Source organism: Mirounga leonina, unplaced genomic scaffold (genome assembly GCF_011800145.1).
Source record: "Mirounga leonina isolate KUSES-001 unplaced genomic scaffold, KU_Mleo_1.0 Mir_94, whole genome shotgun sequence".
In the NCBI taxonomy this organism is placed as follows: domain Eukaryota; kingdom Metazoa; phylum Chordata; class Mammalia; order Carnivora; family Phocidae; genus Mirounga; species Mirounga leonina.
The window spans coordinates 52,550,667-52,622,363 of NW_023270855.1; the positions used below are offsets into that span (position 1 = coordinate 52,550,667).

Consider the following 71,697-nt stretch of genomic DNA (forward strand, 5'->3'; position numbering starts at 1 on the left):
TATCTAAAAGGGTTTCAAATATAGTAAGGTGATGGGAAGCAGAAGTGCATAGAGACGGGAAAGCAGCTTTACCCAGGGCACAGGACAGTGCATCTGTGGAGGTGATTTCTGAGCGGTATCGCAGTTGGAAAAGAAGGATTTGGCCATGAAAACTGTTCCAGGCAGAGGAAACAGCATGGGCAAAGGTCCTGAGGTAGGAATGAGCTTGGCATGTTCAGTGAACAGCAAGGAGGCCGGTGTGGCTGGAGCAGAGAGAGAGGGTCAGAGAGAAAGGAAGTGCATTTCCAGATAGCAACAAGGTCTACACTATGCAGAATCTTGGCAGGAATTGATTTTTTTTTTTTTTTAATTGTGGTAAAAGATGCCATAACAGAAAATTTACCATCTGAACCATTTTTAAGTGTCCAGTTCAGTAGTGTTAAGTATATTCATATTGTTGTGCAGCCAATCTCCAGAACTTGCACAAACTGAAACTCTGTATCCATTAAACAATAGCTCCCCACTTCCCTCTACCCCCAGATATTAGCAATCACCATTCTACTTTCTGTCTCCATGAATTTGATCACTCTGGGTACCTCATTACAAATGAAATCATATGGTATTTGTCTTTTTGTGTCTGTCTTATTTCACTGATCATAGTGTCCTCAAGGTCCATCCACATTGTGGCAGGTGTCAGGATTTCCCTCACTTTTAAAGCTGAATCATATTCCATTGTATGGATATATCATATTTTGTTTATCCATTCATCAGGACTTTGGTTTTTGCATGGAACAGGCAGTGTGCGAGGTGCTGGGAGTTTGGCACAACAGTGAGCCAAACTGTCCCATAACACTTCCTCATGGAGGCCACTGTCTGGAGAGAAAAGGAAAAATGATACATGTTAACACTGAGGGCCATCAGGGCTGGGATGGGGGAAGCATGAGGTCCTGTGGCAGCCAGGACCCTCTCTTGATTCAGTCTGGGAGGGTTCTTGGAGGTGTCTAAGTTGAGATCTGAAGGATGACCGGGAAATTACCGGAGAGTGAGGAGAGAAGGGGAGAGACCTCCAGACAGAAGTCGCTGCATGTGCAAAGATCCTGGGGTGAGAGTGTGTGGCCAGGTGGAGAAACTGTGAATGGTTCAATAAGGCTGGAACACAGGATATGATGTGTGCAGTGACCACAGGTGGCAAGGTGCCACATGGGCTGTACTCCCTACACATCGATCTCTCCTTCCTCAGGTCTGTGAAGAATGGCGCCAAAACAAGGGTGGACATCCTCTGCACCTACCGGCAGCCCCGCAGCAGCCCAGGTCTGCCTGCCAGGCAGGTGTTCCATGAGCTGAGCCGGCAGACCCGTGGCATCACCCGGCTGGGCCCCTATTCTCTGGACAAGGACAGCCTCTACCTCAATGGTGAGCGATTCTCAGCCCCCCTCACTGCTTCCACCCCTCCATCCCACAGGTCAGGTCTCTAGGGGAAACCTTGAGACAAACTCAGGTGTGAATCTCAACTCCATACTGACCCCCACCCTCCAACTGTCACTCCGTAAAACTGTCCCTGATCACACCTGTTTTACAGATGAAGAAATGGAGGCTCTAAAAGGTTCAGTAATTTGCCCAAATGGGTGTAGCTAGAGAAGAGTGGAGCCAGGCATGAGCCCCAGCAGTCAGCATCCAATGCTATGCCCTACCCTATGCCTTTAACTCCTAGAAGGGTCGTTCCAGGGGATACACGGGGAAAGAAAATTCCACATCTGTCTTCCCTCCCAGCTTCTCACCCTAGACCAGAGATGGGCTTCTCTCCTGGGTGGGGCCCCAATGCCAGGAAGTTAGGTGGGCACTCTGAACATCTGTGGGGTCCAAGCTCTGGACATGCTGGGTATCAGCCTAGAAGCCAGGAAGGGATAGTGTTTAAGAGGGTGACCCTCCTCTGGGGTTCTGAGAGGCAGAACATGGAACATGGTGAGGTTTATTGGAATAACTCAGCTTCTCTCCTCTCTGTCCCCAACTTGGGGATGGTGTTTGGCAACTCACACTTTCTTATCACCATTGCCACATAACGTGGGCAGGGAAACATCCTGGTCCTTTATGACTCATTTGAGCAAAGAGGGAGATGTACAGAGAAGGGAAGGGACCTGCCCATGCTACTCATAGGTTTGTGGTAATTCTGGGTCTTGATGTTGTGAGTTCACATCTGTTCCCTTCACCTTGGCCATTGCAGGGGCCAGTTTAGGATATTTCCCCCTGTAAAATATGCTTCATTTTGTTCACTCAGTCAGCAGTCACCAGCATCTGCTATAAGCCAGGCCTTGTGTCTGGCACCAGGGATAGACAGGCTACATGGGCAACCTGTCTTAATGTAAGCTCCAAAGGGGCAGAGACATTTTGTTCAATGCTGTATTCCCCAAATGTATAGAACTTGGCACATAGTAGGTTCTCAATAAATTGTTGTTGGATGGAGGGATAGATTGAAGGGCGAGTGGAAGGGTAGATGGTGGGATGGATAGATATGTGGGGGAATAAATGTGTGAACATAAATGTGATGAGTCTCTTGGGGGCATGCTGGAGAGGTGGATAGGGAAGGGTCATCTCTAACTGGAAGATCGGGAAAAGCTTAATGATGGAGATTACATTTGAGTCTGATCTTAGAAGATGCATAGATGCTTACCTGGTACACAGAGGAAAAGGCATCCAGCAGGAGTCCCACACGGACAAAGGCATGGAATATCTGGGATTGTTCTGCCATCTCCCCTTATGTGTGACATTTTTGTTTCCAGGCTATAATGAACGTGGTCCAGATGAGCCACCTACAAGTATGTATCTTTGCATCCAGTACCCATATCAGCCTCTATGGGTCTTGAGCCAAACTTTTCTCCTCACTAATAAAGGGAGCTTGCCCCAAACTCAGGCTGTTTTCCTGAGTGGGGCCAGGTGTCAGTGGGAAGAAGAATGCTGAGTCCTTGGTCTCTTCTGGGCCTGCAGGCATGACTTTGGCTTTCTAAAGTTTCCACACCCTTTTGGGTTGGAGGAAGAAATTTGAACAAACATTTCCTACAGGGATGCGGGTTGAGGTCAGATGATGAGTCCATGCCTCCTGAAAACAAGATCTCCTTCAAGGGCCACAGAAGGGGCCTCAATGTAGAGCTGAAAACTGGTGGCCACTCAGTGGTTTGGCCAAACTTGCCTGTTCAGTTGTCCAATGGTCTCTTCATCTATCTTTTAATCTATCCATTCTTCCATTTTCCGAGTTATCTCTTCTCTCAGACTTCATTCTTCCTTCCTTCCTTCCCTCCATTCATCCTTTCTTTCTTCTTTCCCTTTGTCCATCCATGCATTCATCCATTCTTCCTTCCTTCCATTCATCCATCCATCCATCCTTCCATCTCTCCTTCTTTCCTCCATCCTTCATTCCTTCTCTCCTTTGTCCATCCTTCCATCCATCCATCTTTCATTTTTACCTTTCTTCCATCCATTCATCTCTCCATCCATCCTTTCTTCCTTTTCCCTCCATCCATCCATCCTTCATTCATTCTATGCTTCATCCATTCTTCTATCCTTCCTTTCATCCATCCATCTGTCCATCCATCCATCCATCCTCTGCCTATTCTCTTGCTTGTCTTTTCCTCCTTTTGTCCTTCTTTCCATCTCTCCAACTTTTCTTCCTGTGTTTATTCTTGCTTTCTCTTTGACCCTCATTTGTTCACTCTTCCTATGTCAATCCAGGTATCCCATCTGTCTGCCTGCTTTTCTGCCCATTCATCTCCCTGTCCTCTTTTCTTAGTCTCTCTCTTGTTTATCTACCCTACTTTCTTGAGTTTATTTCACTCATGGGCTCATTCACCCCTCTGCTCACACAATTCCTCCTTCCCTTACTCTCATTTATGGCACACCTGTGAATGCCTGTCCTGGGACAACCACTGCTGGAGCCCAGGCAAGCTTTGGGGAGTTTCTCCCACTCTGTGGGGACTCTGTTCCTTCCTGATGACTGCCCTTTCCACAGCTCCTGAGGCAGCCACCACATTCCTGCCTCGTTCATCATCATCTGTGCAACTAGAAGCCACCACAGGTATCTGGGAGATCCCTTTTCCTTCCCAAGAAAAGCTCTCCAGACCCACACCTCTACCAGTCAGTTGTAAAATTCTGGTATAGGACAGTCATGTCAATAGCAAAGATTATACTGACAATTCAATCTAATGCATACCCTCATGGAGCCCCCAGGCTTGTGAGATCAGCAGACCATTATAACACAGTGTGAGACATTTTAGGGAAAGGCACCTAGTATAATTTTGAGGGGAAGGGCTTTCTGGAGAAAGTTTTACCCAAACTGAGTCTTTAAGAATGAGGAGGGCTCATCCAGGAAAATAGGGGATGAAGAGTTTTCCTGGTATAGGAGATTCAGTGAGCAAAGGCTCAGTGGCCAGAAACAGCATCGTGTATGGAGAGAATTGAGAGGGATTTGGTTTGCTTAAAGCATTAAGCTTAACCTGGAATAGATGGATAAGTGAAGCTGAAAGGTTGGAAAGAACCATATTGGGAAGGACCTTGAGTACCAGGTCAAGAAGCTTGAACTTGACACTGAAGGCCAAAGGAAGCCATGGGCAGTGGTGACTATACTGAAACTTTCACTTAAGAAAATTTCTTCTAGTGTTCAGTGTAGAGAACATTCTTTAGAGAGGGCATCCAGTATGTCTGCTGGGGTGTTGGCCCAAGTGAGAGAAGATAAGGCTTGGGCTGGAACAGGATAGAGAGGATGTATCTGAGGACTCTTCTGCAAGTGGAATTGGGGTTACTTGGAGGGGAGGGAGGAGGGGCTGAGCAACATGATGGTTTTGACTTGGGCGACCAAATGGTGGGTGGTGGTGCCACTGGAAGAGAAGATGACAGAGTACAATGAATGCAGGACTCTGATTTGGTCTCAGGCTAACTCTCAGTAGTAGCCGTCTCTCCCCTCTCTTCTTGTAGCTATGGGACACAACCTGAAGACCTTCACACTAAACTTCACCATCTCCAACCTCCAGTATTCAATGGACATGAGCAATGGCTCAGCTGTGTTCAACTCCACCAAGAGGACCCTGCAGCACCTGGTGAGACCCTGCTCCCAGCAGCTCCAAGTGGGATAAATTCCACCCAGCCCTTCCCCCACCCTTGTCTCTCCTGTTCATTCTCCTCCTCCTTCCTCCCCAGCTTGGATCCTTGTTCCAGAAAAGCAGTCTGAGCCCCTTCTACTCAGGTTGCAGACTAATCTCCCTCAGGTAGGACTTTTTCCTGAGCATTTGTCAGTAGTGACCATTTTGGTGACCAACCCTCCCAGTCTTCCCACTGACCTCCCATTTGCTCCTCCCTCCTTGTGGCCCCCATAGTGAGGTTTCAGGACCTCTCTTTAGAGTCCCCACATCCCTCTGTCCCCAGACCTGAGAAAGATGGGGCAGCCACCCATGTTGATACCATCTGCACCTACCGCCATGATTCCATGGGCCATGGGCTGGACAGAGAGTGGCTTTACTGGGAGCTGAACCAGCTGACCCATGGTGTCACCCAGATGGGCCTCTACACCCTGGTCAGTGACAGCCTCTTGGTCAATGGTGAGTGATTTACAGCAATCATTATTGGTCCCTGTTTTACTTTATTTACTCTCTAACAAGTCAGCCCAGGTTCTGATTAGGGGACACCCTCCCCAAACTCTCCATGGAGAGAGTCTCTCCTGTTATTTCAGGTAAATAGCATGAAATTCTTTGACCAATTGAAAAATGAATTTTAATTTGAACCCCAAATGTCTGACTCATGGAATCTTTTGGGACAGGAGTTCTTCTATGTGAGGCTCCTCTATGTCAGTGATTCTAACCTAGAGGCAGTTCTGCCCCTCAGGAGACACTTGGCAATGACTGGAGACATTTTGGTTGCCACAACTGGAGAAGAGTGGACCGGCATCTAGTGGCTAGAGGCCAGGGACGTTGCCAATGTCCTCCAACAAACAGGAGATCCTCACCACCAAGATTTACATAGCCCCAAATACCAGTAGTTCTGAGGATGAGAAACCCTGCTCTACATGGTCCCATGGTCCCTAGTATGGGCACCAGACCAACTTAATCATACTTCACCACAATTGTTTAATTACCTAACTCTATGAAATTAAGGTCTTGTAATATGGCACTGTAGCCTCAGTTCTTTATGTGTTAGTACATCGTCATACCCAATGAATGAGTAAATGAGTGAACAAAATGGAGATGAGTATCTCAGCCCCGCTATTTGAGGATCCACTGCAGTTCACATTCACTCCTTCAACAAACACATACACATTACCATTCTGTCCCAAGCCATGTGCTGCGTACAGAGATAGAACATACAGGTTCTGTCCCTGAAAATCTTATAACCAAGAGAACTGAATATTACTTAGGGACACACAAAAAAGGCAGAAACACTGCTATTAACAGGGTGCCATGGAAGCACAGAGGAGGGACAATTCAGGGAGGGCTACCTGGAAGAGGATATTATGTACCCAATACTGTACTAGGCCCAGGGACATGGCAAGAACAAGATCCCTACTCTCCTGGAGTTCCATCTCACTGGGGTTCTGAAACATGAGTAGGAGTTTTCCAGGAAAAGCAGAGGACTGAAGAACATTCCAGGAAGTGGAAACTGCATAAGCACAACAGAAAGCCTCGCCCCGGGACTGTAAAATTCCAGTTTTCCCCCCCTATGGGGTGACTTTCCATTTGGAAGCCCCCAGCATGTGGGCCTGACCTTCGCTGATTCTGACAGTAGGCACCATGCCTCTCTCTGTGCTAAAGGCTAAGAGTCTCCAACTGTCTTCTCTCCCTCTCATTGGCTCCAGGCTATGCACCCCAGCGTTTATCTACCCAGAGGGAGTATCAGCTAAATTTCCGCATCATCAACTGGAACCTCAGCAACCCCACATCCTTGGAGTACATAGCCCTGCGGAGGGACATCCAGGACAAGGTAGTGTCTCTCTCATCTGTCCCATCTCTCCTTGCCCTGGGTGCCCCCCTCGTTCCTCTGTCTGATTCACATCTGTTAAGTGGTTATTTTAACTCTCCACTTTACCTATGTGTTCTGAGTTCTCTCAGTTTACAAAGGTGGTGCTCTGGCTGCCTTCCCCATTTTCCAGATGGGCAAACTGAGGCTCAGAAAAGGGAGTGGTGTGCCTAAGATCACACAGCCAGGATTTGAACTCAGAGCTCCTTTGCTCCAAGGCCTATGTTCTTTCACTGGCTCCAGTAGCCTGCTCCAGCCCCAGGAGCCCTCCATCTCACCCACTGTCCCCCTTTATTCTAGGTCACCGAACTCTACAGAGGCAGCCAGCTACAAGACATATTCCACTCTTGCCTGGTCACCAACTTGACGTAAGTTGAAGAGGTTGGAAGCACTGGCTGAGCTGGCAGCTTGTGGCTCTGAGCTTCCACCCTGGCACAGTCTTTGAGCTGAAAGTCACTGACATGGTACCCATGCTCCCCCACGTCCCTGTCATCTATTCCTATCATCTCCTTCCATAAGTCTTCAAAGGGGGGGCAGGAAAAGGATTAACCTCACAGGGCCACCAACACTAGCATCCACCACCTTCTCCTCTTCTGGATACTTTCAAAAAAGATCAGCCCAATATTAACATTTCCCATGGCCGCACCCCTGCTGAGCACTTTCATGCATTGTCATCTCATGGGATTCTCACACAGCCCCTGTGAGATGGGTACTTATCGTGATCATCCCCATTGTTCAGATGGGAAAGCTGAGGCTCAGATAAGCGAAGTGAACAGCTCAAGAATTGCCCAAGTTGGGTTTGAACCCAGGTCTGTGAAGAATGGGTGGAAGAACTGAGACATCTATACTGGGGAACAGGAGGAACATGGACACAGTGCTGACTTCAGTTCCTTTGTCTCTAAGATGGGGATAATTATAATAATACCTTCCACCAGAGTTAAGGATGAGGGAATGTGTAAGTCACTTCCTAAAAGTGCTCAATAGATGTTCGTTATTTTTATATTTGTTCTATTCCCAACTCCTGGAAACCTTGTATTTTTGGTCAGGTCTCCTCTAGCCTGGGAGATCACCTCTCACTTCTTGCCTCTAGGTCTTTGGGTCTATAAAATAGGAATTCAGGAGACACTACTGATGTTGAGTGATGGCTGAGTTCCATGGTCTCTGTCCCTAGGTTGGGCTCCATGTTTGTCACCATCCAGGCACTGTTCTCTTCTAATGTGGACCCCAGCGTGGTGAAGAAAGTCTTTCTGGACAAGACCCTGAATGTCTCATCCCACTGGCTAGGCACCACCTATCAGCTGGCGGACCTTCATGTGACAGGTGCAAGATTGGGGGCTGGTTTCATGGCTTGAAGAGATGGGGCTATGAGAAAGGAAGGATGGGGCTTCTCAGTAGCAGTGGAATGGATGGAGGCTCTGGAGGGGAAAGGGGGGCTTTCTGGAGGCCCATGTTGATGACCCATGGCATTGGATCATCCAACAGGAGGTAGGAAGAAAACATGCAGCAACTGCACCCAAGGGAATTATTATTTTTACTCTTAAATCTTTCTGACCCAAAATGTAGAGTTGCCAGAGTTGCCAGAGTCATGCATCGATTGATTGATTGAAGGATGCATTCATTCATTCAACAATATGTCATGAAATTAAATAGGCACTGATGATGCACTGTGGTAACTGCTATAATCAGAGAATTTCAATGGGAACCCCAAGGAGGGACACACAGTCCATCTTGGAAAGTTTTCTGGAGGAAGTGGTGAACAAACTGAGATGTGATGGTGAAGATGACTTAGCCAGTGGGAAGAGATGGGGAGTTGAGCTACATGTGTTTATAACCTAGAAGACAGAATATTTGGGGAGGCTATAAGGAGTTTGGTATGGCTGGAGCAAATACTTTGATGTGGGAGAAATGGCAGGTAAGGCTATAGATGCAGGCAGGGACTTTCTTGGGCACTGGAATAGTTTGCAGAGGAACACAACACAGAGTTCTGCTTTAGAAAGCTCATCCACTGGGTGCTGTATAGAGAGTGGATTGGGAGGGGGAGAAGACCAGAGGCAGCAAGACACATTAGGAACCTTGGTCAGCAAAGGTGTATGACGGATGTCCCCTGAGGTGATCAGCACCTGCACTTGCCTTCTGTTCCCCAGAAGGGCTCCAGTCTCCTCTTCCCCACATACTAGTGAGCTCTCATTATGCTTGGGGGAGAGTTGGATGGATAGACAGATCAGTGGATTCAAAGTGGCCAGATGGATAGAGGTTTTTATGTAGCCCACCTTTAAAAATCCAGCTCGGATCACATGGCCAGGAATAAGTAGACTAGCTGGAATGACTTCTTTGCTAATATCTTCACCTGATTGGGACTTTTATACCTTCTTTTTATTATAGAAGTGGAGCCATCAGCTCATCTACCAACAGACAAACCAACAAGCAGTCCCTTCCCCGAGCACTTCCAGCTGAATTTCACTGTCACCAACCTACTCTATTCCCAGGACATAGCCCAGCCAGGCACCACCAAACACCAGCAGAACAAGAGAAGTATTGAGAATGCGGTGAGAATGGGGTTGTGTGTCCACTCTGTCCCCAGGTAGAGACAGACCTATGGACACTGGGTAGTCAGAGGGTGATTTTTCATAACAATTCGTGAAAACAGTTTCTTTTTTTTTTACGTTATGTTAGTCACCATACAATACATCATTAGTTTTTGATGTGGTGATCCACGATCCATTGTTTTCGTATAACACCCAGTGCTTATGCCGATTTAGAAATTAAGAAACAGGCCCAGAGAGTTTCAGTAGCTAGTCCAGGGTCATGTAACTAAGTCATACCCTGGAATGGGATGTGCTTTGGTACACGTATCTGGGCTAGCGTTTGTTGAGATAAGAAAAAATAGATGGGGCAGTATGCTCAGTGGCTAAAAATTCTCTGATGCCACTTGGCCTGGGATGATGATCAAGGGACCATCGCCCTGTCTTTCAGCTCAACCAGCTCTTCCAGAACAGCAGCATCAAGAATTTTTTCTCTGACTGTCAAGTTTTAGCATTCAGGTGAGTTCCAGCTCAGGACCTAATCACTCTGGAGACTCCTGCTGTCCTTTAAGTAAACGTGTCCCCATGTCATGGTCCCAGTTCTAGCTCTTATGGAAGATAGCCCTGGGAGTATAGAAGTGTTACCTAAAAACCAACTTGTTCCTAAGCCAGTGAGCCCAACTGGCTTAGAAATTTGAGAAAGCCAGGGTAGACTTCAGCAGACTTGGAGGTGCCTGGTGTTGGGGCCATGGAATATGGAATGTAGCATCCATGCCTTAAGAAATTAGCTGTTGAAGTCAGGATCCGTAGAAGATGGGGGTGGCTAGAGCCAGATGACTTAGAATCCAGCAGTCTAATTGTGCGGCTCAGTAGTGTAGCCACTAATCAAGTGAAGCAATCCAAACTGTTTTACATCTATTAAGATATGATTCACATAGAAAATGTACCCCTTTGTAGTGTACAATTTAGTGGTGTATTTAGAGAGTGGTACAACCATCCCACTATCTAATGGTGGAATTTTTTTTATTATGTTCAGTTAGCCACTGTATACTACATCATTAGTTTTTGACGTAGATGTGATGTAGGGTGTGGAATGTTGTTGTTTTTTTTAATCCTATCCTCATTAGCAGTTGCTTCCTAGTCTCCTTTATCCGCATCCCCTAGAAAACAATAATCTACTTTCTGTCTCTCTGGATTTGCCTATTCTGAACATTCCATATAAATGGATTCATATGCTATGTGGTCTTTTGTGATTGACTTCTTTCCCTGAGCATAATGTTTTCAAGATTCATCCATGTTGTAGCACATATAGGTACTTCATTCCTTTTTTTATGACTAAATAATATCTGTTGTATAGCTATACTACTTTTTAAAAAAAATTTATTTAAATTCAATTTAATTAACATATACTGTATTATTAGTTTCAGAGGTAGAATTTAGTGATTCATCAGTTGCATATAACACTTAGTGCTCATTGCATCACATGCCCTCCTTAATGCCCATCACCCAATTACCCCAGCCCCCAACCACCTCCCCTCCAGCAACCCTCAGTTTGTTTCCTAGAGTTAAGAGTCTTTTATAGAGGAAAACCATAAGGGGGGCTATACCATTTTGCGTTTATCCATCCATTCATTGATGGACTTTGGGTTATCTCCACTTTTTATCTATTATGAGTAATGCTGCTATGATCATTCTTGTGTAAGTTTTTGCATCAGTTTGTGTCTTCAGTTCTCTTGGGCATATACATAGGACTGGTATTGTATGGTCATATGGTAATTCTGTGTTAACTTTTGAGGAACTACTGAACTGTTTGCCACAGAGGCTCTACCATTTCCCACTCCCACAAGCAATATATGAGAGTCCCAAACTATCCAGATTCTCAGCAACAATTTTTATTATCCTTTTTTTACTATAGTCATCCTAGTGGAGGTGAAGTGGTATCTCACTGTTGTTTCAATTTGTATTTTCCTAACAATTAGTAATGTTGAACATTTTTTCAAGTACTTATTGGTCATTTCTTATCTTCTTTGGAGAGATGTCTATTCAAGTCCTTTTCCCAGTTTTACGTTGATTTTTTTTATTGTTGAGTTATCATCATTTTTGTATGTTCTGGATAGTAGACCTTTATCAGATATATGATTTGCAAATATGCTCTTCCATTTGTTACATTGCCTTTTCACCTTCTAGGTACTACCCTTTGAAACACAATGATTTTTAATTTTGATGGCTCTTAATTTATCAATTTTTTCTTTGGTTGTTTGTGATTTTAGTCCCAAATCTAAGAAACCATTGCCTAATCCAAATGCACAAAGATTTACACCTAGTTTTTTTCTAAGGGTTTTATAATTTTATCTCTTACATTTAGGCATTTGATTTATTTTGTTAATTTTTGTCTATGTTGTGAGGTACGAGTCCAACTTCATTCTTTAGTCTGTGGATATCTAATTGTCTCAGTACCATTTGTTAAATAGACTATTCTTTCCCTATTATCTTGGCACCCTTGTTGAAAATCAGTTGTCCATGATTGTATGAGTTTATTTATGGATTCTAAGTTCTATACTTTTTTAAATTTTTTATTTAAATTAAATTTGGTTAACTTATATTGTATTATGAGTTTCAGGGGTAGTATTTAGCAATTCATCAGTTGCATATAACACCCAGTGCTCATTACATCATGTCCTCCTTAATGCCCGTCATCCAGTTACCTTATCCCCCACCCACCTCCTCTCCAGCAACCCTCAATTTGTTCCCTATAGTTAAGAATCTATTATGGTTTGCTTCCCTCTCTGTTTTTATCTTATTTTATTTCTCCTTCCCTTCCCCATGTTCAATTCCACTGCCTATATGTCTATCCTTATACTAGTGGCCATTATTTTTATTACTGTAGCTTGGTAGTAAGTTTTGAAATTGGGAAATGGAGTTCTCCAGTTCTGTACTTTCTCCATATTGGTTTACCTATTTGAGGTCCCTTGCAACTCCATATGGATTTTAGAATCAGCTTGTTAATTTCTGTAAAAGAGTTAGCTGGGATTTTGGTAGGGATTGCATTTAATCTGTTGATCAAATTGGGGAGTATTTTAACAATAATACATCCCCAGTCCATGAACATGGGATGCTCTTCCATGTATTTAGGTATTTTAAAATTTCTTTCAACATTTTTTGTAGTTTTCAGTATACAAATCTCACAATGCTTTTGTTGAATTTATTCCTAAGTGTTTTGTATTTTATCCTTTGATGCTATTATAAATAGAATTGTTTTATTAATTTCACTTTAAGAATGTTAATTACTAGTGTATATAAATACAGTTGATTTTTGTATATTGGTCTTATATCCTACATTCATGCTGAACTAATAGTTTTTAGTTTTGTGTGTGAGTGTGTATTAGGATTTTCCATATTCAATATGTCATCTGCAAATAGAGATAATTTTACATCTTTCCTTCCAATCTGAATGCCTGTCCTTTCTTTTTCTTGCCTAATTGTTTATTAAAATTACATTTATTAAAATGTAAATAAGATATGAAATGAGGGAAGACAACACTGTTTTGTCCGTGGTCTTAGGAAAAAAATTTTTAGTCTTTCACCATTGAGTATGGTTTTATCTGTGGGTTTTTCATGGATACTATTTTTCAGGTTAAGCAACTTTCTTTCTATTCCTAGTTTGTTGAGCTTTTTTTTTTTTTAATAATCATGAAGGATGTATTTTCTCAAATTCTTTTTTTTTGGATGTGTGTTATTTTTCCTTTATTCTATTAATATGCTCTATTCCGCTGATAATTTTTTTTCAGATATTAAGCCAACCTTTTCAGATATTAAGCCAGCTATTAAGCCAGCCAATCTTTCAACCTAAGGTGAAAGATTAAGACCTTTTCAAGTATTCACACCACCCCATACACTTGTGACCTTCTAGACCTCCCCCACAAGCATCAGAGCTTTTCAAAACCCCTCAGAGACATCTTATACCCACTTTTTAAAAAGTTTTTGGCTCACCTCTTGCCTGCACCAACTCGTGGTATTGCTCCTTCAGGCAGCTGCCATGTTAAACGACTATCACTGATTGGTTTTGGCACATGCCCTGGGGATAGGCTTCCCTCACTGAAAACGCTCTGAGTCGAATAAAGACAAGCCCTGAAAATGGGGCTTTTTAAAGGAATCTGCAGACAAGTCAACCATTGAAAATTCAATGGGAATGGATCTTTTGGGGAACTCCAAATAAATTGTGGCTGATAGGCTACTGGTTTTCACAGCTACCAAGTTCTCATACTGCTGGCTTTCAAAGTTATTATGAGAGCAGGATGGGAATAATGCAAGTTCTAATGCCGTAAATCTTGTTCCCTTTACCAGGATTCAGCCATTTTTTCCTTAACTAAATGATCCTCAGATTGTTGCAAGTCTTTGGTTAATTTCTAGATTTCTGAAAAAGTTTTGACCATGCTTCCCAGTGTTCTCAATGATTTTATGGATTTTTGGAAGTCCTACTGCAAACATTTCAAAAATGTTCTCCCCATGGCTTTTTATTTATAAACTAATTAAATTAAATAAAGTGAGACAGTTCCTTACCCACACTAACGTATTTTAAGTGCTCAACAACATGCAGCTAATAATGACTGTATTTTTATATTGCAAACACAAATGTTTGTATCATTGTAGAAAGTTCTTTTGGACAGGACCTAGAAGCAGGGAACCTAGAAGCAGGGTAGAATTCAAGATACCCTTGTTCATCCCTTTTGCCCTTCCAGGTCTGTCCCCCACAGCAACCACACTGGGGTGGACTCCTTGTGTAACTTTTCACCATTGGCTCGGAGACTGGACAGAGTTGCCATCTATTTGGAGTTCCTGAGGCTGACCAAAAATGGTACCCAGTTGCAGAACTTTACCCTGGACAGAAACAGTGTCCTTGTGGATGGTAAGGCTTCTTGGTCATTGGGGCAGGAGTTGGGGGTCCAACCTCCCCATGTGGGGCCTTTTCTGGGAATTTGGAGACCTGGGGTTGAGTCAGCATTAAACTTTTTTAGGCTAACAGGAGGTGGCATACTCCCCCAGACTTTATCCACCATTGAGGGAGAGGAAGGGACACCCAGTGGAATATTAGAGATACTTGCCTTCTCAGAGATAGCTCTGTAACCTCAGGCTGGTCACTTCCCCTCTCTGGAATTCTGTTTCTCATCCCTGTACTGAAAGTCACTTGGCCAGTGGTCAGTGAGGGACTCTAGCTCTGAGCTGTATGTGAACCAACCTTGCAGGCATAGGGGATAGACCTCTTTTCTCCAAGACAGGCTGTGTAAAAAAAGGACCTGTATAAAAATGGACCTGACTTGGCCCATAGGCTGTAGTTTGCCAAGTTCTGCTCTGGATCAGCACCATGCAGCAGAACTTTCTGCAATGATGGAATGTTCTATATCTGTGCTGTCCAGTGCAGTAGCCACATGTGACTATTGTGTACTTAAAGTCTGGCTATTGTGACTGGCTTTTATAGTTACTGATTTTTAATGTTACCAAGGTACCAGATTTTTTATTTGATTTGATGAAAATTATTTTTAATTTAAAAAGCCACTTGTAGCTGCTCCATATTGGACAGCACATCTATAAGAAGTTGGCTGGGAATAAGTTGTACAGTAGCGTGACCTGAAACTCTCTTCCATGCCTGGTGGGTTCTGTGTGTCCCTACCCTCATGGGGTTTATGTTGCAGTTGCAATAACAAGAATAGGCAATTGAAAAGTATTAATTATTTGGTGTGAAATAATTCATACTTGGGAGTGGCCATCAGAGAAGTCTTCCTGGACAAAATTACATTGTAGGTGAATCCTGGAAAATAAGTATAAAACAACTTGGTAAAGGAGAAGGGGTGAATGTGTTTCTGGGCAGAGAAGAGAGCATTTGAGAGGGAATTTACAAATTTAGAGAGATCCCTTGGTCTTGCCAGCTATGATAACCCATTCTCCCCCCAACCGTTATAAGATGGCCCAGCCCAATTTCAGTCCTCCTTGCCCAGAGATATGAATTTGATTTATTACACTCCTTGAATGTGATAATAGCCTTGGATTATGTAGCAAAGTGTCCTCATTTCTTAGAGAAAAATGGGTGAATATCATGATTTCTACTTCAACATTTCAGTGAAAATATGATGAAGCAAGGGTGGCAAGTGCTAACAATTTATACACTGGATGAAATATTGTTTTAATTGGGTGAAATATACATTGTTAAATCTAGATGATGTATGTTTATGATATTGTTCTATTTTTCTGTGTATTTTAAAAGTTTTATTTAAAAAACATAAAAACAATACAAAAAAAAAGCATAAAACACAGTCACATGCATTCTCCATTTCATTCACTTCCAGGGTATTCTCCCAACAGAAATGATGTCTTAACTGAGAATTCTGGTAAGCCTCAAAGAAGCCCCAGCTCAGGATGGGGAAGGAATGTCTGGATGCTGTACCTAGTCAAAGAAAACCATGTACCCAGAGTCTTGATAATGATGAAAGCTGGACAACCCATGTCAGGGACTGTTAGGCACAGTGCAGGGAGAGCAGGAGCCCTAGGGGAATGACAGGAGGTGGCTAACACCAGCACTTATCTCCCCAGACCTCCCCTTCTGGGCCATCATCCTTATCTGCTTGGCAGGACTCCTGGTACTCATCACATGCCTGATCTGCTGCTTCCTGGTAAGTAAGGAGGGTTGCTTGTCTTTTTACTATTGGGTTGTAAGAGTTCTTTATATTTTATAAATATATGTCCTTTGCTGGGAAAATGTTTTATGAATTTTTCTCACAGTTGGTGTGTGTCTTGCTTTTTCCTTTTTTTAATTGTTTTTTTACAGATTTATTTATTTGAGAGAGAAAAAATGAACAGGCAGAGGGGCAGAGGGAGAGGGAGAGAGAGAATCCTCAAGCAGATTCCCCACAGAGGGCAGAGCCTGATGGGGGGCTCGATCCCAGGACCCTGAGATCATGACCAGAGCTGAAATCAAGAGTTGGCCTCTTAACCGATTGAGTCACCCAGTGCCCCTTGCTTTTTCCTTCTTTTAAACAACATAAGTCTTAGAGAAACATAAGTGAAAGTCATAATGAGATACTATGACACATGAGGATGGCTAAAATTAAAAAGATTGACTCTGACAAGTGGTGGTGAAGATGAGGACTACTGGAACTCTCAAATAGTGCTGGTGAGAAATAGCTTGGTTGCATCTTTAAAGGTTACATATACCTACCCAGCCATTCTACTCCTAGGAATTCGTGGAAGAGAAATATAAAATAAAATAAAATAAAATAAAAATCTATACAAAGACTTGTACACAAATGTTCATAATAACTTCATAAAAACTGAAAACAACCCAGAGGTCCATCAACAAGTGAATGGATAAACAAACCATAGTCCAGCCCCACAAAGTAATACTAATTCAGCAATAAAAAGGAATAAATTATAAATGCATGCACTGACATGCATAAATCTCAAAATAGTAATATGGAGTGAAAGAAGCTGGATAACAATGAGTACATAATGTATGATCCTGCTTAAAGCAAATTGCAGAATACGAGCTAATCTACAGGGATATCATTCAGATCAGTGGTTGCCTGGGAACGAGAATGTGTTTGCAAATGGCAGGGAAGGAGGAATTACAAAGGAGCATGAGGACACTTTCGGGAATGACGAGCATTCCTTGTCTTGATTGTGGTGATGGTTCACGAAGTTATAATCAAAACTTATCAAATCGTTCGCTTTTCATGCATACAGGTCATTGTACACCAGTTATACCTCAGTTAAGCTAGAGGGTGCCTGTGTGGAGGGAGAGGGAGGGAGGGAAGGAGAGGATATGAATGGGATATCAGAGAAAAGAGTAGAAAAACAGAGCTAAAGGGAAAAGAGAAGAGAAAGAGATAAAAGAGGTACAAGACATGCATGAGAGAAAATGAAGTAGAAAAGGGTCGAGAGACACACAGGGGGCAGCAGGCATCTGTGGCTTTGGCCACCCCCATCCCTGTGGTCCCAGGCCATTCTCATGCTCTCTTCTTGCCCTCGCAGGTCACTGTCTGCCGGCGGAAGAAGGAGGGAAACTACGAGGTTCAGCAGCACAGCCTGGGCTCTTACCTGCCACACCTGGACCTGAGGAAGCTGCAGTGAGATCTCTGCGTGAGGCTCCAACGGAGCTTGGCTGGAGCAGGAATAAACCACATTGGTCGGACACAGTCTCTGGGCCCTTCTTGACTTGGCCCCTGACTAGTTCACAGGGGACCGAGATGAAAGGTTTTCCCTTCCACTGAGTCCTGAAGGGCAGCTGCAAGTCTGTGTTTTGGTTTCATGCCATTTCGTCCCTCAGAGGCACCAGAACTGGCAAGAGACCCAGACATTGTCAATCATGTAAAATCAACATCCCACCTCAGTGCGAGGTTTCTCTTCCTAGAAACCTTGGAGCATGCCTCCCCTTGGCTCTGTGCCAGCCACCACACCCATCTCCGTTCCTCCATATTTCCCCACCCACAAAGTTCCCCTAACACTGTCTCATTCTCTGAAGCTCAGGTTCACCAGGACTTCCAGACCAGTCTGCCTCAGTGGCTCCTCTCCCCTCATGGGTCCTCCAAGATGGGAAATAATCCAAGAAGAAATGAGTGAGTCAGGAATGACTCGGCAATCAACGTTGGGACTTGGAGCTGAAATCACTAGGTATCCAGGAAGCCTCAGTCCCAGAGAAATCCCAAGGCTTGAGAGACTTAGTGTCTGCTTTTGATATAAAGATAAATAACACTCAGTGGGAAAGAAAAAATCTGAGGAAAAAGCTAGATAGTCTTTCTTCATCTTTCTCTGCACTGACTCCAGCTAGACAGAGCAGGGTCTCCCCAGCAAGCAGCCCCAGATGAGCCAGGCACGAGGCAAGCTGTGCTGTCCTGCTTTGGGTTTGCAGGAATAGTTGGCATGACCTCTACACATTTTGCAGACGACCACAGCTGAAGACACCCAAGGGCAGAGAATTCACAGCAGTGCCACCCATTCAGGCTTACTTGGTGTGAGCGTCACATCCTCAGTCTTAAGCAGTCATTCTCTGAGAATGCCTTCTCTGGAAATTATAATAATGATAACAAGAGCTATCATTATTGATGCCTTAATATCTACTAAGCAACATGAGTGGGCAAACTTTCCCAGCCGTGCTCTCAATCTCTAGCCTCTGTGTGCATTGTCCTCAGTTACACTCACTATCCTTGAGAGCTGCATTCCCATTTTATAGCTAATGGTATGGGGGCTCAGAAATACTAAATAACCAGGAAGGAAAAAAATTACTAAGAACCTAAATTAAACACCTCACCACACTATCTGTCAAAGAAAAAGATAAAAACACTTTCTGAAATATGGACAGACTCAACATTGACCTGCCAAAGGCCTTCAGTCAAAGAACCAGTTAAGGATGTACATCAGGAAGCATAAATGTGACCACAGAAAAGTGTAACAGGAGTCATGAGGAAAAGAAAAAATTCAGTGTATCTAAATCAGAATTAGTTTTAAAACGAGATGTTAAAACACATTCTAAAATTCCAGATGAGTACTTCCTGGAAGAATAGAGGAGAGAAGATTCAATTTTAAAATAACCCATTTTTAGGAAAGATAGAAATACTACAAATATTATTATTTTTTAATAACTCATTCTCAGAAACTGATGAATCCATGAGACAGAAGTTAAGTAATGATGAAAAGGATTTGAATATTACCACAGGTTGCTCAAGCAAATTGACAATTAAATCCCAATGAGCAGTAGCTCAGTGATAGATTAATGATGCTGAAAAGAGTCTCTCTTGACATCATGATCCCCAAAATGGCACATCAGTTTTCATGAATCAAATTTCCAACATATAGAGATATTTTAAAAAGTGAGAAGTCTGCTCCCTGTTCAGCAGGGAGTCTGCTTCTCCCTCTGACCCTCCCCCCTCTCATGCTCTCTCTATCTCATTCTCTCTCTCAAATAAATAAATAAAATCTTTAAAAAAAAAAGTGAGAAGTCTGGTATTTCCTTGTACTGAACTCTGAATTAACATGCAACAAAGAACAGAAAAATAGAGACCTACAAACAGGTATCTTCTTTGAGAACATTAAAAAAAATATGTTGGATTCTGTTGGAATATTAACACTAAAACAACAGTCCATTTCGACCAGGCATGTTTTACCCTGACTGTGAGGGCAGAACACTAAATAATCGCATGACTTTGATCACTCTCTGTTGACTTTAAAATACAAATAACATACAAAGTTAGGGAAGATAACAGTACCTCATGGAGAGGAAAGATCTCTTTTCTCTTCTCGCCTGAAACCCAATCTTGCAGTTGAAAAAGATCACTGTCTCTATTGTCTATGTCACACAAAATAATTTAATACAAGAAAAGTACTGGTACATATTAAAGTTTTGAGGGCTCAGAGCACGAAGACACCATGGACACTGCAGAGAGACATTAATAAAGTGCCCTGCGCCATTTCATCTGCCCTAGCTTCTCTTTTTTTCATGGTGTTTTTCAGGCTGTCCTTCTTGGCCCCTCATTATCTCTGCCTCTCTAGCAAGTGTGTCTACAGCCAGTGCTGTGGCCAACCTTTCTCTTGCTGTCTTCACTTTCCTTTCCTGTTTCCTGATATCTTCCTCAGTCACCAGAAATTGTTTGCACAGGAGCTGTGGGATACCCAGATCAACTCCTGAAGACCCAGCAGGGATGGGCATGGGGCTGGAGTTCAGACTACCTGCAAGAACACCTGGCAGATATTCACCTGTGCACCTAGGTTCAAGTTTTTGCAAGGCTTTGGCAAGATCCAAAGTGCTTAATGGCTCCCCTGTGCTGCTACAGGCCTGGAGACCTTGTAGCCTCTTCTGCCAGCACACCTGTTGGGGCTTGTCCAGGGTTTCCTCCCAGTGATGGCATCTGACCTCATTACCAGGATGGGATGTAATTCTAGTAACTGGCCTCTTGAATATGTAACTGGACATCCTCAAAGGGATCGAGACACTTAAGCAAGACTTTGGTTTGGATTGGTTTCCACAATCATGTTGCTTCCTCTGTGGAGTCTTGACCATCATACTTCTTTTGCTTTTACCCTATAAAAATAAATCATGAGATTGGTTTAAAATTGGTTTAAAATGGTTTAAAAGGTTGTCTTCTTAGGAGCATGGTATCGGTTATCTTGTACTTCCACCTTCCTTCTCTACCTCTGGGGATAGATCTGACCTGTGTCCTGGGATGTCATCAAATAGACTTGGATCAAAACCAGAAAGTTCAAGGTCAAAATTCAGGACCTACTCCAGATCATTTCTCCTTCACCATCTTGTAAGATCCTCTCTTTTATGATTTATTCTCACTTGTCCTTGTCACTCTCAACCATACAATTCCCGGTCTTCCCCTCTACCCCTGGACACACAGTGCCCAGTCTTTTTCTAAATCTTCAGCCCCACCATCCTTCTGTGTTAGGTGACTATTCATTTGGTCGACCTGTTGACCACTTGGCTTTCAGAACTTAAACCAATAGTGAAATTATCATCTGCCCTGTTCTTAGCAACTCACTCCCATATCCCAGACATTTACATCAACCAACAATGTCATGGTAAAAAATAATTCAGAAAACATATTCACCCACCACAAATTCCTGATTTTCAGTTTTCACTCAAACACTTATACAACAGTTACCTGTCCCTCAAGATTGGAAGTGATGCCAGATCACCATATCCTCACCTTACTTTCTCTCCTATTCCTACCAATCCTGGATTCCATGGTCTATGATCTCAATAATTCCCTTGGAATAATTCAGAATTCCTTAACACTTATCATATCTGCCTTGTAAAATTTCAAATCTGGAAGACCCTCATTATCCACCATGCCATAGCTACTGCTAGTCTTTGGTACCACTATAAATCCAAAATCATCTGCATCCACTGCAAAACATCCATAATGCCTGGAAATTTTACTTGATTTTTTATGTGTTGGCATATTTATTCCTTGGCTTTTCACAAAGCTTCCCTACTTTTTACTGCATACATATCCAAGATCCCTTAACTTGCCTGATATTTCACAGAGAAATGGTTCTTTCCACTCCTTCCCTTTCGTTGTGGATCACTGAGAAAAAGTCATCTACATCCTGTGCCTCTGGGGCCTCATCTTCAAGCACCTCCTCAGACCACCCCACTCTTCCATCTGCCCTCACCATTCTGTGGGTGCTTCCTTGATAAGGTCACAATGACTCCTTTGTTACTAGACCCAGTAGGAACTTTTCAGTATTCATATGACAAGATCTTTAAGTGGAAAACTTACAGATATGTTTGCAACAACTTAGATATGTGAACCCTATTTTACATCTGTGAATAGTGTACAATCTAAATACAAAGCAGATACATCCGACAAAATTCAACTTACAAAATGAGACTGTGTTGTAAGTGGAAAGTGCTGGATTTCTGATATGCAGCACACAAAAAAAATGTAAACTGTCTCTATTAATTTTTACATTGATTGCATGCACAGGTAAAAATATCTTGGTTATAATGTTTTAAAATATATTACTAAAATTCATTTCATATGTTTGTTTTTATCTTTTTAAAGGCAGCTACTAAATTTTAAAAATTCCATATTATAGAGTGCTTAGTGGTCCTATTGACAGCACTGATCAAGCCGTGTGTAAAAATAAAGCCCAGAGCAAAATGTCTGGGAAAAATTTTCCCAAGGAGAGGAGTCTACCTCCACCCCATAGCAAGATGCAGCATGTACACACACACACACACACACACACACACACACACACTCACACACACGGTAGATGTCCCAGAGTACCACCATTACTTCTCAAACGCCATGAGGTTGCACTCCCACAGAGTCCAAACTGGACTTGATCTCAAGAGAGAAGTCAGAAGTCCATATAATTTACCATTTAGGGAGAGCCAAACCAGAGACTATGCATAAAAATATTTTGTGGGTTGCCCATCATCGGCTTCTATTATAAATTCAATTTGTTTGGGAAACTCTTCCAGGGAGGGTCATTTTAAAAATACACAGTAAATGTAAATAACAATCACTCTAGCCAATAAATGAAATTGAGAGGATAGAACACAAATATTATCATTGTCAAATCACTATTGGATTTGTGAGTCAGTCAGGGAACAGATGAGATTGGATTAATTAGGTGACTCTAATTGCACGGCCATAATATTGATCATATTACGCTAGGACTTCTGAAACATGGCAGCCCTCCCAACTACTTAACCACCAAGGCCCACCAACCAGACAGGTTGTTGCTGGCAAATCCCCTCTGACAACACCTGGAGGATTTTCCCCAACATCCCACTCTGCCACTGCATTCTTCTACCTGCTACAGGCCAAGGAAATATTTTCTCCAAGGTTCATGCTCTGTGTGTGTGTGTGCCAAGCTCTGGGGGTGACCTTTCTCTCCCAGGTGAAGAGAAGGATTGAGGTGCAAGCCCTGGGATTGGACAAGAACTAAGATTTGCTGACACAGAAAAGAGAATCTATAGTGTGCAGGGTCAGCAGAGTCCAAGAAGCCCCAGTGATTCCTGGATAGAATCAGAGAAGAGGATGTCAGATGGAGCAGGTATGTTTGGGTGTGAGTTTGCTTGGGAATATCAGGAGGATGTGCGTAACATAGGTAATGCATTCATAAATGTTTTTCGTTCATATATCCATCCTTTGTTATGGAGTACTTTCTACATACATTAAGGCACTAGTTCTTGCCCTCTGGAGTTTACAAAGTCAGTGCCAGACGAATTTATAAATTTTATTTATAATGTACAGATACAGCACTTCAGGTATGTTAGGTGTTCCAAGCATTTTTCAAACATTAACTCCTTTAATAACTCTCCATGACCTTACAAAGTAGGTATTCTTGTTATTATGCCAATGACAGATGGAGAAACTGAGGCACAGACAAGGTAAGTAACTTGCCCAAGGTCAAATATCTAGTAAATGATAGAGCTGGAACCCAGGCCTATTTTGAGTGGTATTCTGTGCTATGTCCCCTTCCTGTAATTCTCATTTCTGAGTTTATTCATCATATACCTGTGTCACCAACCCACAGGTGTTACAGATATAATCTCATGTACACCTGGTGATGTCAAAAGGAAGTAGTTACTAGCATGAACCCCAATGTGCAGGTTGGGAGAGTGGAGAGGCTCCCAGTGGCGCAAAGGCTTTTCCAGGACGGGGAACTGACAGAGAAAAAAAGAGGACTGAACTCAGCTCTGTCCCCTCCAAGCTGGGACCCTGGTTACATTCCCAGCGTGTGGTGTGGCGAGCTGTGGTGGATATTTGTGTACAGTTATGGAGATAACACAGCCAAGTAGGATAAGCAGTCAATGGTCTAGTGGAGGCTTTGGGTAGGTTTCAGTGAAGGAAGGGGCCCAGGAAATGGAATCTTGAAGAAGCAACCTCATTTCCTTGGTGACAGAACCCAACAGAATTCTGGTCACCAGGCACCCACATTCTAGAGACAGCCCCTCATCCAGTTCACTTGACCAGAGATGCTCAACAGAGTAACCTGTATGTGGTCCCGTCATTTCCCACTTTCCAAGGCTCTGGCCTCAGGAGAGCCAAGAGTGAGAACTTTATCAGTCGCTGTAGACACTGGCTCAGCCCTTATTTCTAACACCTCTGGCCATTCGGCACAGGGTACCCTAAGGTAACACAAGGCAGCCCAGGACAGGTCAGTCCAGGCCAGGCCACAACTGTGATCCCACCAGGGCAGCCCCACACCCTTTACCCCTTCCTGTGTGTGGTGGGGGGATAAGGCAGGAAATGAGGAGGGGTGTCTTCCTGGGCAGGAGCAAGTTGTTAGGTGTGGGAAACCTGGCAATCTGTCATGTCCATAGCGCAGCTCATGGCTAGCAGGATGGAAATGTAAGTTCTGGTACCAAGGACCTCTACCCACATCCCAAACCTCAAGGTGTCATCTTGTTCCCTCTCTGGCTGGAGATCTATGCAGATGCTCCTCTGTGCTGGATCTTGGGAGCAGAACTGGGGGTCCACATTTCCTCCTGTGGTGTTGTCTAAGCAGACCCCTGAAGCCTCCTCCCCAGTTACTCTTTAAGAGTTTTTCGGATTTAAATGTGTCCCAGGGGAAATAGGCATTCAGGTTTTATCTCTTAAGTCTCATCACGTGTTTAGGCTTTGGAACAATAAACCACTCAGATACATAAAATTATACATTTATTCATTCAGATATTAGAAAACAATCAAAATTGTTTTACCTCTGTTTATCAAGGGATTACCCCCTCTCTTTTTAAGAGTCCCTGTCTACACCTACCCTCAGCGATCAAGACTCACCGTTGGGGTTCCATCTCAGATTAATGCTATCCTTGAGGATTTGCTACTCTATCTAGCCACGTCTTCCACCACTGAATACACAGTAAGTATGTCCTCTATTGCTTCAACCACTCCTCTATCCCAGAAAACTCATTCCCTAACTAAGAACTTTTCAGACCACTCTTTTGTACCTTCTGTGTTTTGTTTCATCAACTGACAGTACAAAGATTCATATTTGGGTAAAATTTCTAAGTTATACATGCTTTTTCCATGTTGTATTTGAACTATTTTAGAAAAGTTTTTAAATTTAAATTTTAGCTTTAAAACTTTCTCTGAATGCAGACATTAGCCAAATTTTAAAAGATGTGATAGATTCTCCTCAATTTTAAATAATCATTTTCCAACTTACTTGAAATGTTAAATTTATCAAATACTAAACTTCCATATATACAAGGGGCTGTTTCTGGAACCTCCATATCCCTCTTCAATTTGTTGGGGGTTTTCCTCCCATAACAAACTTTAGAGAATGTTGTGGTATATTACTTTTTCCATATCCTCCCTTGTTGTTCATTCCCCCCCGCCGGCAAAAAAGTTATTATTTTTCTTTGAAAATTTTCACTTCCAGGGTGCCTGGGTGGCTCAGTCAGTTAAGCATCCAACTCTTGATTTTGGCTCAGGTCATGATCTCGGGGTCCTGGGATAGAGCCCCACCTCAAGCCCCGTGTGGGGCTCTGAGCTCAGCAGAGAGTCTTCTTAAAGTTTCTCTCCCTCGGCCCCTCCCCAACCCATATGCATGTGCCCTCTCTCGCTGTCTCTCTCTCAAAAATAAATAAATAAATCTTTAAGAAAAAAGAAAAATTTCACTTCCTTGTGAATTTGAGAATCAACATCTTCATCTAAAAATTACATTATGGTTCTATTCTAACTTTATTACATTGAATCAAATATTTGGGGTGAAAATGAATTCTTTACAATATTATAAACCATTGATAAATACAGTTTATTTTTATTTAATCATGGATTTTATTTCCTTTTTAATGTTTTATCATTTTTTTCATATTATCTATTGTATTTGTTTTAGAATTTATTGACGTTATTATTGTCATTATTACCTTACTTCTGATTGCTTTGAGCATATGCGCTGCCAAAGTGAGCGCTACTTCTGATTGCTTTGAGTTTATTTTCCTCTTCTTTCTAAAATTTCTTGAGGTGGGAACTTAGATTAATGATTTCAGACATTTCTTCTTTTCTAATGTAAGCATTTAGTGCTATAAATTCCCCTCTAGGCACTGCATTATCTGCATGCCACAAATTTTGATATGTTGTGCTATTTTCATCTTTTTTTTAATTTAAATTCAATTAGCCAAGGTATAGTACATCGTTAGTTTTTGATATAATGTTCAATGATTCATTAGTTGAATATAACATGTAGTGCTCATCATATCACCTGCTCTCTTTAATTCCCATCATCCAGTTACCCCATCCCCCCACCCACCTCCTTTTCCACAGCCCTCAGTTTGTTTCCTGGAGTCAAGAGTCTCATATGGCTTGTCTCCCTCAATGATTTCTTCCCATTCAGTTTTCCCTCCCTTCCCCTAATTTCCTCTGCACTATTCCTTATGTTCCATGTATGAGTAAAACCGTATGATAATTGTGTTTCTCTGATTGACTTATTTCACTCAGCATAATACCCCCCAGTTCCATCCATGTTGATGTAATTTCATCTTTTTTAGAATTTCATTTGAGAGTGCCTATTGAACCATAAATTACTTATAAATGGGCTGATTAATTTCCAGTTATTTGGAGACTCTCTTGTTATCTTTATGTTGTTGATTTAAGGATGGTTTTATTATGGCTGGAGACTATACCTGGTATGATTTCAATTTATTTCAATTTGTTGACATTTGTTTTACGACCCAGTATGTGTTCTATCTTGGTGGATGTTCCATGGGAACTTGATAAGAATGTGTATCGGCTGTTGTTGGATGTAGTGTCCTATAAATGTCAATTGAGTGTTCTACAAATGTTAATTGGATACTGATATTTAATGACATTGTTCAGTTCTTCTATATCTTTGTTGACTTTTTGTCTAATAGTGCCATAAATTTCTGAGGAGGGTGTTGAAGTCCCCAATTATAATTTTGGATCCCTCTATTTTTCCTTCCAGTTATATTAGTACTTTTTTTTAGATTTTGATTTTATTATGAACATTTTCAAGAATACAGCAATTGAAAGAACTTTACAGTGAATGCCTGTATACTCACCACATAGATTTTACCATTATAATGTTTTGCTATACTTGTTTGTTCTAGCATATAGCCATCATCTATCATCAATAAAACCATCTTGTTTTGATACATTTCTTTCTTTTTTCCAGCTTTATTAAGATATGATTGACAAGCAAAAATTGTACATATTTAGGTTGTACAATGTGGTATCTTTTTTTATAGAGTACAACTGATGATATATCAGTTTTTGATTCACATATTTTGATTCTCTGTTGTAATCCCTGTCTTCTTGGTGGAGTGATTCTTTTATTATCAAGTAATTCCCTTGTCCCTAGTAATTTACTCTGATCTGAAATCTACTTTTGGCATGTTCTTTCTCCAGTTCCTTCCTCTCCAAGATCTTCTCTCTGTCTTTAATTCAGAGAATAAGGGATGCCACGTGCCACCACTGGAAGGCAATGGAAGTTCAGACTCTCATTCCATCTGCACTGACAATATTCTAGCTGGGAAAGGGAATGCAACCCTTTGTTGCCTGCTGATGCCACTTGGTGCAGGGGCGGGGGGTGTGAATGACCACACTTCCTACTCATTCTCCCCTGATACTGATCCAACTATCTTCTACCACACCAGTGGGAGACAAAGAAACAGACTCCCAGCTCTGTGTCCACTGATGCTGCAGTGGAATAGGAAAGCACCCACCTGGGATGCTTGCTGTTGCCCAGGGTGGCAAGAGTCTAGGTGTCTGGCTTCCACTTTGTTGATGCTGCTGGTGGGACAGAAAAATGTCTTCCTGGGCATTTGCTGTTGCTGAATCAGGGCATCAATAGAGACCAAGTCAGCAGGTAAAAAATGCCCGCCTGGGCTGCCTGATGCTGATGGTAGGAAATAGGTGTCTATACTCCCCACTCAGTTCTCACTGACAGCACAGAGTTTGGGTGGGGTAGGGTGGGTATGGTAAAAAATGTTTCTGTCCTGCTGAGTTTTCCATGACCTGACCCTTTAGCCAGAGAGAACATGCTTGTCTAAGGACTTTTATTTTGCCTGGGTCTGTTGGTGATTCCAAGTTGCAGGCATCTCTGGTGATCAGAATTGGGTAAATGGAAAATTTTAATAAAATGTAAGAAACTTCTTACTGTGTAATGCATTCCTCAAGTGCTGAGGTCCTTAGCCAGTCCACCTTCCTCTTTCCATCTTTTAGTCTTCATACAATTATTTGTTGAATTGTTTCCAAGGCTTTATATTATGTTTAGCAGGGAGAAACAGGGAAAAGTGAGTCTATACCATCTTGTCCCAAACTGGGAGCTACGTTTTTTTTCCTTTACTATTTGGGTATTTCTTTCTTTCTTTTTTTTTTTTTTTCCTATTTGAGTATTTCTTAAGTTTTTGCTTCATATTTTTCATGTTTTGTTGATCTAATAAAGGAGTTCTTTTTATCTATTACATTTTCAGTGTGTTATCCTCAGATATAAAAAGCTTCTTACGTATTGGTCTTGTATGCAGTCACCATGATGAGCTTACTGATTATAAATCAAATTGTGATGGGGTGCCTGGGTGACTCAGTCTGATTGAGCATCCAACTCTTGATTTGGGCTCAGGTCATGATCTCAGGGTCGTGAGATTGAGCCTTGTGTGGGGCTCTGTGCTCAGCAGGGAGTTGCTTGAGATTCTCTCTCTCCCTCAATCTCTGCCCCTCCCCCCACTTGTGCACTCTCTCTAAAAAAATAAAAATAAATAAAATAGAAATCAAATTGGAGTAGGACCTGCAGGATTTCCTGGGCAGATGATTTTGTCATTAGGAACACTAATGATGCTGCAGTTATCCTTGTCCTTGTCTCATATAGATTGGAAGTTGTTCCAGTCCTTAACCATTAGTGATTGTTATGGGCTGAAATGTGCACCACCCCCTCTCTCCACAATTCCTATGTTGAAGCCCTAACTCCCAGTATCTCAGAATGTGACTGTATTTGAAGATAAGGTCTTTATAGAAGTAATTAAGTTTAAATGGGGTCAACAGAGCAGACCCTAATCCAAATGACTTGTATCTTTATAAGGAGAGGAAATTTGGGTGAGATGTGGACAGAAGGAAGACCAGGTGAAGACACAGGGAGAAGACAACTATCTACAATCTGAGAAGAGAGGCCTAAGACAGATTCTTCCCTCGTGATCCTCAAAAGGGACCAACTCTGCTTACACACTGACCTCAGAATTCTAGCCTCCAAACTGTGAGAAAATAAATTTCTGTTGTTCAAGCCACCTAGTCTGCAATACTTTGTTATGACAGCCCCAGGAAACTCCTACAGGTTTTAATGCCCTTTTAATGTTTTCCAAATTAAGGAAGGTCTTTCTATTCTGTGAGTTCTATATTAGAAATTGATATTATATTTCTCAAAATATTTTTATTATGGAAAAAAGGCACATAACATAAAACTCATCCTGACAACAGTTGCCAAGTGTACATTACAATATTATTAACCACATGCACATTGTCATGCAACAGATCCTCAGAACCACCCCCTCTCATCCCACATGACTGAAGCTCTACACACACCGAAAAACTCCCCACCCACCCTACCCCCAGCCCTTGGCACCCACCGTTTTACTTTGTTTCTATGAGTTTGACTACTTTAGAGTCCTCATATAAGTGGAATCATGCGGTATTTGTCATTTTGTGACTGGTTCATTTCACTTAGCATGATGCCCTCAAGGTTCACACATGTTGTAGCATATGACAGGATTTCCTTCTCTGAATAATATTCCGTTGTATGAACACAGCACATTTTCTTTATTTTTTCATCCAACAATGTATATTTAAGCTGTTTCCATCTCTTGGCTATTGTAAATACTGCTGCAGTGCATTTTCTCAAATGTTTTCCTGGCACTCAGTGAGACTGAAAAAAAATTTCTTATATACATTAGCTAATGTAATATATTACCTTTCTAAATTTCTAAAGTTTAAATATTTGCCTCTCCATAGATAAATCTTGCCTAATTGTGATTTGTGTGGATACCAGTTCATTAATAATTTAAGATTTTTTTATCAAATATTTTTCCATAATGGCATTTTGTGTGTGTTCAGGAAGTTTGCATATGATATGGGGATTTCCTAATTCTTGAATATTTAGTACAGCTTTCTAGTAAACCTTTAGGATAGGAAGTATCTTCCTAGATGTGAGGCAGAGAGCAGAAAAATAATAAAGTGGTTGCTATACTTAACTATATCCAAAAAAACTGTAGTTTTATTAAATCATTTTTTACATACTCTTTGCTTACTTGTTAGAATAGTGCATATTATTTTATTAATGAAAAGAGAATTCAATAAGGTATTTTAAAATAAGACAATATCTATTGAGAATTTCTATGAAATATGAAAATTTTAACAATATGTTGCTATCAATTCCCTCATCTGTAAAATGGAGATAGATAATAGCATCTTCCTTGTAGATTTGCTGTGAAAATACTCAGGAGTGATGTGCATAAAATGCTTATCATCATGTACATTGGAGATTAATGCTCTATTCATTTTTCCACAAGGATGATTATAGCTTTTTTTAATGTTAGAAGACTGAAGTTTTCAAAATATATTCTGTTGTTGCAAAGTGAGTCACTTTTATAAATTCTTCTTACAGTTTGATGATCCCTTTGGAATATAAATTCAGGCTTCTGTGCATGTATGCATGTGTGTGGGTCTGTCTTTATACCTATATCTTAAATAATACTTAAAACCTTATAATGAAAAGCTGTCCTCCTCACTCTTTTCTGACTCCCAGAAACAACTTCTTTATAGTAAATTGTACTTCTGTATTTCTAAATTCTGTAATTCTGTATTTCTGAAAAATAGCATGTAGTTCTCTTACATATCTTAAAACATAAGTTCCCTTATCCAATATAATTATTTAATGAATTGGGATAAACCAAAAGTCAATGTCTATTGTTTTATTACATAAATATTTAGCACTTTATGACATATGAATCTTATCTGTTGATATGCCAGGTAGGATATTATGAATACATTTTCTTTCTCATTTTTTCTTTTGACCTTTTAAATGTAAATTCTTTCTATCAATTCATCACGGTTTGTCCCTCTCCACCAGGAATTTAAATCTCCTTTCCGCAAGACTGTTGAATCTCAGATCTGTACCTCTGAAACAAATAATGCAATATATGTTAAGACAAAAAAAAAAGAAGAAGAAGGTAGCAGGAGGGGAAGAATGAAGGGGGGGAAATCGGAGGGGTAGACGAACCATGAGAGACGATGGACTCTGAAAAACAAACAGGGTTCTAGAGGGGAGGAGGGTGGGAGGATGGGTTAGCCTGGTGATGGGTATTGAGGAGGGCACGTTCTGCATGGAGCACTGGGTGTTATGCCCAAACAATGAATCATGGAACACTACATCTAAAACTAATGATGTAATGTATGGGGATTAACATAACAATAAAAAAAATTTTTTTTAAATCTCCTTTCCGTAGATCCAGATGCATGGGACAGTTTGTCAGTTTCAGTTGTTGCTTGCCGACATCCCTCTTGGGCTTGAGCATATACATATGCATACATATACACCTATATCTAAAAGAATAGAGGAGGAAAGGATGTTTATCTCTGGACAAAGGACTGGGAGACAATGCTGGCAATGAGGATGTTTTACTGACTTTGTATCGCTTTTTAAAGTTTTCCTATATGTGTATCTATGACCTAGTACCCTCCCTGTCCCGCCAAAATTCTTAAAAATAGCGTTAGATCAATAAGGCAAGTTGTAGAGCAATGTGCACATATAATCCATTTTTAAAGAAATTAAGACAGCAAACATGCACAAAAAATTGCAAGCCCTAAATATGGACACGTTCTTTAGAATTGTGTGAGCCTGTGTGAACGTGGAGAAAGGACTGTAGTTTCATGTTCATCCTGCTACTAGTGCAGTCTAGGGATACACGTAAAGCCCCGCCTCCAGCCCCGCCTCCAGCCCCGCCCCTGGAGCTGATTTCCTCCCACCGCCCCGCCCACCAAGCCTATTCCAGCCACACTCCTGCCCCTGGAATTGGTCTCCGCCCACCACACCTCCTCTTGACTACGACCCCGCCCACTGCCACGCCCCAGATGTGGTCTCCGCCCACCTGCCCGCCCGCCGTCTCGCTGTTCCCGCCCACAGTCCCACCCACAGACCTGATCTCCGCCCGGATGCCTGGCACCGCCCACAGCCCCGCCCCTAGGCCTGGTCTCCGTCCCTGGTGCTGACCCAGGCCGGGGCCGTGGGGCCCTCACTAATTGAACTAGAAATCCTCGCCCGAGCCTGGGGTACGCGGCGGTCGACCTCGCCCGACCCCACCCAGAGCCCCTAAACGTCCCTCTCCACCGCGGCTCGACAGAAACCGGAACTGGGGCGCGAGGCGGCCAGCCCGAGACCGGAAGCGGAAGCGTGGGGCGGTGCCGTGGAAGGAGCCTCGGGCGGCTTGCTGCGTGGGGTGTGCGGTCTTCTCCGCGCGGGACCAGCTTCACGTGGTATGTTTGGCCTCGGGGCGAGGGGCCGGACTCGGTGCGCGGCGGGCAGTCCGGGGCTTCCGGTAGGCGCCCAGGGAGGGGCACGGGCCGCGGGCATTCCCGATCTCGGGCTCTGGCGTCCCCGCGTCCCTCCGTCCCCAGCCGGAGCCCCGTTTCCTCCCCTGGGCTGTTTCCTCAGGTCGGTCCGAAGCTGCTGTTCCTCCCAACTCTGGACGCCGCCGCCCCCACCCCACTCTGAGGGGTGATTTTGCCCCCCAGGGGACTTTGAGCGATGTCTGGAGGCATTGTTTTGGTTGTGCAAATGGGGGTGTGGGGAGGCGCAACTAACATCTAGCGGGTGGAGGCCAGGGATGCTGCTCAGCATCCTACGGTGCACGGAACAGCCCCCCACAACGATGCATTATCAATAGTGCCCGGGTCGGGAAATCCTGCTGTAGGGCCCCCAAATCTCTGAAGTCCTGAGTCAACCTTGGAAATTGTTTCAAAGTCAGCTGAGTCACTTATCCGCCCCCTAAGTGACAAGCCATGTTTAAAGTGGAGTCAGAGGGTGCCTCGGTGGCTCAGGGGGTTAAGCATCGGACTCTTGGTTTCTGCTTAGGTCATGATCTCAGGGTCCTGGGATCCTGCCACCTTCGGGCTCCTTGCTCAGCATGGAGTCTGCCTGAGATTCTTTCCCCCACTCTCTCTCCCCTTCTCCTCCTCCCCCCCCCCGCACTCTCTCTCTCTAAAATAAATAAATAAAATCTCTTTTAAAAATTAAAAAAAAGTAAAGCGTATGTAGTCACCGTAAAATCTTTATCCAGCCAGATGAGTTGAGCAAGTCAAATGCACACACAGCATGACACTGCTTTCCTCCCACTTGGGGTGCAGATGGTTGGGTGGGAATCAGGTAAATCCAGTCACTGCCAACATTTACACTTTAAGTAAATGGGGAAAAAAAAAGATGGATGGGGTGGTCTATCTATCCAAGAACTATTACTCCCTATAAAAAGGCCTTAACAATCTTTGTGCCTTTTTTTTTTCCCCCAGAAAAGAAAAGCATCTCTTGAGCTCAAGTTTGTGTTAAAACCAGCTTCAAGGTCCACCAGCCTCAGAGCCCACCAGCCTTACTGGTCCGTGGATTTCTGTGACCAGGTGAGGACCCTGAGGAACCTGTAACAGGTTCCAGCATCCTCCACTGTGCAGAGGGAGCTGTTAATGGGCTTCCCTGTGCTCAGGCTGTAAACACAAAGAGCCGCTAAGAGTGAGGGTATCTTAAGGAAAAATATTTGTATGTTTGATGGATTATGTTCAAAGGAAAGATACTGAGGTGAGTGTTGTTATGTGTGTGGAAATAAGGCAATAAGTACAGTTATATGCAAATAAGTACGCATTAAGCAAATACATAAATCACTAGATGTGTGTTAACGGTAGAGAAATAGATTTTCTTGCATTCCATAATACTAAAAATTTCAGGATTTTATATATAAGCATAAATACATAAAGTTTTTATATACTACAAGTCATCCCAGTAAAGATTAGCAGGACTCCTCAGCAGCATTCCTCAGGCGCATTCAATTTGACTTCTAAAGCCCTATAAATCCTCCTCAGAGATTCACAATAAAGGGACATCTGGGGGGAAAAAATGCTTTGAACTTTCTTTTAGTAACAGAAATATAGAATTGAATTGACCAGCAACCAGATGCATTTTGAAGAAGTGGATTTTTTTTTTTTCTTAATGAGATTTAAAATTATCTAGAGGAATATCCAACAACTTGTGTGTTGAAGGTAGGGCATTTGTTTCAACAAAGATTGTCCTCTCTACCTTGTCTTCTGGCAGGAATTAACTTTATTTCTTAAAACTTTTCTGAAATAATGGTCTGGTGATTCACATTACAGAGGATCCTGTTAAGTAGTCTTCTATTTAATTGTTGCGTTTTACTAATTACATGCATGTGTGTGTGTGTCCCATTTTCATTCTCGATTTCCTGTAATGTTTTGGAGGGGAATGTTTGTCATGTAATAGATATTCTTTGAGTTCACAGTTTATGGCGATCAACCCTTCTTGTTTATTTGAGAGTGAGAGGTTTTCCAGGACACAGGACATTTAGTGTTCAAACCAGAACAGTTCTAGACAAACCAGGATGGCTCATCGTCTCTGTGAGGCAGGCCCTGGGCCAGATGGTAGAGACCTGGGAGAGCCAAACTGACCTTGTTCTGCCTCCATGGAACTCACATTCTAATAGGGAATTGTGATTTTATTTATATTTTTAAAGATTTTATTTATTTGAGAGAGCACGAGCAGGGTGAGGGGCAGAGGGAGAAGCAGACTCCCCACTGAGCAGGGAGCCCTATATGGGACTCGATCCCAGGACTCCAGTATCATGACCTGAGCCGAAGACAGATGCTTAACTGACTGAGCCACCCAGGCGCCCAAGAATTGTGATTTTAAACACCTAATGACAGGAGTGATGTGGGAGCTTGGCACAGAGAACTCAATCGAGGGAACAGGGAAGCCTTCTTGAGAGGGGCTGATATTTACCTTAAGAGCTGAGGTTGGGGTCAGATTTAGCTAGCTATAGAGTTGCTGGAGCAAGGGTGTGGGATTATTTTCAAGAGAGCATTTCAGGCAAAGGGAGCTGCATGACGACAACCCCTGAAGCAGGAGAGAGCCTTGTGTGCTCCATGAGCTGGGAAGACAGGAATGGCTGAGCCGAGACAGCAAAGTGGGGCGCGCAGAGCAGGGCAGGCCGGACCAGGTCAGGTCTTAGATTGGACTCTGTTCTAGGACCGGTGGAGAGACATGGTAGCGATGTGAGCACTGGGAGGATGTGATTCACATTTGGTCTATGTGCGTGGGTTAAAATGGACTTCAGGATTCAGAAGGAAGATTTAAGAGGCAAGACTGGGGGTGGTAGGAGGAAGTTTAGGGATAAGATAATGGTTCCCTAAGCCCGGATGGTGGTTGTGGAATAGGAAAGAAGTGCGAAGAGGAGACCCGGGAGTTTAGAACTGAGAAAATATAACGATGCTTTCATTCGTGCTTGTATTTGCCAGATGGTACCAGGCCCTTCTCTGCCCCCAGCTCCTGTCCATGTGAACCTGCAGGCCTCCCCCCACACCCAGGCCCATGCTTTCATCCTGCTTTGCCACTCACAGGCCCCCTCCTCTGCATCCTGGAAGAAGTCAGGCCTGAGTATGTCCACGGCTGCCCTGTCTCCTGCGGGAGCCACGAGGCACCTGTAGCTATTGCAAAGAAACTAATGAGAAATACGATCAAAATTTCATTGCTTTCAGTCCTTCTGGCCACGTTTCAAGTGCTCAGTAGCCACATGTGGCTTGTGGCTGCCAGTTGGACAGAGCAGTTAGAGGACATCTCTGTCATCCCTGGAAGTTCTCCTGGGCAGCGCTGGTATAGGGTGGCCCATCCTCTCTGACCTTCCAGCACTGACATACATCCGGGTGCAGGAGTCACTGAATCTCTAAACTGAGCACAGACCCCTCTGCCCTCCTATGAGATTTCACCTGCCAGAAGACCTTGATGGGGACCTTGGGGCCTGAAAGTGCCCCAGGCACCTTCTCAGCCTGCTTTTCCTCTGGGGGCTCCGGGAGTGGCTGGGTCCCAGCCGTCTCACTGCTCAGCTCAGTGACTGGGCTCTTCCTAACTGCAGATTGGGTCCCTGGTGGGGAGAAAGGAGACATCCTCCACCCGCAGAAGGGAAAGAGGCTCCATAACAGTTGTCTGGGTCTGCTGGACTCACTCCAGGCCTCAGGGAAGGTTGGATGTGAGAGGCTGTATTCCTTTCCTGTCGCTGCTATAACAAATTACCAGAGACTCAGTGGCTTAAAGCAACACAGATTTCTTCTCCTGTCATTCTGGAATGCAGAAATCCTCAGTGGTTGGCAGGGCTGCATTCCTTCCAGAGGCTCTAGGGGAAACTCCTTGTCCTTGTCTTTTCCATCTCATAGAGGCCACCTGCCTTCCTTGGCTTGTGGCTTCTGCCTCCATCTTCAGAGCCGGTGGGTAGCATCTTCAAATCTCTCTCTCTCTGACTCCTGCTTTCATCATCACAGCTCCTTCTCTGACCTGACCTTCTTACCTCCCTCTTGTAAAGACTCTTGTGATGACATTGGGCTCACCCGGATAATCCTGGATACTCTCTCCATCTCAGGAGCCTTACCTTAATCACAGCTACACAGTCAATCCCTTGTGTATGGAAGCTCACACATTCACAGATTCGGAGGAGTAGAACACCTTTGGGGCAGGGGCATTAATCTGTCTCCACACAGGCCCAGGAGGCAAAGATGCCCTGAACTCGTTCTCTCCACCTGGCCCAAACTCTTAGTGTACCACGTTCCCCTCCCTGCTCACACTCACACCCTTTATTGCATTTATCTGTTGGGTGCCAGGACGGCCCACATAGAGACCTCAAGAAGCTGGTTCTATGGAGTTATATTTGATTCCCTAACTCCAGGGAAAGGAGGCCATTCATTCCCTTTTTATAAAAAGGAAACATTCCATAGACACCGCTTTGAACCTTCTTTTTTTTTTTTCACTTAAATTTATTGGAGATAAGAATCTCTATCAATACCTAGAGATCACCTCTTTCTTTTCTGGCTACGAGTTTCTTCATTCTGTGGATATTCCCTAGTTTATTGACCTAATTCCCTATTGATGGTCAGTATTGTTTCCAGGTCTTTGATATTCTAAATAAGGCCAGGGTGAATCATTGTACCCTTGTCCTTTAGTATTTGTGTCCTTGTCCTTTAGTATTTGTGTATCCTTGAGGTAGGTTCCTAGAAGTGTGATTGGCAGGGAAGGCGTAAATGTTGCTGTGTTTTGCTTGAAGTTGGCAACTTTCCTTCCATAGGAATTATGCCCCAGCAGTGTATGACCATGCCCTTCCAGACAGGCTTGCCAAGAGGAGATGTGGCCCACCAGGCCCTTGTTGATCTGACAGATAAAAAAATGGTATCACTGTAGTTGCAGTGTGCGTCTCTGTTATTATGAACAAGATCACTGGTGGTTCTACCAAGGGTCGTGTCCTTGACATGGTGGTGGTGGAAACCAGAGTGTCCTGGGCTGAGGAGGGGCTGGGATGTGGGGAAATGAGAGAGCGAGACCCTTTGCCTGTGATCAGAGAGAGGGGCTGGGTAGTAACAGAGAGAAAACTGCTCTTAAGATGGATTTATTTCACGGGGCGCCTGGGTGGCTCAGTCACTGAGCATCTGCCTTCGGCTCAGGTCATGATCTCAGGGTCCTGGGATCGAGCCCCGCATTGGGCTCCCTGCTCAGCGGGTAGCCTGCTTCTCCCTCTCCCACTCCCCCTGCTTGTGTTCCCTCTCTCTCTGTCAAATAAATAAATAAAATCTTAAAAAAAAAAAAAAAAGATTTATTTCACTACTGAAAAACACTTCCTTGGGTTTCCGTGGTGTAAGAAAGGGCCCAGTAGAGCGGGCGAGCTGGACAGGAGGGGCAGGCAAGACAGTTGGTTGTGCGCAGCTCCTGAACGGGCAGGCGGGACAGAGCACAGAACAGAGCCGCAGAGCCGGGCCTGACACAGAAGGGGAGGCAGCTCCGGGTTTGGAACAGGAGGGAGGGCGGGGACCATGGTGCACATGGCCGTTTGGGGGGCAGCGCGGGCAGGTAGATTCCTTCTCATGAAGATTGCTCTGAGAAGTAGGAGGCGGGACCAGCTGCCAAAAGCGAGAGTGTGTTTATTATCTGTTGCCCCCTAACAGATTGTCCCAAACCTCGGTGACTGAACACAATAATAATCATGTGTCATCTCTCATGGTTTTTGTGGCTCAGGAACTCAGGGCAGCTTAGCCAGAAGGTTCTGGCTCAGGCACTTTGATGAGTTCCTAGCGGGATATCAGCTGGGGCTGCAGGGATCTGAAGTCTTGCCTGGTGCTGAGGGTTCACTGCCAAGGCGGTGACTCCCAGGCCGGCACACTGGTGCTGCTGTTGGAGGGAGCCCTCGGTTCCTCTCCAAGTCACCGCCGAGGTACTCTTGTCACGCGGGTCAGCCTGATGCAGGTGGGTGTCCACACCAGGAGGCTTCGGTCATCGGGGGCCATTTAGGAAGCGGGTTACCATGGAGGGAAGAGGGGAGGGTGTGTGGGTGTAAAGAGATGAGAACAGGTGGATGGGTAGGGAGCCGCACTGACTTACGGAATGGCCTGCGGGGTCAAGGGCTCTGCACGTTGGTGACTGTGTTTCCCTAGAGGTGGCCGCATTACAGCTCTACCCCAGCGCTGCCACTGGGCAGGCGTGAAGGTGGGGCGGAGAGATGAGGAAGCATGCCAGCGAGGGGTCTTGAAATCGAAGCTGGGGAAGCATGAAGTGAGAACAGGGAGTGCCTGAGGAGGCAGGAGAATGGCTGGACTGAGTCCTTTGTGTGGTTGAGAACAACTGAGTGGACAACGACGGGGTTTGGGAGGCTGGGTTTGGAGAGACATTTCTGAGCTGTTGTTCTAGATGGTAGAACAGGGTCAGGTGATGACAGAGTCTAGGGTGGTGCCGATGGAAGGTGCAGCCAACGTGGATGGGGACCAGCTCGTAACAGTGAGGGTCATCCTCACGCCCTCTGATGTTATCCGAGGGCAGTGGGACTGGAGATGGAAAGACTCATGGGAGGCAGATGCCAGCGTGTCTATTTGGTAAAGGGGTCGTAGCTGGGAATGTGTTTGTGACAACCACTTGGATGGGAAGGATGTGTCCTGAGACTCGGTGGAGCTGAGGATTTAAATGGGGGTGACACAGGCTTGTGCTGGTTGTTCCAGTTAGGACAGAAGAGGACAAGTTTTTCACATGCCCTCCGTTCATCACATGCTAGTAAGCAAAGTAAAGACCCAGGATTGGAGACCCCACTTGCATTTAAAGGAGGACACGGTGGGCGGGCTGAGACCCGTTCATCCTCAGTAGCCTGGAGAGGGAGAAAGGCTGTGAAAGCTTCCTGTTTTCCCATTTCATCCAGAGCCTGGCCTGCGTGCACTGTGGGGACGAGAGGAGGAGTGTCCGGGTGCTCTGAGTCACAGGATGGCGGCCATGGTTCTGTCCCCCACTTGCGGTAAGTTGGGGGGCCCTCAAAATCCAAGTGTTAAAGGCCCCTGCACCACAGAGCAGGAAAGGAGGGGCTGAGCAGGGAGGCGGGAGTAGAGCCCCGAATGCCCAGGGGTCACCAGGACCCCGTGTGGTTCTTGGGATTTGGGGTGTTGGTGGTTTGAGTGTGTCTGTGGAGATCTCACCTGTGTCCTGAATATGGGAGAGCCTTTGAATTTACCTCAAATTCTTTCTATAAACTTGATAAAATGAAGTGCTGTCCCTTGAACTTCAATTTCCTCATCTGTGAAATAGGAATTATCATCTTTTCCTCCAGTGCAGTAAGAGCCTTGGCCCTGTTTTCTGGCCCTGGTGCGACAGGGCTCTGCTCTGTTGTCCTGTGAAAGGTGTGTGTGTGTGTGTGTGTTGGGGTATGGTCAATTACAGGTAGGTGAGGAACCTGGACTCTTCCGACTCTTCTCTTCTCCAGCCCAATCTTCCCTGTACTCAGCCTCTCTTCAAAAAGGATGCACAGAGGAGGAAGGGTTGGTTCATGGCTTCCTGACAAGCTGGTTACCGGTGAGTCACATATTCCTCTTTCCAAATCATTATTCCTTTGATCAGCAGTTGGATTTGCTATTTCTCAATGACCTGGAGCCCCACAGCCAAACCAGGTCTCAGCCAGCGCAGGGTCTCCGGGCATCTCGTAGGGGCCGAGGGGCTGCCCAGCCAGCAGCAGTGTTTGTCAACATTTTCTACATGGCAGAGCTTCCTCCAGGGTCACTGGCTACGTCATGTTCCACTGAGAGTTTTAAGGGCAAGGTAACTCAGGTGTCCTAGACTCAAGTAATTGATGATGGCTGTGGGGCAATCACTCATTCATTTACCAAGTATTTCTCTGACATCTGCCATGTCCCGGCCTATGCTCAGCCCTGAGATCAAGGGAAATAAGACTGCAGGATTCCATGGTCTCACTGGAATAAGGGACTCACCTATGTGTTAGAGGTACATTTCACCTTGGGAGTGGGCGTCAGTAGGCAGGAGAGGAGCCCTGCAGGCTGAGCCCAGGAGCAGTGGAAAGCAGAGCTCAGAACCCTGCCCGTACATCTTGTGTTTGGGGTTCCAACCTATTTCTACTCCTGTCCTTCTGTCAACTTGGTGGGGGTGGTCCTTGGCTAAGCCATGATGCTTGTGATGGCTCAGGATTTGGTGACCTTCGAGGATGTGGCCGTGGAGTTCACACAGGAGGAGTGGGCACTGCTGGACCCTTCTCAAAGAACACTGTACAGAGACGTGATGCGGGAGAACTGCAGGAACCTGGCATCGCTGGGTAAGCCCCACCTCAGCCCTGCATGTCTTGAATGACTCAGGTGACAAGACTTCCTTTTGTCCTTTTTTTTCTTTTAATTGACGTGACATTCACATACCATAAAATTCACCACTGTAACTATTTTTTTTTTTTAATTTTATTTATTTTTATTTGAGAGAGAGAGAATGAGAGAGAGGGAGTACATGAGAGGGGTTAGGGTCAGAGGGCGAAGCAGACTCCCTGCCGAGCAAGGAGCCCGATGCGGGACTCCATCCAGGGACTCCAGGATCATGACCTGAGCCGAAGGCAGTCACTTAACCAACTGAGCCACCCAGGCGCCCTTTTTTTTTTAAGATTTTATTTATTTACTTGAGACAGAGAGAATGAGAGAGAGCGAGCACATGAGAGGGGGGAGGGTCAGAGGGAGAAGCAGGCTCCCTGCCGAGCAGGGAGCCCAATGCGGGACTCGATCCAGGGACTCCAGGATCATGACCTGAGCCGAAGGCAGTCGCTTAACCAACTGAGCCACCCAGGCGCCCTCACCACTGTAACTATTTTATTTTATTTTATTTTATTTTATTTAAGATTTATTTATTTATTTGAGAAAAGCGAATGAGAGACAGAGAGCATGAGAGGGAAGAGGGCAGAGGGAGAAGCAGACCCCCTGCTGAGCAGGGAGCCCGATGCGGGACTCGATCCAGGGACTCCAGGATCATGACCTGAGCTGAAGGCAGTCGCTCAACCAACTGAGCCACCCAGGCGCCCCCACTGTAACTATTTTAAAGCGTACAGTTCAGCAGCTTTTGGTAGGTTGGCATTGTCGTGCAGCCAAATGGGAGACATTGTCATCAGCTCTCAGCCCCTCCCCTGGAAGTGCTCAGTCCCGGGTACCTTCCCCACCGCCCCCTGCGGGCAACCACTAATTTGCCTTCTGTTTGCTGTGCTTCTTGAGAACATTTCATATCATTGGAATTCTAAAAGATATGATCTCTTTGGTCTGGCTTCTTTCGGGCAGCATAATGGTTAAAGGCCCAACTATGGTGTGGCCTTTATCAGCTCATTATTCCTCGTCGTGACCGAATAACGTGCCACTTTATGGATATTCCACATTTTTAAAATTCACTCATTGGTTGATAAACATTTGGGGGGTTTCCACTGACTGGCTGTTTACAAGCGGCGCTGCTGTGAATATTTGTGTCCAGGTTGTTGTCCTGACACGTTTCCCCTTTTGTTGGGTATGCATCTAGGAGAGGAATGCTGAGTCAGATGTTACTATGTTTAGCTTTTTGAGGAGCCACCAAACCATTTTCCACGCAGCTGCACCAGGGTGTGAGGGTTCTAATTTCTCCACCTCTTCCCCAACATTTCTTTTTCTTTTTTTTTTTTTTAAAGATTTTATTTATTTATTTGACAGAGAGAGACACAGCGAGAGAGGGAACACAAGCAGGGGGAGTGGGAGAGGGAGAAGCAGGCTTCCCGCTGAGCAGGGAGGCCGATGCGGGGCTCGATCCCAGGACCCTGGGATCATGACCCGAGCCGAAGGCAGACGCCCAACGACTGAGCCTCCCAGGTGCCCCCCCAACATTTGTTTTTCTGGTGGTAGCCATCCTCATGGTTACGAAGTGGGATTTCATCGTCATTTTGATTTGCATTTCCCTCATGACTAATGACCTTGAGCACTTTTTCACGTACTAGTTGGCTGTTTGCAGATCTCCCGTGGAGAAGTGTCTATTCCAAGTCCTTGGCCCAGTTTGAAATTCGGTTTATCTTTTGTTCTTGGATTATAAAAATTGGTTGTATATTTTGGATACCAGTCCCTTATCCAGAATACGATTTGGAAATAATTTCTCCCATTTGGTGGTATATTTTCATTTTCTTGACAGTGTCCTATGACACACAAGAGTTTTAATTTTTTTTTTAAGTTTTTATTTAAATTCCAGTTAGCTAACATACAGTGTTACATTAGTTTCAGGTGTACAATACAGTGATTCAGCACTTCCGTTACATTACCCAGTGCTCATCCCAAGTGCCCTCCTTTAAGCCCATCACCTATTTAACCCATCCACCCCTCTGGTAACCATCAGTTTGTTCTCCATAGTTAAGAGTCTGTTTCTTGGTTTGTGTGTCTCCTACCGCACCCCTTTGCTTGTTTGTTTTGTTTCTTAAATTCCACATATGCCTGAAGTCATATTTTTCCAAAGAAGACATCTGGATGGTCAACAGACACATGAAAAGATGCTCACCATCACTCTTCATCAGGGAGAGACGAATCAAAACTACAGTGAGGTATCACCTCACACCTGTCAGAATGGCTAAAATCAGCAACACAAGAAACAACAGGTGTTGGTGAGGATGCGGAGAAAAGGGGAACCCTCTTGCACGGTCAGTGGGGATGCAAGCTGGTGCAGCCACTCTAGAAAACACTATGGAGGTTCCTCAAGAGTTAAAAATAGAACTATGACTCAGCAGTTGCACTCCCAAGTATCTAAAGGGTACCAAAAAAGTGATTCGAAGGGGCACATGCACCCCAGTGTTTACAGCAGCATTATCAACAACAGCCAGATTGTGGAAAGAACCCAAATGTCCATCGACTGATGAATGGATAAAGATGTGGTATATATATACAATGGAATATTACTCAGCCATACAAGAGAATGAATCTCGCCATTTGCAACGAGTGGATGGAGCTAGAGAGTTTTGTGCTAAGCAAAATAAGTCCGTCAGAGAAAGTTTTAATTTTGATAAAGTCCTATCTATTTTTTCTTTTTTTGCTTTATCAGACCTAAGAAATTATTGCCAGATCCACCAAGGCTGTGAACATTTACCCCTATGTTTTCTTCCAAGAATTTTTCTAGTTTCTCTTCAGTTAAGTCTTTGCTCCTTTTTCAGTTAATTTGCCATATGTCTGGGAGAAAGTACCAGTTTCATTCTTTTGCATGTGTTTACCCAGTTGCCCAGCATTTCTGTAGGAGACTGTTCTTTCCCCATTGAACTGTTTTTACTCCCATGTCAAAAATTGACCTCAGACGTAGGAGTTTAAATTCACTCAGTCCTATTCCATTGATCTCTGTGTCTGTCCTTCTGCCCATGTGTGCCAGTGTGTCCGTTACTCTGGCTTTGACATAAGTTTTGATGTCAGGAAGTGTGGGAGTTCCTATTTTGTTCTTCTTCAAGACTCTTTTGTCTATTTGGGATCCTTTGCAAATCCATATGAATTTGAGGCTCGGGTGTGTCCATTTCTGCAAGTAAATGCTGTTGGAGTTTTGGTAATGATTGCACTGAAACTGTAGATCGCTTTGGCTAATATTGTCACCTTAGCAATATTAAGTTTTCCAATACACATCTTTCTGTTACTAATTTTTTATTTGATTCTATTATATTCAGAGAGAACACTTCGTATGATTTCACTGTTTTTAAATTTATTCAGGCTCATTTTATGGCCTAACATGATCTGTCTGTTCTGGAGAATGTTCCATGTGCACTTGAAATGAATGTGTATTCTGTTGTGAAGCGGAGTATTTTGTATGTCTGTTAGGTCTAGTTAGTTTGTAGGGTTGTTTAAGTACTCTTTTTCCTTGTTAACCTTCTAACTAGTTGTTCTACCCATTGTTCAAAGTGGGGTGTTCAAGTCTGCAACTATTGTAGAACTCTCTATTTCTTTCTCCCTTCAATTCTGTCAGTTTGAAATTTAATATTGTAGAATTCTGTTGTTATTGGTCTGTAATTGTTACATCTTCTGGACGAATAGACCTTTTTATCATTAAATAATATCTTTGTGTCTCGTAACAGTTTTTGTCTTAAAGTCTATTTTGCCTGAAGTTAACGTAGCTACATTCTCTTTTGGCTTCTCTTTGCATGGAATATATTTTTCTATCTGTTGACTTTCAACCTCTTAGTGTGTTTAGTTGTAAATTGAGTAATGTAATTGAATAATGTAAATTGAATCTTCTACGGGTAGCATATAATTGGATATTTCTTACCTATTCTGCCAAAATCTGCCTTATAATTGGACAGATTAATCCATTTACATTTAAGGTAATTACTGATAAAGACCCACGTAGATCATCTTGCTATTTTCTACATGTCCTATTCCATTTTTGTTCCTCAGTTCTTGCATTGTTATTTTTGTGTTAGGTGTTTCCTAAGGGACCATTTTGATTCCCTCTCATTTCTTTTTGTTTTTGTTTTTGTTTTTTTTTTAATGATTGTCCTGGGGATTACGATGAACATTTTAACTTATAGCAATCTATTTTGATTTAGTACCAATTTTGTTTCAATAGCATACGAAATTTTTGCTCTTGTATAGGTGCACACTCACACGCCCCTTTATATTGCTTTGTCATCAATTACATCTTTATACCTTGTGTGCGCATTAACATAGATTCATAATTATTGGTTTAGGCATTCCTCTGGTAAGTCATATAAGAAAAAGAGGAGAATTTCAAGCCCAAAATATAATTATTATTGGCTTGCATATTTTCATTTGTCAGGTTCTTTATTTCTTTGTGTGGATTTGAGTTAATAACCATTATCCTTTCATTTCAGTCTGAAAGTCTCCCATTTAGCATTTCTTGTAGGACAGATATGCTAGTGATTTCTGTGTCTCTCAGTTTAGCCTACTTGAGGTTTCTTAAGCTTCTTGGTTGCGTACATTTGTGTCTTTCATCAGTTTTTTGGAAGGTTTTGGCCATTATTTCTTCAAATATTCTTTCTACCTCATTCTCTTCTCCACTTAAGGAACTCCCATGATATGTGTGTTGGTATGTTGGATGGTATCCCACAGGTCTTTAGGGCTCTGTTCATATTTTTTTCATTCTTTTTTTCTTTCTGTTCTTCCAGTGAGGTGTAATATAAATTGTCCTGTCTTCATGCTTATTGATTCTTTCTTCTGCCTGCTCACATATGCTGTTGGACACACCTCTTCTAACTTTTTCATACCAGTTTTTGTACTTTTCAACTCCAAAATTTCTATGTAGTTTCTTTTTGTAATTTCTATTTCTTTAACATGTATTCTATTTCATGAGAATTCATCCTTATGGTTTCCTTTATTCTTTATACACAGTTTTCTTTTGGTCTTTGATGTACTTTAGTTGATTTAAATTCTTTGACTAGAAGTCTGGTGGTTGGGCTTCCTCAGGGAGGAATTTTTTTTTTCTGTAATGGGCCACACTTTTGTTTCTTTGCCTGCCTCAGAATTTTGTTGTTGAAAAATGGACATTTGGAACGTTATTATATGGCAATTCTGGAATCGGATTTTTCCCCATCACCAAAATCTGTTGTTGTTGCTTGTCGTATGTATGTTTAATAATACTCCTAAACTAATTTTGTAATGTCTGTATTTGTCATGTGTGGTCCCTGAAGACTTATGTTAACCTCATGGTTAGCTAGTAGTTTGTCAGAGATTTTCTTGAAGGCCTCAAACAAAAAGTAAAAAACCTGTGGTCTCTGCAGATGTGTTCTGTGTGTGTGTATAGGGATATACCTTCAAAATCAGCAGGCAGTTTACAACTCTGCCATAATTTTCACTTTCTTTTCTGAGCATGTGCCCAATCCTGGCCTTCTCAGATTCAAAGAAATGGGAGGGAAACTTTTAAAAATGCCCCAAAACATTTTATTCCTCACTTTTCCTCCCAAGCTCCTTGGTTAGTCTTTTGTTTTCCTGTACTATTTCATAGGCCTCAGGCAGTGTGGCTAATATATTTGCCTTGAAATGTGTTCAGGACATGCCCCCTGAGTCCCCAGCACAGCCCGCGGAGAGTTTGAGATTAGATAAAGGCAAGCCCTTTGAGCCAAACCTTCAGAAAGATCAAAACAAACAACCACAGAACTTTGAGAATAAGGTCCATCCTGCTCCCTCTGCTAGTAGGAATGTGGGCTGTGATCTTCAAGGTCACAGCCAAAGCAGGGAATAGAGGATGAGACAAGGGTTAGTGAAAATGTCAGCTGGTTGTTGTTCTTGATTAAACATTTTCCAAGTTGCTGTAAACTTTTGGTAAGTTTCCAAAGTTCTGATAAAGCTGATTCTAATGGTTTTCCCCACTTTATTCACTGTTTTTGTAGAGTTATGGACTTCTGGTTCAGTATCCCTCAGTTTTCACTGTTGTTACTTCTCACCGGTCTTTCTGAAGCACTTCTGAGTCCCTGGGTCTATGCTGGGTTTAGGAATACGGTGTATTCATCATACAGTGATGAATGAGACAGACGTGGTCCCCACCCTCCTGGAGCTTTCTGTCTGATGCCTTCCCTGTGAACTGAATAGCTGTTCCTTACCCTGAGTTTATATTCTCCATGGTTAAAAGCTTTAGAGCTTCTGAAGTATGTATGTAAACTTGGACGTGGACTTTGGGACTGTTTATGTCCTGTCACCTGGATATTGAGTGTGCTTGAATTTTGGTTTCTTGGGAGTTACTATATTCATGACAATTTATGTGTAGTTATTCCACTGCTGCAAAAGTCGTACTTGATCATCTTCAGAATCATTGGCTCCAGTTTCACAGGGTTGCTTGTCACCTGTAGTGACAGGTGACCCAACGCCGTGTGTCTTGTCTCCATGAATAGGGTATCATATTGGTAAACCCAGTCTGATCTCCCATTTGGAGCAAGAAGACAAAGTGATGACAGAGGAGCGAGGAATTCTTCCAGGCACCTGTCCAGGTGAGCACCAGGTGGACAGGTGGATGTGAGTCTTTTTGAGGAATAGCTCTGGCCAGTGATTTGGGGCATGGGAGTATTACATTTAGGAAATGTCCAACAGGGAAGTTTGTACAATGTACTCTTCTCTGACCAAGATGGCCAAGAACGTTGGGTATGAGCTTCCTTGTGTCCGTTCTTTCTTTCCTTTTTACCTTTCTCTTCAACATCTCCTAGGTTACCTTGGAGTCAGATGGGGAAAAAAAAAGACATAGCTCTTCTCCTTCTTTTTTTTAACTGAAGTGTAGTTACATACAGTGTTACATTAGTTTCAGGTGTACAGTGTAGTGACTTGGCAAGTTTATAAGTTATACTCTGCTTACCACAAGTGTAGCTACCATCTGTCACCATACAATGCTATAATAGTCCTTTTCCTTTTTAAGTAAATCTCACATAAACACTTTGTCCAGTGCCTTCCTACTTTGCATTCCTGATAATCCCTTCCTCTGTAGATCTCTGATCAGTCTTTTTTTTTTTTTAAAGATTTTATTTTATTTATTTGGCAGAGAGAGAGAGAGAGAGACAGCTAGAGAGGGAACATAAGCAGGGGGAGTGGGAGAGGGAGAAGCAGGCTCCTGGCCGAGCAGGGAGCCCGATGGGGGGCTCGATCCCAGGACCCTGGGATCGTGACCTGAGCCGAAGGCAGACGCCTAACGACTGAGCCACCCAGGCACCCCAATCTCTGATCAGTCTTAATCCTTCAAAACCACTTTTTAAATATCTGTACTCTTCATACTCTTACCCTTGCATGGCAAACCTCCTCAAAAATGCTGATCCCTCAGAGTCTGTGTTTACTCATGTGTGCACTTTACTATTTCTTTTCTCCATCAACTTAAATTTCTTTTTTTTTTTTTTTTCCAGATTTGGAGACGGTACTTAAAGCCAAATGGTTAACTCCTAAGAAGCATGATTTTAGAAAAGAACATTCCAATGGTATAAAAGCGGTAAGACTAACATGGCTGATTTCTGGTTTTTCACAGTAGGAGAATAAGTTAGGAAAGTCACAAAGTAAACAGAGTCATTAAAGGAAAGTCATTTACACAATATGAAATTGTGTCTCTGGAGAGATACTGTGAAAAGTTGTGAATTTGGAGAAAACTATAAGTTAGCTCCAAACTTGTTTCTTCACTGGGAGTTTCCACAAGTAAATATTTCCTTAAATGTGACTAAGATATTGACTGTTGAAATACAAAGTGGTTTATCAGAGTTTATCGGAAGATGTTCTATGAATATGATAAGGACTTGTGGCAAAGCATCCATCTTTTTTAACTTCTAAGAGTTCAGACTGGGCAGAAGCCATATACAAGCACTGAAAATAGCCAAAACATCAATTGTAATAATGTAACAGAATTCCTAGGAAAGAGTTCATATGCATAAAATTAATTGAATATTAAAAATACTATAAATTATAGTTATCATTCATCTCTTAATCAACAGGAAAGAAATCATCTTGGAGTGAAACTCAACGAATGTAATCAGTGCTTTAAAGTCTTCAGCACAAAATCTAACCTCACTCAGCACAAGAGAATTCATACTGGAGAAAAACCCTATGACTGTAATCAGTGTGGCAAATCCTTTAGCAGTAGATCTTACCTTACTATTCATAAGAGAATACATAATGGGGAGAAACCCTATGAATGCAATGACTGTGGGAAAGCCTTCAATGATCCCTCATCCCTTAGACTGCACGTGAGAATTCACACTGGAGAAAAACCCTATGAATGTAATCAGTGTTTTCATGTTTTTCGCACTAGTTGTAACCTCAAAAGCCACAAGAGAATTCATACGAGAGAGAATCACCATGAATGTAATCAGTGTGGCAAGGCCTTCAGCACGAGGTCCTCCCTTACTGGGCACAATAGTATTCATACAGGGGAGAAACCTTATGAGTGCCACGACTGTGGGAAAGCCTTTAGGAAGAGCTCATATCTGACACAGCACATGAGAACTCATACTGGAGAAAAACCCTACGAGTGTAATCAGTGTGGAAAATCCTTCAGCAGTAGCTTTTCTCTTACTGTGCACAAGAGAATTCATACTGGAGAGAAACCCTATGAATGCAGTAACTGTGGGAAAGCATTTAATAATCTCTCAGCTGTTAAGAAACACGTGAGAACTCACACTGGAGAAAAACCCTACGAATGTAATCATTGTGGAAAATCTTTCACCACTAACTCTTACCTTTCTGTGCACAAGAGAATTCATAATAGGTGGATATGAATACAATAACTAGGAAGGCAGTCATTGATTTCTTAATTCTCAGACAACTGATGGTAACTCACTGGATGTATGAGTTATCTGTTGCTCCATAACAAATTTCCCTCCAAACCACAGTGGCTTCAGACAACGTACATTAATTATCTCACAGTTTCTGTAGGTCAGGAATTTGGAAGCGGCTTAGCTGTGTAGTTCTGGCTCAGGATGTGTCATGAAGTGAGGTCAAGAAGTCAGTTGGAGCAACACTCATCTGAGGCTTTACTGCTGAAGAATCTACTTCCAAAGTGGATCACTCACATGTCTGGCAGGTTAATGCCAGTTGTTGGCAGGGAACCTTCGTTACCTCACTCTCCACAGGGCTAAGTATCTTTATGATGTAGCAGCAGGTTCCTCCCAAAGCATTTGATCTGTGGGAGAGCTAACGCACAAGCCACATTGTCTTTTTCAACCTAGCCTCGGAAGGACATATGATCACTTCTTGCAGACTGTATTGCTCACACAATGTGGAAAGAAACTATACAGGGTATGTATAGTAGGAGACAGATCGTAAGGAACCATCTGAGAAGCTTGCCATTCTCATTCTTTCAGTCTGTTCTATATGAAGGAGCCTTCGCCAACTCATGTTAATTCACTCTGGAGAGAAACCGCAAGCGTGCAGTCTTTGTGGTAAGCTTTCAACTCAGACTCACCCTAATGTGCACAAAAGATTACTTCCGGGGAGAAACCTGAGGAATGCGGTAGCTGTAGGAAAGCCTTCGTGATATTTCTAGGGAGTCACATGACAGTTCACACTGAGGAGAAAACCTTATGAATATCATCAGAGTGCAAAAGCCTTCAGGGACACCCATCCCTGAGAGCACATGTAAGAAATCACTACAGAGGAATATTCACAGAAAGAAGGTGGAAAACCCTTCAGCACAAGTGTTTGCATTACTGAGCAAAAGATGGGGAGATAATCTGAACACAATTGCTGTGGGAAAGCCTTGAATGTTCTCTCAGTTTCTAAGAAGCATGAGGATTTATCCCGGAGAGAAGGTCCTGTTGAATGTCATCGGTCCCGGAAAGTCATTTTTCCACATTCCTTAGGAAACTGAATTCACTGCAGACACTCGTGAATATAAAGACTGAGGGAATGCCTTGAATAATACCTCGTACAGTAGGAAAAATACGAAGTTTTCTCTGGATGCAAAACTTGTCAGTGTATTAATTTGGAAAAATCTTGCAGTGAATCTTTGTTGATTTGTGAGAACTTACATTGGAGGCAGACCCTAGAGAAGTACTCAGTATGAGGATGCCTCAGCTCTTTACTGAGTGGCCACAAAATAAACTAGGAACCGAAAGAATAAATAGTGAGTGTGGGATTACCTTTATCAATGTCTCATCCTAAGATTGGGCCACTAGTACGTTAGCTTTCAGTCTTTTTGTTTTAGTATAAACACATATCTATAGCCGTACCCAAAAATAAACCTTAAGTTATGTCCCATAGTTTTGTATGTAATATGTTTGCTATAATTTACTCTTTTAAAATGTCAGTACGTAGCATATCCAGAAAGGCATTTCTGAATATCTCCTGAGTGAATTTGTTTATCGTAGTGGAAACTAGATTCTATTTACAGTATACTTTTTCTAGTTTAATGGCATCTTTGTCAGGTAAGTGGAGTTTATGATGCTGATTCTTTTTTATCTTTCTACCCTAGTATGGCATTTTGTTCAGCTTCTTTCCCAATGTCCATTCTCCCCTACTTATTTACTTTTTAAAAATGTTTTTGTTGTTGTTCAAGTTGTCAATGAGTAGGACTGAAAATACTCAATCTGCAAGGCTTCTTTGAAGCTTAAAGGGCTATTGCCTTACTCTGCTGACCACAAGAAGTAGGTAGAAGTCCCTGGGGAGAAGAACATCATCTGGCTTGTTTGCCTCACCTATATCCTGTTCGTCTTACCCGTTCTTTCTCTTGAAAGTGGACTCAAGGCCAAGAGTTGGAAGAGCTCTGTTTTGATCATGATGACAGAAACCATAGGGCAGCAAAAAATCACAATGATATGGGCTCCCCCAAAACTTCTGATTGGTGGAATCAGCTCTGGACTGCTTGTTCCCAGACTTGTCCTATATGATTAAAAGTAACCTCTAACTGGTTGAAGCCAAAGTCTTTTTTTTTTTTTTTTTTTGGTTGGTTTTTGAGGTGGTATTCTGTTCATGTCCAGCTGAATGCAATATCTAACTAGTAAACCTATTTGTTGGTCACATTTTATAAGTGTTTCATGTTTCTTTGAAAATAATGTATATTCTCTAAGTTTTAGATGTAGAGTATATGCCCATTAACTCAAGCTACTTGTGTTTTCAGATGTAGTATGTACATTGAGATTTTTGTCCTCAAATTTATTTAGTGGTAGATACATATTAAAGTCTTCTGCTATGGATATGGATTCACACTTTTTTTGTCATTTCTGTCATCTCTTTCTTTATATATTTTGATGTATAAGTACATTCAGGATTAGTTTTTTTTTTTCTTGTGAATTGTTCCTTTTTATGTTGGGATCATTTTTTTATAGTGGATTATTTCAATACATTAATAAATGACTAAACATTTACATAGCCCTTCCTATAGATGAGGCACTCTTCCGAATGCCTTATGGATATTATTGAGTACTCAATATAAGCTTAAGGAAGTATGTACTATTATTATCCCCATTTTACAGTAGAGAAAACTAACATGGTATACCTGTAACTTGCCTGAGCTCCCTGGCTAGTAAATGGTAGAGCCCAGATTTGAACCCAGACAATCCATGCTCTTAACCACTAGTCTATCTACTGAGTATAATCTATATGCCAGGCACTGTTTAAGACACTGGTGTTTATAGCAATGAATGAAACTCAAGTTTTGCTGTTGAAGCACTTACATTCTAATGGGGGAAAGACAGATTATAGAAGAATCAAAACATGCTAATATAAGTGTTGAGCAGAAAAGCAAAGCATTATAAAATAGCTGAGGGGGATTGGGATCTTGCCATTGTATATAAAATAGGAAGGGAAAGCCTCTTAGTTAAGGGACACTTGAGTGGAGGCCTTAATGAGTTGAGACAGTGAGTCATGAATTTGTGTAGCAAGAGCAGTCTTGGCATGCAAAGTCCCACAGCATAGAAGCCAATGAGACTGGAGTAGAACAAGTTGGGGATAGTGAAGGTGTGGTAGAAGATGATGTGGTCAGAGACGTGGTGGATCCTGATCTTGGGTTTTATGGGTCACAATTAGGACTTTTTCTTATACTTGGAATGAGTGGGCATATCAGTCAGAGTCCCAACGGAAAACAACTGACACAGATGAGGACAATTCAAGTAGAGTTTTCATAAAGGGGTTACTCACTGCATTGTGGACAGGATGTAGGGAAACCACAAGAAATGTTTGGTACCTAGTAGCTGGTAAGGGCAGGGCTCTATTAACATCCCTGAGCCTGAAAGGACAAGAGAAGGGAACAGTTACTGAAATCCAGAGACAGGAGAGAACTGCATTCCAGGAGCTGGGAGGTAAGGGGTAGCATCCAGCCCCACATTCTGCAAGAAATAGCCAGAGCTAGACTTCATCTTCTTTCATCCTCCTGATTTCATGCCCAGGCTCCCCATTGACCAAACCCAACCAGAGGCCATAAGGCAAGGAAGCCCACTGATGTAGCTCATATTGGTTAACGTTACTAGGTTCAACAAGGTAGAGAAAGTGGGTCCACTGGGGCAAATGGAAGCTATCCAGAACTGTTCACTGCTTTTGCTTCTCAGAATCTACTCTGAATTCTATCAGTTACCGTACTGTCTTGGGTATTGTCAAAGCATTGATGCTCCCACCTATAGTCTAGAACAGTTGCCTTCACAAGTGTTCATATAAGATGGGTCATGGGCTCTTGGGAGGAAAGCACACAAAATAACCCAAAAGCTCTAGTTTCCAGAGGGGGAACACTTGCCAGCAAAGTAAGGGTCCCATTGACCTTTACGATTGCTATGAGACCAGCACCTGAGGAAAGAAGTCACCCTGGCTTCTGGCATAGGTGATCCTGTGCCAGAGGATGTGGGGCTTCTGTTGTACCGTGAGGGCAGAGAAGACATTTGGCGCTCAGGTCCTTTGGGATATCTCCCCAATTTTGTTGATAAATAAATGTAGCAGCTGTATCCTGAGAAGGGCATGTTGACCAGGTGTTCAGACTCAGGGGTGAGGATCTGGATCATCCCTCCAAGTAAGCTACCTAGTCCAGCAGAGGTTGTAGTCAAGGGTGAAGGGAAACTAGGATGGGATAGTAGAAGTGAGAAAAATGATTAAGTATCAGTTGCGGGGTGCCTGGGTGGCTCAGTCAGTTGAGTGCCTGCCCAACTCTTGATTTCAGCTCAGGTCATGATCTCAGGGTTGTGAGCTCAAGCCCCGCATCGGGCTCTGCGTTCAGCATGGAGTCTGCTTGTCTCTCCTTCCCTCTCTGCATCTCCCCCGACTTGTGCTCGCTCGCTCTCCCTCTTTCTCTCTCTGTCAAATAAAATCTTTTTAAAAACAAAGTATCAGTTGCAACACCGTGAAAATCTGTTGTTGAGAGCTGTCTATAATTTGTTCTACCGATCTTCCTCTTGAAAGTTTCTCCAAGCAAGATGACTAACCAGAATCCTGTGTGCATTCACTTTTAAGAAGCAAGTGCATCCTACTGGGTATTTACCCCAAAGATACAAAAGTAGGGATCCAAAGGGGTATGTGCACCCCGATGTTTATAGCAGCAATGTCCACAATAGCCAAACTGTGGAAAGAGCCAAGATGTCCATCGACAGATGAATGGATAAAGAAGATGTGGTATATATATACAATGGAATATTATGCAGCCATCAAAAGGAATGAGATCTTGCCATTTGCAAGGACGTGGATGGAACAAGAGGGTATTATGCTAAGTGAAACAAGTCATATCAGAGAAAGACATGTATCATATGACCTCACTAATATGAGGAATTCTTAATCTCAGGAAACAAACTGAGGGTTGCTGGAGTGGGGGGTGGGGTGGGAGGGACAGGGTGACCGGGTGATAGATACTGGGGAGGGTATGTCCTATGGTGAGAGCTGTGAATTGTGCAAGACTGTTGAATCTCAGATCTGTACCTCTGAAACAAATAATACAATATATGTTAAGAAAAAAAGAAAAAGAAGAAGAAGATAGCAGGAGGGGAAGAATGAAGGGGGGAATCAGAGGGGGAGACGAACCATGAGAGACGATGGACTCTGAAAAACAAACTGAGGGTTCTAGAGGGGAGGAGGGTGGGAGGATGGGTTAGCCTGGTGATGGGTATTAAAGAGGGCACGTTCTGCATGGAGCACTGGGTGTTATGCACAATGAATCATGGAACACTACATCTAAAACTAATGATGTATGGTGATTAACATAACAATAAAAAATTTTTAAAAAGAAGCAAGTGCATCCAAGTGACATAAATGTTGGGCCATAATGCAGACAGTGGTATATTTCTCAGATTATTCTTTCAGGACTAAGTCACTCATTCCCCTAGCTGCTGGAAATGTTCTAATGGCTCGTCTTGCCATTCTCTCAGGAATTCTCTTGGGCCAAAGAAAGTGCCACACCTAAGATTAATGTCCACCTTCAAGGGGCAGCCCAATTCCACGGACTCATTCATATGAGGAGTACAAATGCCCAATTCCTTTGCCTCAATTTGTGACACTCCTGAAGGGCCACCCCTGCTCCAGAACTCCCCATGGGATCAACTGTTACCTCTGTTTTTAACTTACCAGTGTTCAGTCCCTTATTCTGCCCAATCTTGGTTCTCTCCTTTAGACATGGTTACCTCAAGCAAATGACAAACTTTTTGTCCTAAAGTTTTATTTCTTCATCTGTAAAATAGAAACAATGGAATGCCTACTTTGTAGATTTGTATTAAGGACTCAGTAACATATGTAAAGCATTTATGAGACTTCCGGTATATAGGAAACATTTCATTTTTATTATAAATTAATTAAAATTTATTGTAGGAATATACTGAGCAAGATAAGCCACACAAAGACTAAATACTATATGAATCTATTTGTATGAATTTTAAGAATAGCAAAACAAAATCTGTGATAGGAAAAAAATCAGAATAGTGGTTGCATCTAAACTCAGGTTGTGGGGGCAAGGGATAAGGAGCAGGGATTGACTGAGATGTGACATGAGGGAACTTTATGGGATGAAGAGAATGTTCTGTATCTCAAGAGAAGTATAGGGTACGTAAGTGTATGTATTTGTCACAATGTGTTAAACTATACACTCAAGATATGTATATTGTATTGCATGTAACTTGTACCTCAGTTTGATTTATTTTGCTACGTGAAAGCAGCCAGATATGAAAAACCATGTATTGTATGATTCCACTGTATGGCACTTGGGAAAAGACAAAACTCTAGGGAAGGACAACAAATCAATGATGTTCAGGGGCAAAGAGTAAGAGAAGGGAATGCCTGCAAAGGGGCAGCAAAAGGAATTTGGGAGTGATGGAATTGTTCTCTCGTGACTGTGTTGATAGATACACAACTCTATGCACTTGCCAAAACCTATAGAACTGTACACCGTGAAGAGTGAATATTACTGTAAGTTAAAAAAAATAATAATCTGCCAGGTAGCAGAAGGAATGTAAAATAGGATAAACTATAACAAACAAACCTAACTGTATTACAAATGAATAACATAATCACAAGGAAGAAATCCAAATTTACTTTGGAAAGCTGTATTTCGACCAGATATGTAAGGCTGACTACAAAAAGAGTTGTCCAGAAATCCTCTACTTTAGTTCAAAAATTTGTTCCTTACAATTTTGTGGATTAGTGATTGTGAAATTATTTTATGTGCATATTAGGGTTGAACAAGTAAACATGTTGTAGATCATGAAAGCCGGCTTCTTCTCACTGTCCAAGAGAAACGTTACAAACAAGGAAAGAGACAAGAGTAGAATAAACACTGTGGTGTTTGATTGGATTGGAATTGGAGGTAGGAGTATGAGTTCATGATTTTTGATAGGTGGGTAGAGATTGTGTGTGTGTGTGTGTGTGTGTGTGTGGGTACACATCCATATACACATCCTGTCAGCTAAGTCACTCAGAAGGCCTAGTAGCAATGACAGTCCAGTAGGAATGAGAATACTTATTGCCTACCCCGATCTAGGTTTCTAAAATACTATTCTTGAAGAAGAGGAGGAGGAGGAAGAACAAGAAGAACCAGGGCTCTTTGGAGAAATGGGGGCTGTCATAGGGAATATAGAACCCAATCCTGAAATATCTTGAGTTTTTTCTAATGGAAAATAAAGATTGACAAAGAAGAAGCCCCAAAAATCTGCCTAAAGATTTCCCTCAGGTCCTTAAATAATACCTAAGCTGCGCACGTACAGGGGAAGACTCTAGGAGGCTTCGAAGAGAGTAGCTATTGAAAGCTGAAGGTTATGCAGAAATTTCAGAGATCACACATGCCAGGAGTTGCAGGTTGGTTTTTGGACTCATTTGGAATGGAATGACCTTGGTAAAATACATACAGACAGACAGACAGACATACGTACATACATACATACATACATAGTGGGTTTCAATTATGTCCCTAGAAATGTCACACCCTGAGGTTAAGTACCATGCACTACAAGTAAGGACTGCATCTTAGAAGTCAGTGCAAAACTGAAATAGATCTATGCTTTTAGAGGCTAAAACAGCCTTTATAGGCACAAGGTGACCCATTAATACTATAACTTCCTGCCATAACAAAACCTAATATTAGAAGGTACAATGATTAAGAGCCTTTATCAAGTATACTGTTCACAAGATTCAGCAAACAAGAGTCCTAGACATGCAAAGCAGCAGGAAGATGTTCTCTCAGTTAGGAATATATGAATCAATAGAAGCAGACTCAGAGACCAGATACTGGAGTTAGCAGACAGGGACTTCAGAATAACTATGAATAATATGTTAAGAAAAATGGAGAAGATGTGGAAAAATTGTAGAAAATGAAAAGACAAGCTGCAAATCTTCAAACCAACCAAAGGACATGTTGCTTTCAAAGGAGCAATAGACTGAAATCTTTCTAAAAAGAAACTATGGAAGCAAGAAAACAATGATGTCTGACATCCAGAGGTTTGAACTGGGGGGGGAGCGGGGGGAAGAAAGTATCAACTGCCAGTATGAAATTCAATGACCTAAGAAAAATATTCTTTGAAAATAGACAAATTGAAGGTGTGTTGCAACAGGGGTTTTAAGAAAGCAAAAGCTGAAATAATCAACAGCAGAACTGCACTTCAAGAAAAACTAAAGAGTGTTTTCAGGCTGGGGCCCCTGGGTGGCTCAGTTGGTTAAGTGTCCAACTCTTGATTTCAGCTCAGGTCATGATTTCAGGCTCATGAGATAGAGCCCCGTGTCGAGCCCCACATGTCTGTCTGTCTGTTTCTCTCTCTCTCTCTCTCTCTCTCTCTCTCTCAAATAAACCTTTTAAAAAGAGTTTTGAGGCTGAAGGAAAATCATTTCATGTGAGGACACATAACTCCAAGAATCAAGACCAGCAGGAAACAAAATAAAAGTAAATATAAATGAATATTGACTATATAAAACAACCCTGTATCGTTTTATTTTTGTGTAAGCCTAGGCTTTTTCAAAATAAAATGCTTTTAAAAACACATTGAACCAATCCCTCAAAACTGGGGATGATGTAAGCCACTGCAAGAGATAACCCAGTCCACCCCCCAAAACTAGAGATCATGGGAACCCCAGCAAGTGATGCTCACTCACAATCTGCAGCCAATAATAGAGAGGACAGAAGCCCCAGTAGAGGACCACCAGTCCCATTCAAAACTAACAACAGGACCTCAGATAGCAACTGTCACCCCTAAACACAAATAATGAGGTCTGAGCAAGCAAGACCTCCCATCCCCCCAAAACTAGAAATGATAGGAACTCCAGCAAGTACCCCCTCCCCGAGTCACTTTCAATTCTAGAAGTGACAGCAGCCCCATCAGGGACTCCTTCAGCTGCTCAACACTAAACAATGAGCAGCCCCAGTCCACTGACCCACCCAGTCTATACCAACAATACTGACAAGGGGAGATCCAGAAAGTGATTCTTCTTGTCCTCCACTCACACTAGATAAAACGATCTATATAAAAAGACACTCCCCCAGTCCCTCACTAGAGATAAGTGGGATCCCATGCAATTATCCCCCTGATTCTCTCCCCAAATTAGAGACAATGGGATCTCCATCCAGTGGTCCCTCCCTGTCACACCAACACTGGGAGCCCCAGATAGGCAGTGACCTTACAATCCCCAGCATCAGAGACAATAGGAGCCCCGGCCTCATACTTCCCAGGTACCCCCAACATCATGAGGGTTCCATCTGATGGTGGAACCTTCAGTAAGTGATCTCCCTTTTCCCTCCAAGATTAGAGATGATGGAAGCACCAAAAACAACTTACAATCCCCTACACACTAAAGGAGAAAGGAGCCCCAGCAAATGTCGCACCATTCTCAACACAAATCCCAGCTTGCTTCCCTTGATTCCCTCAGACTAGATATAGGAGTACTTCGAGCAAAAAGTAACCTGTCTCCCCAAAGGCAAGCAATACCAGTTTCAATAAGCAACCCTCCCGGTTCGACAACATAGGTGTCAGGTAGTCCCAGAAAACTGCATCTCTTCCCATTACCACAAAATAAAAGTTGAAAGAAATGTCAGCAAATAAGGAGGGAAGCCCACAGTGCAAATCCCTCAAGTTTTCCCCAACATGAGATGACTGCCCCTGTGATGACCCCTCCTTTATCCCAAACACAAGGAACAATCTGAACCCTAGCAGGCAATTTGCAGCCTCCCTTTTGCAATACAGAATATCTCTGTCCCCAGATTATAGTGGATATATAGAGCCCCATCAAACCAAGTGTCCCGTGTCCTGGGGAATGTTGAGGACCCTCGCCTCAGAATAAGGAAGACAATCGTAGTCCTGATAAGCCAGCAGATAGCTCAAGCTCCCATTATTCAGGTGACAGGAACCCAGGAAGCAAAACTTCCTCCGACATTTCCCGCCCTAACAGACCCTTCTTATCTGCCGCATTCCCAGCTGGCCCTCAGAACATCTTCTACTCAAAGGGGCACTAGTAGGCAAGAAAGGCTGGAGCTGGGGTCAAGGCTGAGAGGGATAGAGAGGGGAGACGAATAAAAGAAAGTAAAGGGGGAAAGGAGACCTTCCAAGGTGTTCCACCCCCACATAGAAAATTCATGAGGTTCCAAACAGCTACCCTGAAACCAGGCTCTCAGGAGAAAACGAGTAGAATTAAAGGAATTCTGGGCTGATGAAGTGAAGTGGCCTAGAGAAGAGGTGGGTGCATCCGCTGCCTCCAAGATGGCCACCAAGTGTCCTTGCCACCTGGTATTCATGCCCTGTGCAGTCTCCTCCCACATTGAATCAGACATGACCCAGGTGATAAACACAATGCTGCAGAAATGACAGTATGTCATATCTGAGGCTGTGTCATAAAACACATTGGAGCTTCCTCCTTAGTCTCTTGAGTTGCTTCATCTCCGGGGGAAGCCATCCACCATTCCATGGAGATACTCAACCCCAGGGAGATGTCCACATGAAGAGGAACCAACTCAGCACCAAAGCAGTAGGAATGCAATGAGATGCCTTGAAAGATCACCCAGCCCCAATTTTTGAACTCTCATTAATATGTGTGCTAAAATGTTTAGGGGGGAAGTCTCCTGCTGTATGCAACCTACTTCAAAAAAAAATTTTTTTTTAAGGTGGATCGATGGATGGGAGAGGGATGGATGCGGCAAAGCAAGTGTAGTGAAATGTGGCAGAATCTGAGTGGTAGATTATATTAGTTCATTAGAACCGCCATTACAAAACACCACAGACTGAGTGGCTTAAACAACAGAAATTTATTTTCCCACAATTCTGGAAGTCCAAGCTCAAGGTACCAGCAGAGTTGGTTTCTCCTGAGGCTTCTCCCCTTGGTCTGCAGATGACCACACTCTCGTAGCCTCTTTACGTGGTCATCCCTCTGAGTGTGTGTGCTCCTGTCGTCTCTTGGTCTGTATGTTGTTGTGGTTTTTTTTAAAGATTTTATTTATTTATTCATGAGAGATAGAGAGAGGCAGAGGCAGAGGGAGAAGCAGGCTCCCCATGGAGCAGGGAGCCCGATGCGGGACTCGATCCCAGGACCCTGGGATCATGACCTGAGCCGAAGGCAGACGCTTAACCGACTGAGCCACCCAGGCGTCCCTGGTCTGTATGTTTTAATCTCCCTCTTTTAAGGACACTAGTCAGATTGAATCAGGGTCCACCCTAATGGCCTCATTTAATCTTAATTCTTGAAAGGCCCAACCTCCGAACATAGTCATATCATTATGAGGTACCAAGGATTCGGGCTTCAACATATGAACGTGAGGGGACAGAATTCAGTCCACAACACGAGTGTTCACTGTAAAATTCTTTCAACTTATCTCCATACTTGAAAATTTTTCATAATAAACTGGGTGCAAGTGATGTGCTAAGTCAGTAAAGGAAAAGTGGATCATGATGGAACCACGAGTTGGTCTGTGAAATGCATGTTGTATTTGATTCAAATGTAAAAATTGAAGCTATGAAAGTCCTAGAAGAAACCAAGGCATAAGTATTTTATATCTAACCTCAAAGGAGAGATGATCTTGTAAAACCATACATAAAACAAGAAGAAACAAAAATTAATGCGTTTGATTTCATTTTTAAAAATTTGCATGGCAACAACTAGAGGCAAAAAAAAAAAAATTTTTTTTTTAAGAGTAAAATGTTGGCAACTCATCACCCAAAGCTAATTTATTACTATTACAGAAATCCTGCCAACCAAAGAAAAAGACCAAGAATCCACTGAGGAATAGGTAAATGCTGGGACAGAGCTCACAGAAAATATAGAATAGTCTCAACACAAGAGATGCTTCCCAACAACCCACCGAAAGAAAAATACGAAGTAAAATACGGAGATCCCTTTCTTCAGGTATCAGATTGGGAACTTTCTTTTTTAAGTTTATTAGGTTAACAGCCAGAATGTGGGGAAAGCGGCACTCCCATGTGCTATGGCTGGACGTGCATTTGGACCTCTGCGCACAGACACTAGCACCTGGCCGGACAGGACAGCGCACCCGGGCCCAGGGCGGCGGGGAGAGGCGGAAAGAGCCGAACTGGGGCGGCGACATCCGAGAAAGCCGAGGCGAGGCGGAGAGGCGGAGGGAGGCGACGCTGCACGGAAAGAGCCGAAGATGGGCGGAAAGAGCCGAAGATGGGCGGAAAGAGCCGAAGATGGGCGGAAAGAGCCGAAGATGGGCGGAAAGAGCCGAAGATGGGCGGAAAGAGCCGAAGATGGGCGGAAGGAACCGAGGTCTGGCGAAGGGCGAGGTGTGGGCGCCGCGGAGCGGGAAAGAGGCGAGAAGGGGCGGGGAGGGCCGAGCCCAGTCCTCGCTGGGAAGGACGGAGGGGTCCCGGGGGGCAGAAAGGGGAGAGGCTGCCCAGGCAGGAGCGAGAGTGGCGGAGAACGGGGCCGCCGTGCCGTGCGAGAGGAGCCCTGGAGGCCGATCCCGGAGCCCTCCTGGCGCCGCGCCCGCCGCCGGCGGAGGGGTGGTGGACGCCGCCCTCCCGCCGCCCCTCTCCCTGCCCCGCCAGCCCTGCCGCTGCCCCCCGGCCCCGCAGCGTGTTCTCCGCCCGGCCTGATGCCTCCGGCGCGATCGCGGCGTGCAGTCCGAGCCGCGCTGCGCTCGCGACCCAAACCCCGCAGGGGTGACTCGGACCCACGCCAGCCCACGTGGGGCTCTGGGAAGAGACCCCGAATCCCAGGCAGGGGCAGGAGTGCAGGGTGTGCGCCCGCTCCCGACCGTCTGCCCGGTTCCAGCGCCAACGCAGTCTTCAGCGAGGGGGCCGCCACCTGTCCCAGCCCCGGGCCCTTGAGGCCCTTCCTTAGTGTTTGCCTTGCGAGGAGCCAGCTTTGACTCCTTGGCCATGAGTTGGTTTTCCCAGTCCCTGCACTATTGACATTTGGGGCTGGGTAGCTGCTTTGTAGGATCTTCGAGAGTGAGGTGGGAAGCAAAAAAGAAAAATTACTAAATTTCCTTACTACCTACAGCCCCTGAGAAGTCTTTGAAACAGGCAGGGTGACATTCCTCTAGGGGCTCAACTGCCTCAATGTTGACACTTTGCTTAGGGCAAAAGATAATCCTAGCCCGACACCCCCCAACACCCCCCCACCACCACCACCACCCAGGATCCTGTAAGTCTGCTTTAACACATAAAAATTTCCTTAGGGCGCCTGGATGGCTCAGTTGGTTAAGCATCTGACTTGGCTCAGGTCATGATCCCAGAGTCCTGGGATCAAGTCCCACATCCCCCTGCTTAGCGGGGGGTCTGCTTGTCCATCTGTCCTTCACGCTGCTTGTGCTCTCTCTCTTTCTCTCAAATAAGTAAATCTTTGAAAAAAATTTTTTTAGAAATTTCCTTTATCTCTAAACCCCCCAAGATACATGTCGGCAATCACCCCCCAAGCATATGGCCCAATACACATCTGAAGGGTCTCATGACTAAGGTTTTATTAGACGGTAATAAATGACTTTTTCCCAACAATGGCTAGCTCCCTCGAGGTCCTGGAAACCTTGCTTCCAATACGCTATCCCTTACCCCCTCCCAACTTGAAAGTATATAATGGGCCACTCCTCATGACCCCAGTGCCGCTCTTCCTGCCCATGGGTCCTGTCCCCGTGCTTTGATAAAACCACCTTTTTGCACCAAAGATGTCTCAAGAATTCTTTCTTGGCCTTCAGCTTCAAACCCTAATGTTCTTTCCTACATCAAGAGTACTCCTAGCCTCCACCTGCTAGTGCCAGTAGGAAGCCTCTTCCCCCTAACCTTGTGACAAGGACAGATGTCCTCCTCCCCACCAACCTTGTGACAAAGACAAATGTCTTTGTCATTGACAGATGTCCATTGGGGTGAAATGTCACCAGTGCCCTTGACTTGCTATTATCTGGGCTACACACTGAATTTTTACGCTTAGGATCATTTTAAATCCCTATCTTGGGTCATGACAACCCTTCATCGTTCACCCATCTCTCTTCTAGCACCGGTCTTGCTCCTGGATCTTGGTCCAGGGGTGCCCCTACTTGGACATCTGCATCAGACACCTCAGCTTTGCCCTGGGACACCCGCTTTAGGTAGAGAGCCCAGGCCTTATACTCTTTTCAAAGTTCAACCCCAGAGAACACTTTCATCCACATCCTGTTTTCCACAACAGCCTCCTGAGTCCACAGCGAGAGGCAAGAATTTAATTTCTTGGGAAAGCGCAGTCGACTAGGGGGAGAGCAGGTCCCTAACAGCTTCCTTTCTACTTCATCAGCAGTAAGTCCAGCTCCCGTTCATGGGCAGGCTGCGGCAAATTACCACCTCACAAAAACAATCTCAGTAGCCTCTGACCCTGCAGCTGGTTCTCTGGTCTTTTTCATTAATTCTCATGATATTTTCCTTCTACAGGTGCTCCTGGTTTGCATCCAGATGCCAGTTAATTTACCGACTTGGGGCTAGGAATTTTAGGCAAACTCTTCGACATGATTTTTTTTTCAATATGTTCAAAAAATTGTAATTTTAACTTAAACTTATACTAAAATTTATGTTTCTACTATGGAAGATTGAAGGCATAGAGAATAGTATAAGGGCTCTATGTAATAAATGAAAACAGGGTAATTTGAATATATTTGCAACCACTAATGACATATTGTATCCATAGTTATGAGTCTTTGTTAACTTCAAAATCAGATTCTTCCAAGACATCAGTTGCCTGCTGATCGATGGTCACAAAACCATCTAAGAATTCATCTTTCTAAAAAAACAGAACACGAACACGATGAAGCCTTCATTTCCAACTATTATCCCCCTGAAACAACAGATGCCAGACTTAAATGTTAAGTGTAACCATGGGGTTGCAATAAGCAAAATCCAAACTGAATTAAGCTCTGCAAGACATACAACCCAATTCCTTCTAGAAATAATTCACACACATCATCATCATCCTTCTTCACCCCACCCCAACATGGATGAGCTATGGAGATTGAAGAGATTTCACGTACAGATCAACCAGTTGCAAATTGTGGATCTTACAAAAGATCCTTAATCAAATGAAATGTAAAACCAGGGAATGAACAAACAAGATAATTGGGGAAATTGGAAAAGTAACAAGATACTTGATTATGGGCAGGACTTATTTTAATTTTAGTATGTGATAATGGTGTTGTGTTCCTGTTCTAAAGATCCCTGTCCTTAAAGAGATACTAAAATGTTTACAGATAAAATGATACACTCTCAGGAAACTGCTGCACTTTCATCCATGGGAATAGCATCCAAATCATTTATGAGTTGACAATTTTTGAGGTAACATGATGGATACATGGGAGTCGGGTTTTCTCTAATCTCTACTTCTGCAAAATTTTGAAAAATTTCGGAACAGTATTTTAATATAGTATAGTCAGTTCACTGCATCATAATACTTAAGAAAAAATTAAACATCACAAATATATATGAGTCCCTCTGAGCATGTAGAGATAGCCACTATCTAAAATCTAGAGTTTATATTCTAATTTAACATTCTTTGAATTCCTCATGCCGTCTGGGCCATTAAACGCTAGTTTGCCATCCAGCTCTGAAGTCACTGATCTCAAGGAGCTACTCATACCAGGTGATCCAGAGAGCAATTTAATTGGTTCTTTCTTCACTGATTGCCATGAATTCACCTTTCTCCAAACTTAGTGATGTGGCTGGCGCAATTAGCTACATGTTTCAGTCACCTAGGTAAGTTACAAAGTACTGTTGCCTTCCCCACCCCCTACAGATACAATTGATCCTGCCTGAGATCCAGTCTTTTCCAATTTCGCCAGGTAATTCTGAGGTGCCCAGAAGCCTGAGAAACTCTGAAATGAGAAAAACGTCCTTCATCTTGCAGTCAAAAAACTTGGAGTTCTTACAAAATACATTCTGCTGTCCTGGCCCCTCCCACAGCCACTGTGATACACTTGCTCTGGGACGCATCCAGACACCCATAGCATTAAAAACACTGCAGGTGAGGGGCGCCTGGGTGGCTCAGTCAGTTAAGCATCTGCCTTTGGCTCAGGTCATGATCCTGGGCTCTCTGCTCAGTGGGAAGCCTGCTTCTTCCTCTGCCCCTCACCCCGCTCATGCTCTCTCTCTCTCTCTAATAAATAAATAAGATCTTAAAAAAATAAAATTAAATTTAAAAACATCGCAGGTGTGTTTCACACAAGTCAAGGGCCAGGACCACAGCCCCTAAAACAGCTAGAGTAGTTTCTCATCCTTGGCTGTCCTTTAGACCCTTGGGGATTTATTTGTAAAATTGCTGTAGATCAGGCTGCATCCCACATCAGCAGATGAGAAGGGCTAGGACCGGACACAGCTATCAGTGGTTGTAAATTGTCCAGGTGATTCCAATGTACATCCAAGCTGAGAGCAATTGAAATAGATCATCCGATGTTAATCACAATTCAAATCAGGTGATGCCAGATGATAAATCTGGATTCTTGCACTTCTTCTGGGGGGTACTGGTCTGCAACAGCAACAGACTGTTTTACCTAAGTGTGAGAGGACATACCTCCAGGCTTTGGGGCAGGAAGGAAGAGGAATTTTGGATAACAGGCTCAGCGATCAGCAAGTTAAGTGCTATGAGTCCCGAGCACAGGAGATGTTCTCCCTCAGGAAGAGGGAGGCAGAAGGAGAACCAAGAAAAGCCCCTGGATAGGGGGGCTTCTGGGGCTCTCTAGTGATGTCGCCACTGGCCCCACTCACTGTCCCCCGGGTACTCACTGCTCCGACACCAAGTTCTCTCGATTATCCAAACCAGCACAGATACTGTCTAAAGATTCCCACCCCCTTGCTTTACCCTATTGCGTCTCAGATCAAACTAGGGTATCTCTCACTGGGCAGGCTCTCCCTGACCTGTAACAGCACCACGGATAAGTTTTGCCAGCTTTGGTGTCCTACAGGCAGGGAAGGGAACCACACAGTACTCACTGTCTTGGGAGTGGGTTAATTTAGGTTGGCAAGATGCCCCTTAACATTGTGTCCGCTGTTATCTGCGAATTCTTGCTCCCGCATGCAGTGCCCTCGGGTGCAGACAGCGCGGTGTCCCCTCTCCTGAGGATGAAGCATGTGGCTGGTTTCCAGCTCAGAGCTACTCTGACTCAGGTATGGTGGCCACACGAGGACATGTCTGTGGTGGGCACATGCACGCACTGAAGTTGGGATTGTTTGTGTTCTGGGAACAGTGTAGGTGCCTATGCAACTCTAGTAGGTGCTGCCAAGGAGTTTTGCGAAGCAAACCAACAAATAGCCAATAACCGAATTGGTCCTACTTACTTAAATTCTCACTAGCTGTGCATGAATGATCTAGTTGCTCCCTCGCCTTGGCGGCACTTGGCATTGCTCTTTTTCATTTTAGCTAACATGATCTATATCCAACAGTATCTCACTGTGGTTTTTATTAGTTTTTCCCTGAAGCTGAAGAGGTTAACATTTTCCCCTTTTTGACTGGTCAAATTTGTTTCCCTCTCTTATGTAGTGCCTATTCAAGGTTTTGTGTGGGGTTTTTTTTTTTAACCCATTTTTCTAATGGGTTTTCAAAATATATCTCTTTATCTGACAAAATTCTTTACACACTCTGGCTTAATGTACTTTACCAGATATGTAATGCCAATCTCCTCTCCCACACTGGTATTCCAATCATTCTCCCTGGTAAATTTTGATGAAAAGTAGCTTCTAATATATCTTGATATGAGCTAAGTTATAATTTTCTCCCCTCTATTTTGTGTCTTATTGTATTGCAAATCTTTTTCTCCTCATTTGTGAAGCTGCTTTTCTATAATTTTCTGAAAGCTATTGTGTTCCATGTTTAGATCTGAAATTTAGAACATAAATGAAGACAAGTTTAAATTGAACAAAAGGCTGGGTTACTAAATTGGAATACAGTTCAAGAGCAGACATCCCAACAGAAGCATGGGGTGAACAGAATTGGAAAAATCAGGACAGAATTAGAAGACAGGTGGGATGTGATAAAAGTAGGAAGGGAAAAATGAAGGGGGGGAAATCGGAGGGGGAGACGAACCATGAGAGACGATGGACTCTGAGAAACAAACGGAGGGTTCTAGAGGGGAGGGGGGTGGGAGGATGGGTTAGCCTGGTGATGGGTATTAAAGAGGGCACGTTCTGCATGGAGCACTGGGTGTTATGCACAAACAATGAATCATGGAACACTATATCAAAAACTAATGATGTAATGTATGGGGGTTAACATAACATAATAAAACAACAATAAAATATAAAATACAAATAAAATGGGAGGAGAGAGAACTAGTGGAGGAAATGCTATTAAAAGTGAAGATACACAAGCATCTTCTAAATTGCTGAAGGACATCTACCCACAGATTCAATTAGCCCAATACCCCCTATGCAAAGTGAACACACAGGAAAACCATAACCAGCTACACACCATTGTCCCAAAACCAAAGAAAATGAGAAAGATTTTAGAGACTACAGAGACCAAATAAGAAAAAGGTTGACAGCTGACATCTCAACATAAATAAAATAAGACATTAATGAGAGCAATTTTTAAGTGTTAAATCTCCTGTTGAAGCAGATTTCCATAGCCAATGCAAAATAAAAATGCCTGAAGAAATATGTAAGCTGAAACATTTCAATGTTAGCAGCCTCAAATTAGAAAAAACACGAGAGTGAGTTCTTCAGTCCAAAGGAAAATAATTCCAGATTGAAAACTGGAAATGCAGGAAGGAAAGAAGGGCACCAGAAAGGATAATATATAGACAAATATTATGGAATATTATTTTATAAAGGTACCCTAGAAAAGTCTCATAAAGATTAAAATAATGTAAGATTAAAATGCATGACAACAGTAATATAAAAGTCAAAAAAGGTAAAAACAGGATTAAAAGTGTTTTAATATAGTAGCTTTGGGGGGAGGTTATGAAAATAATAAGCTATATTAAGTAAAGGATTCACAATCATTGGTGCAACTTCACAGAAGTTCGTGAATCTGAAGAGATTATAGAGGGAACAATGAAGTAATGAAATATTCAAAGAAGTCAAATGAAGAGACTACAGGAACATTAAAAAGTTAGGTAAGAGCATAGGGAAATAATAAGATGGTTGAAATAATCTGAAATGTACCGACAATGACTCAAAATGTAAATGCCCAAAATATTAACTTTATGGCCATGTGACGTATGCTATAGAACTGTAAATAGATGTTTTGGGTTTCTTTTGTTGATGAACAGTAAAGAATCTCTAATTTTTTTCCTATTAAAAATGTTTGAGGGGCACCTGGGGAGCTCAGTCAGTTAAGCGTCTGATTCTTGATTTCTGCTCAGGTCATGATCTCAAGGTCATGAGATTGAGGCCCGTGTCTGGCTCTACACTGGGAGTGGAACTACTTAGGATTCTCTCTCTCCCTCTGACCTTCCTCCAACCCCACCCACCCATGCTCATGCTCTCTCTCTCTCAAAAAAATTTGAAAAATTTTGTGCATAGAAAGTGCTATTCCTATAGAATGTACTCAAAGATGTCAAAATAGTGGGAGAGAAAGGAAACATTGAAACTGTTGATAGAAACTGCAGATACCACCCCTCACACACGACTATGTTCAGGTTTTTCTTCTACAAACAGTATCTGACAGTGTGATAACCCCACATTTTTGTGTTTTTGTGTAAAGGTTCAGGAATTCCTTAAATACCATGGATGTGAGACAGATGTCTCTTCTGGATTGCCCACTCTGGGTTATCCACGCACTTCCTCCATAATAGGGGAATCAGAGGTTGCTGCTTTTTCCAGCAAGAGACAGGCTGCTTGCATCTTAGGAGTGGGGGCACCTCCATGGACCTGGATGCCAACCCAGCCTATTCTGATGAGTACAGCATCCATATTTTTTTTTATTTTTTTTTAAAGATTTTTATTTATTTAACAGAGAGAGACACAGCGAGAGAGGGAACACAAGCAGGGGGAGTGGGAGAGGGAGAAGCAGGCTTCCTGCTGAGCAGGGAGCCCGATGTGGGGTTTGATCCCAGCATCCCAGGATCATGACCTGAGCCCAAGGCGGACGCTTAACCACTGAGCCACCCAGGTGCCCCGAGTACGGCATCCATATTGATGAAGAGCATCCATTTGTAACTTTTTTCCTTCTGTAAAACCTCTGTGAGTTAAGCAGCCTATTCTTTTTTTAAAATTTTTTATTATGTTAATCACCATACATCATTAGTTATTGATGTAGTGATCCACGATTCATTGTTTTCGTATAACACCCAGTGCTCCATGCAGTACATGCCCTCTTTAATACCCATCACCAGGCTAACCCATCCCCCCAACCTCCTCCCCTCTAGAACCCTTAGTTTGTTTTTCAGAGTCCATAGTCTCTCATGGTTCATCTCCCCCTCCAATATCCCCCCCTTCATTCTTCCCCTCTTGCTATCTTCTTTTTTTTTTTTTTCTTAACATATATTGCATTATTTGTTTCAGAGGTACAGATCTGTGATTCAACAGTCTTGCACAATTCACAGCGCTCACCATAGCACATACCCTCCCCAATGTCTATCACCCAGCCACCCTCTCCACATCATTAGTTTTTGATGTAGTGATCCACCGCCCATGTTTTAAGTAGATTATTTGCTTTTGGAGTGTTGAGTTTTATAAGTTCTTTATATATTTTGGATACTAAATCTTAATTGGATATGTCATTTGCAAACATTTCTCCCATTCCATAGGTTGCCTTTTAGTTTCGTTGATTGTTTCCTTTGCTGTGCGGAAGTTTCTATTTTGATGTAGTTCTAATAGTTTATTTTTGCTTTTGTTTCCCTTGCCTCAGGAGACATACTAAGAAAAAAGTTGCTACGGCTAATTTCATAGAGGTTACTGCCTGTGTTCTCTTCTAAGATTTTGATGGTTTGAGGTCTCACATTTAGGTCTTTCATCCATTTTGAATTTATTTTTGTGTATGGTGTAAGAAAGTGATCCAGTCTTTCTTTTGCATGTTGCTGTCCAACACCATTTGTTGAAGAGGTTGTCCTTTCTCCATTGGACATTCTTTCCTGCTTTGTCGAAGATTAACTGACCATACAGGTGTGGAGTTTTTTCTAGATTCTCTATTGTGTTCCATTGATCTGTGTGTCTGTTTTTGTGCCAGTATCATAGTGTTTTGATTGCTACAGCTTTGTAGTATATCTTGAAATCTGGGATTGTGACACCTCCAGTCTTGTTCTTTCTTAACCGACTAAGCCACCCAGGCGCCCCACCAGTCTTGTTCTTTCTTAAGATTGCTTTGGCTATTTGGGTGTGTGTGGGTGTGGGTGTGTTTCTACATAATTTTAGTATTTGTTCTAGCTCTTTGAAAAATATTGTTTTTTGATAGGGATGGCATTAAATCTATAGATTTCCTTGGGTAGTATGGAAATTTTAACAGTATTTATTCTCCCTATCCATGAGCATGGAATGTCTTTCCATTTGCTTAGGTCATCTTCAATTACTTTCATCAGTGTCTTAGAGTTTTTGGAGACATTCACCTCCTTGGTTAAGTTTATCCTAGGTATTTTATTGTTTTTGGTGCATTTGTAAATGGGATTGTTTTCTTAATTTCTCTCTCTGCTGTTTTATTATTGGTGTATAGAAATGCACTGATTTCTGTATATTGATTTTTGTATCCTGCAACCTTACTGAATTCATTTATCAGTTCTAGTAGTATAATGGTTGGAGCCTTTAGGGTTTTCTATATATAGTATCCTGTCATCTGCAAACAGTGCAAGTTTTACTTCTCCCTTGCCAATTTGGATGCTCTTTCTTTTCTTTCATTCTTCCTTTCTGATTGCTTTGGCTGAAATTCCCATTACTATGTTGAATAAAAATGGTAAGATTGGACATCCTTGCCTTGTT

General features: G+C 43.1%; 3 protein-coding genes across 3 annotated transcripts in view; 2 read left to right on the forward strand and 1 right to left on the reverse strand.

Annotated features, from left to right (window-relative positions):
- Positions 1 to 17,807, forward strand: part of LOC118005611 (mucin-16-like) — a 60,107-nt gene extending 42,300 nt beyond the window's left edge. Inside the window, 15 exon segments of the mRNA XM_034997573.1 lie at positions 1,220 to 1,392; positions 2,757 to 2,792; positions 3,980 to 4,045; positions 4,942 to 5,063; positions 5,164 to 5,231; positions 5,389 to 5,561; positions 6,812 to 6,936; positions 7,273 to 7,340; positions 8,144 to 8,292; positions 9,355 to 9,518; positions 9,946 to 10,013; positions 14,234 to 14,400; positions 15,836 to 15,877; positions 16,080 to 16,159; positions 17,517 to 17,807. Of these exon segments, the coding sequence (XP_034853464.1) occupies positions 1,220 to 1,392; positions 2,757 to 2,792; positions 3,980 to 4,045; positions 4,942 to 5,063; positions 5,164 to 5,231; positions 5,389 to 5,561; positions 6,812 to 6,936; positions 7,273 to 7,340; positions 8,144 to 8,292; positions 9,355 to 9,518; positions 9,946 to 10,013; positions 14,234 to 14,400; positions 15,836 to 15,877; positions 16,080 to 16,159; positions 17,517 to 17,615 (1,600 nt within the window). The 3' untranslated portion in view covers positions 17,616 to 17,807.
- A 2,152-nt stretch (positions 17,808 to 19,959) lies between these two features.
- On the reverse strand, positions 19,960 to 20,538 carry MBD3L1 (methyl-CpG binding domain protein 3 like 1). Its single transcript, XM_034997574.1, has one exon. It carries the CDS (start codon positions 20,536 to 20,538, stop codon positions 19,960 to 19,962), a length of 579 nt encoding a protein of 192 aa, XP_034853465.1.
- Positions 20,539 to 32,202: 11,664 nt separating this feature from the next.
- Positions 32,203 to 52,152, forward strand: LOC118005448 (zinc finger protein 558). The gene is made up of 8 exons (XM_034997385.1): positions 32,203 to 32,482; positions 33,512 to 33,616; positions 39,442 to 39,534; positions 39,997 to 40,085; positions 40,710 to 40,836; positions 47,374 to 47,469; positions 48,367 to 48,449; positions 48,943 to 52,152. Exons 3-8 carry the CDS (start codon positions 39,504 to 39,506, stop codon positions 49,723 to 49,725), a joined length of 1,209 nt encoding a protein of 402 aa, XP_034853276.1. The 5' UTR covers positions 32,203 to 32,482; positions 33,512 to 33,616; positions 39,442 to 39,503; the 3' UTR covers positions 49,726 to 52,152.
- The last annotated feature ends 19,545 nt before the right edge of the window (positions 52,153 to 71,697 follow it).

Excerpts from the sequence above, each read along its gene's own strand:
- MBD3L1 (XM_034997574.1), bottom strand. The coding sequence starts at position 20,538 with ATGGTCAAGACTCCACAGAGGAAGCAACATGATTGTGGAAACCAATCC.
- LOC118005448 (XM_034997385.1), top strand. The coding sequence starts at position 39,504 with ATGGCGGCCATGGTTCTGTCCCCCACTTGCG. Across the intron at positions 39,535-39,996 it reads GGTTCTGTCCCCCACTTGCG|CCCAATCTTCCCTGTACTCA; the intron begins GTAAGTTGGGGG and ends TCTCTTCTCCAG. Across the intron at positions 47,470-48,366 it reads TCTTCCAGGCACCTGTCCAG|ATTTGGAGACGGTACTTAAA; the intron begins GTGAGCACCAGG and ends TTTTTTTTCCAG.